Source organism: Pan paniscus, chromosome 8 (genome assembly GCF_029289425.2).
Source record: "Pan paniscus chromosome 8, NHGRI_mPanPan1-v2.0_pri, whole genome shotgun sequence".
Lineage (NCBI taxonomy): Eukaryota > Metazoa > Chordata > Mammalia > Primates > Hominidae > Pan > Pan paniscus.
Genome location: NC_073257.2, coordinates 84098920 through 84159867, shown reverse-complemented (window position 1 = coordinate 84159867; position 60948 = coordinate 84098920). Strand labels below are relative to the sequence as shown.

Below are 60948 nucleotides of genomic sequence, written 5' to 3'. Positions count from 1 at the left end.
CTGGCCTGCCGATTGTTAAAAACAGAAACAAACATGGTGTGAGCCACATATCCATGGGGCAAATTAGCCCCATGGCCAAAGGTGTACAGGACTGAGTGTACCTGGGCTTGGCCTGACCCTCTAAACTCTTGGGCACTGTGGCTGTGGCTATCCCCAAGGGTGTACTTTTCAACAACTTGGCTGTCTTCCTCCTCTGCATTGGCATGAAATGCATCCCACTGTCACCCTCCCTCCCTTCCTCTCTCCCTTCCTTTCCCAACCTTCCCCTCCCTTCCTTCCTCTTTCTTTTTCTTCTTTTTAAGAGGTGGGATCTTGCCATGTTGACCAGGCTGTTCTCGAACTCCTAGCCGCAAGCAATCCTCCCATCTCAGCCTCCCAAAGTGCTGGAATTATAGGTGTGAGCCACCGTGCCCAGCCTCTTCCTCCCTTTTTTCCTTCTTTCCTCTTCTCTTCCCTCTCCTTCCTTCCCCCTCCCTCCCTTCCTTCTTTTTCCCCCTTCTAATTTTCTTGGGCGGGCCTCTCCTGCTGGGCACTTACTACCTGCTTCTTCTTCCAATAAACGGCCCGCAGCATTCAGCAAAGGTTTTACTAGCTACTAGAGGATTACACCTCCAGGAAACCTATTTACTGCTGGTAACCTTTGTCCCACTGTTTCAGAAATGGCTCCTTTAAGAGCAATCTCAAACTCCTATTTCTCAGATAAATAGTATCCCGTGGTGTTTATACCTGGCCTGGTTCTCCAGAGTTCCCACTGTCTGTGGGGGGTTCCACATCTTTTGGGTCATGCCACGGAGGCCCCACAGCGTGGGTTGAGTTGAGGGAGCCAAGAACCAGGGAGGTTTGGGGACAGCAAGTCTCAGGGCCTTGAACCCTGGCCCTCAGTGCCCCGAACCCTGGCCCTCAGTGCCCCTGAGGCTGCTGCAATCTCTGAGGGCTCCTCTTAGCCTGGCAGCTCGGGGAGGATGGCGTGAAGGGGGATGGGCCTTAAACCCAACCCTAGATTTTTTCTCCCAGCCAACTCACCCACCACCTAATGGCTGCTTAGGGTGGCTTTTGGTCCTACACACTTCCAGCTGCAGGCTGCTGGTAGCTACTAACTCTTTTGCAGAATGACAGAGTCTTGGCTGGGTATAGTGTCTCATGCCTATAATCCCAACACTTTGGTAGGCTGAGGCTGGCAGATTGCTTGAGTTCGGAGTTCAAGACCAGCCTAGGCAACATGGCGAGATCCCATTACTACAAAAAATACAAAAAAGCTAGCAGGTGTGGCGCATGCCTATAGTCCCAGCTACTTGGGAGGCTGAGGCAGGAGGACTGCTTGAGCCTGAGAGGTCCAGGCTGCAGTGAGCTGTGATTGCGTCATTGCACTCCCACCTGGGTGACAGAGTCTTAAAAAATAAAGAAGGCCAGAGTCTTGAAAAAGACTGTTGTTTGGAAAAAAGTTTTTCATGATAAACGAATTCCATAAAAATGGTTCTTTCTAGAAGGTAACCCTTAATGCTGGGTGAGTCAAAGGAAAGCGGCCTACCTGGAGCCTGTAATCGCAAATGTGCACTGTAACTTCCCAAGAGCAATCCTGTGACCACAGTTTCTCCAAACACACTTGAGGATGCTGCTGCAGGCTCCAGGGCTGGGCCAGTGCTGGGCCTGGCAGGGCTCTGTGGGCAATGGCACAGGTCCCTGACCCCAGCCCCCTGCTGATCAAACTGCTTTCCAGAGAGTCCCAGCCGACTCTCCCTGTCCCAGAGAGCCCATGGGGCGCTTGACTCCTCCCCAGGGTTGAGTAAATTGGGGTGTAGGAAGGAAGACTGACGATCCTGAAGGGGTCTGGGGGTGGGGGAAAGGAGGAGGAGGAGAGACGGTTCCGGCCTGGCAGCTGAGGGGTGGGTGGGTGGGGAGGTGTCCAGGCTTCTCTGCTCTGTGATTAGTGCAATTTGTTTCCCCAGGGGGTCATTTGTGGTAGGAAACACAGCCCAGAAATTTAACTAACTATATCCAGCCCCCAGCGTAGGGGAGACAGCAATAGCACCTGACTGGGGTGGGCAGCTTCTGTTCAGGTTGGGATGACAGGCACCGGCTCAAATACTTTAAGAGGTGGGAGGGAGCTGGCTTGAGCTTCCCAAGCCTGGACTGGGTGAACTGGCAGAGACACAGGTTAAGATTTGGGGAGGGGGGCCTGTTCCCTCACATTGAGCCTCTCTGAGTCTTCATTCCCTCACTCCAGGAGCCACTGTCCCCGTGCTCAGCCCTCCTCTGCCTCTTCCTGCAGCTGCTGGTCCTGCTACCCCTGTGTCCTGAGACCCACAAAGCCCCACCAGCTCTGGCTTCTGTGTTCCAAAATGAGCTCTCTCCCTTCTCCCCAGGGAAACACCCATGCTCTGCAGGCAGCTCTTGGGAGACAAGCAGGGCTGAAATGTAGTAAGAACTGAAGTTGTTATGACGGATGTAACTGCAATTTGAAAGGACTCCATTCAATTTCTTAGCTGAAAGGGTCCTTGGCAACCTTCTTATGTGTTTTTGGAGATTTAGTTGAAGGCCAAATAAATCTGAAATGCTATCTGAACACGTGAAGCAGATCAAAACGCACAGTGACTCTTGTTGAGAGGGTGCCGCCTGCCCTTTCAGCTGACTTTTGAATCCCTAATGGGGCTTTTTGGGAACAATGTTTGTGAACAACTGATTACACCTTCATTCTAAAAGGAAACTGGTGTCCAAGTAAGGGAAGTGACTTATGCAAGGTCACACAGCCAGACAGTGGCAAAGCTGGGACTCATCCCCAGGCCCCCTGACCGCTGGCCCAACACTCCTGTCTCTGCCCCCAAATACCTGGGTTTTCTCTCTCTCCGCTCAGCGCAGTCCCCACCAGCTCTGCCAGCCTGGTAACGCAAGGTACATTCATCCTGCCCCATATTCCCCTAGTGCCTTTGGTCCCTTGGGAATGGGCAGGGGGATTCTCTGTCCTGCTTCATGCTGGAAGTCACCTCCTTTCTACCACTGTTAATTAAAAAAAAAAAAAAAAATTATGACCCAATTGCTGCTGAGAACAAATGCAAAGGAAAAGGCAGAGACACGCTGCAGGTTTTGCTCATTGCATGATTTCATCTTTAATTAAATAAGTCAAGTAGGCCATCAGGAGTTGGGTTCACATTCTATTCTGCAAAGCAGGCCCTGACTGCTGGGGCTGCCAGCTCTCTGAAGGGCAGCCCCAGCGTTTCCAGGAGACGGCAGATTGTCTGTGGCCACGGCAAGGACATCTGGGACGACAGTGACAGCAATGGGGCTGGGAGCAATGTGGAACGGCGCCAGAGGCTGAGCAGAATGAGCTACATGCTACACATACACACATGTGGATGCATATGTACATACCATGGCAGTGTATGCCGTGAAGGGGTGTCTCGTACCATGCAGACATGAAATAGCAAACAGGGCTGAGGTGTTGGCAGAAAGACAGTGTGCAGGACCTAGGAGGGAGCAGGGGAGCCAGGCAAATTTGGACTAGAATATACAGCTGAGATGGAGACTTCAGGGGGTGCCCAGTTCAAGCCAATGGCAGAAGACGCAGACCACATGGGTCATTGTATCCCCCCAGCAAAGCACCTGATCCATGACATGAGCTAGGCCTGTGAGGATGGCACCATTTCTGTAGCCTTGGAAACACGTAACAAATTTGTCCCCAGTCCAGTTACGGGGTGCCAAAGGACACGAGACCAAAGGATCTTGGAGCTCTTGAGACATGTGAAGTTGCCAATTCTGCTTTGTGCTTTTGAGGTAAAGAGCAGCTTCCACTGTCTCTGAAACTGCAGCAAGTTGAGAGGTGATGCGGCTGCATTTAGGAAGCCCTGGACCTTCTCCCTTCCATCTGGCTGCGCCTTGTCCTAGAAGCTTCACAAGCAAACCCACCAACTCAGGAGCCCTGGATTTCAGCAGATGGTCCTTCTATCAGCTTGTACAGATCAATAAGACACACTTGGCTTGTGCAGATGTCTGCTTCCACTCAGCCCCAATTTCTCTCCCCTTAGCTCTCCTTGCCTCAGGTATCAGCCCTTGAGATCTGGCTTCGCTTTCTGACTCTGGGAATGGGGATGGGAGGGGACTGCCTTGAGGACACAGCCATCCAGTCTTCTGCTCCTGTCTTAGCAAGGGACAAGCCCTACAGTCAATTGGTCTCACCATGTTGCCCAGGCTGGTCTCCAACTCCTGGGCTCAAGCAATCCTCCCACCTTGGCCTCCCCAAATGCTGGGATTACAGGTATGAGCCACCGCACCTGGCCTCTACGGTCAATAGGCCCTAGTATAGGAGAGGATGACCCGGGGCTGGAAGACTTTAGGGTCAGGATATCTCCTCTACCACCCAGGCCAAGAATCAACCTTCTGGGAAGGACCTCCTGCTGAAGCTCCTTCCATTGCCAGACAGACAGATGGCAGAGATGGGAGGGAAAGATGTCGTGTGATGCCTGGTGCCCTCCGTTCTGTGGGGTTTGGTCAGCAGCTGCCCCACTACGCCAGCCTCTGGCAGTAGCTCCCAGGCTGAGGGTGCTAGCAGACCGGAAGTAAACTTGTTATTAAACATCTCTTTTCTGTTTATTTATTTTCAAGTGCATGTATTGCAGAAGGACAAAAGCCTAAATTTGCTTTATGTTCCTCAGCTTTTGGAAAATAACTCGGTGACCACCTGCGGTGTATGTGACAGAGACTGGCTTCTATGCACATCTGGTCTTCTCTTTCCCTCTCTATGGGGACCTGAGAATCCTGCCCTCCACTAACTACTCCCAAGGACCCTCCAGGGCCCTCATCCATTCCTCAATTTATAAACAGGTCCCGAGGGGAAGATGGGAACAGGCAGAGTGGAGACAGCCTGTGAGTGTTGGACGCTGCTGTGTCTCACCAAGGCCTGGAACGTTCTGAGCCATTTCTATATGCTGGGCCGCAGAACTCATCAACAAGAAAGAACATGAGTAAACACTCATTGCTGAATGGTCCCCTTGTGCTAGGGAGGCTGGCGGCCAGTGGAGAGAGGCCTCAGCTGCTCCCTCTGTCTCCGGGCAGGTGGGCACCTTGCAGGGGAAGGCTTCTGGCAGACAAGCTGGAACAGAGGAGAAGCCAGGGCTGGCCTCGCTGGAAAAAGAGGCCCGGCCACCAGTGCTTCCATCTTCTCCATCCCAGCTCCAAGCTGAAAATCATATCCACATGGGTGACTCCAACCATATCCATAACGTTTCAAGCCAATAGTCACACCACACTGTCCTTCCCCAAACCCCAAGGGTTCCCAGAGCATCGCTGAGCCCCAGGGGAATACACTTTCAGGAAACATCCACGCGCTTGTGACCTGTCTCAAACACCCGGGCAGAGGTAATACAGCAGCAAGGGCCCTGATGTAGCATCTCAGATCAACAAGAGAGAAACCAAGGGATCTCAGATCTTAAACAACGTCCCGGGGCCATCGTGGTGCTGGCGCTCCAGCTCATTCTCCTCCTGTGTTCTGAATCGTCTTCTGGTGCCCATGCATGAACGGAGTGTGTGAATAGTTTCTATTGTTATTTTGTCTTTCTTGATTTGGGTACAGCTTTGAGTCCCTGCAGATAATAAGGTATTTTCTGTCTCTTCTTTTCACAAAATAAATAAATAAAGTCAACCTGCAGTGTGCACATTGTCAATGTCCTGAGAAGTCCCAAAGGCCCATTCTTGGTACCATCCTCAGAGGGCGGAGTGGGAGGTCTTGGCCCAGAGTAAGAAGGAGGGATAAAGTCTGCTGTCCACATTAGCAGGGCCCCTAGGAAGAGCCTTGGATGGAGGTGGCTGCCCCCTCCCCAGTCCCGGCCCCCCCCACCTCCACATGGGGAACAGAGGAGGGAGCAGTGGGGAGGCTGGGGAAGAATGGCCAGCACTTCTGGGCCTGCCAGAAACATCCTGGCCCCACGGTCATGTTTTCAGAGCTGGTGTTCCTTTGAACTCCAAATTAGAACCATGTCTCTGCACAACTTACTCTTGGACTCTAAAACCAAGAGTGTTGGGGTGTTCAGGCAAAATAGCAAAAGAAAAGAAAATAAAAAAAACCCAAGAGTGGAGACCTCCTTGAATGACTGGAGTCCACAGTGACAGAGACCCAGCAGCTCAAATAGGCTGATTATAGCGAATCCCATGAGATGGTTACTGGCCTCACCTTCTCCAATGGTGGCTTCCTGCCAGGACACACTCTTCCCTCCCCCATGGCAATGTTGGACTCAGATCCTGTACTTCCATGGTGTCCATATTACTCAACCCAAAATGCAGCCCTCTGGGTTTACAATGGGCCGTACCTGACAGAGAAATTGTCCAGGAAATCAGAAACAGAGCTGGGCAGCCCTCGGCAAACCCTTGCAGCTCCTTGTAAGCTCTGGGTACTGAGTTCTGCTCCTGGGTTTGAGGTGGGAGTGGGGAAGGCCTTCTACTCTGGGTACACTTGTCGTTTGTCATGAGGCCCCTGCCCACCCAGGAAACATGTTAGGGCCTGTGAGGGATTTTCAAATCCAGCTTCTTCTCAGGGAGGGGCGAGGGCTGCAAATCTCTGCTGCTCTGGACACTAGGCAAGAACACTGGTGGCTTTGAGATTCATCCCACATGGGGTTCAAACAGAAAAGCCCATAGGGCACTGTGGCCTGCCACGTGGCCACCTCTCCTCGTTCCTCCTGGGGAATGCTCCTCCTCTTGTCCTCTCCCTCTGCCAGGAGCCAAGTGCTCCCTGCTGGTTTTCCCCAGCCTCCCTCAAGCCCTCAGGCCTCCACTGCTTGGAAGAGGCGCTCCTACAGAAACAAAAGCAAAAACACAGCCACGAAACAAGAAAGACATCAAGCCATAAATAAAAGCCCCAAATAAAACACCCAGCACATCCTGCGTTAAGCAATACTCTTCCCAGAGCCCTAAGGAGGAATTCCAGGCACTGGCTGTAACCACAGCAACCAACTGGCTGACTCCTGTCCACGAGGGAGAAGGCGGGCTTCTCAGGGGGCGGGGGGCATCCTGGTGGGACTTCTCCCCCACGGGCACTCTGTACTTTCCTCTTGGCCCTACCCCAGATGAGGCCTGGCTGGAAATGGAAGGCCCCGTGAGCTGCCTTTTGCCTCCAGGGACCACAGCTGCTTCTGCCTGCCAGGCCTGAGGCAGCCTTCAAATATGGACATGTTCGGGAGCCAGCCAAGCTAGACGGGGCCTTTGGCTGCACCATTTCAAAACATCCTGCCTGCCAGCCGCAAGGATGTGGATGGGTCAGAGGAGGTAGCCACGAGAATCTAAGGCGGGCAGGGGCTTTGAACGCTGCAGTTTTGAATCCACTGTTCAGTCCAAACCCGGCCAGGGAACCGTGTCATGTCATGGCCCTTTAACGCGTTTCCTTCCCCTGCCCTGCCCTCGAAATAATCCTACAAATGTTAATCACAGGCTCCTCTGAGGTGTGTCATACAGAAAAACCCTGTGGGCATAAGCAGTGAGGAAGCTTGTCTGCATAGATGTGTGTGCACTTGTGCCTTTATGATGCTTGTCTGTGTATGGTGTACATGTATGTATGTCTATATGCATGTGTGTGTTTTGCAGCTCTATAAGGGGCCCAGATTCATCAGTAACCAGCACAGCCAACCCATTCATGAAAACGCTCTGTACTAGTTGGTAAACAGCCACTGTCACCTCAAACGAGCCTCAAATGCCACCTTTGACACCCACGGCTGTCCTAGCCCTCCTCCAAGGACCCACCCAGATTCCAGACTTCACTATCCAGACAAGAAACGGTTAACACCAAATAAAGCAGGAGGTCTGACTGTCACTGGTCAGAGCCTTGCCCCTTCTGATTGTTAAATATTTGGACTCTGGCCTGCAGGGTCTCCAGGCACGAATGTATGTTTCTGTGTGTGTGAGATCGAAGCTTGCCAACAGGCCCGGGCCTGCCTAGGCCTGCTCAGGAGGCTGCAACCCGTTGGGTCTGGGTGTGATGGCCCTCAAGGGGACCGGGCACTGTCCTGTTCTCCGCAATTAACCCTGGGGCCGCCGCTTTGGCTGGAGCGCTGGCTGGGGGCCCTACTGCTACAGGAGGCGCTGCCCGCTCATGGCGCTGTGCACCCGCCCTCTGCGAGGGCTGCGGCAGAAAGACGGGGCAGGCCTTTCACGAGGAGGGGCATACGGGGCCCCGGCCCCCCTACGTGACCCAGAAGGTGCCCCTCTCCTCCAGCAAGCTGACTGAGCGGTTGGTGAGGGCGGCGGCGTCCCGCGCCAGTTTGTAGCCGAAGAGGCGCATGGCAGGGCCGCAGGCGGCCTGCACCACCTGGGCCAGCTTGAAGGGCATGCTGAAGCGCCACTTCTCGAACTGCTCCGAGGAGTTCTTCTGCGTGGAGTAGATGCCGCTGCCGTCGTGGGCCGCCTGCGTGTTCTTTTGGATCCAGTCTTCCACCTGCGGGGTCAGGGGGATGCCGGCGAAGCGGTACATCTCGCGGGCCTTCTGCAGCGGCCCGCGTGCCACGTCCTCGTAGCGCACCAGCATGTAGCGGCCCCGCAGCCAGGCGGGCTGCCGCAGCCCCAGCTCCGCGGACAGGCGGATGCTCTCGCAGTTGCCCCGCAGCCGCTGCACCTCCTCTTCCCTCAGGCCGTCCTGGCCCTCGTCGTCCAGCCACTTCTTCCAGGTCTTATACTTGCCGGCGAAGGCCACCATGCGCGAGGCCAGCACGGCCCGGGGGTCGCGCACCAGCTGGATGACGCGCAGGTCCAGGCGGGGGTCCTCGGCCAGCGGCTGCAGGAACTCCAGCTGCCGGATGCGCACCGCCTTGAGGGCCATGTGCTCCTTGCGGCGGCAGGCCTCTGCGGCCAGCGTCACGTTGAGGGGGCCGCAGCGGCGGTTCTTGCAGTGGTACTTCTCGAAGACCTTCTTGACGAAGGGCGTACAGACGGGGTCCTCGCACAGGGAGCGGCTGGAGCCCCGGCGGAACATGAACTGAGTCAGGTGGTCCTCGGGCAGCGGCGTGATGAAGTGCTCCAGCACGTACAGGTCGCACAGGAAGAGCTGCTTGAGCACGTCGCGGTACACCAGGGCCGAGCCCGCGGCGTTGGCGCCCCCCGGCTCGAAGGACACTGTGCGCTCGATGTGCCACAGCGGCTCGAAGAGGTAGAAGATGTTGCCCTGCTGGTTGAAGAACTCGCCCACGAACGAGGAGCCGGTGCGCGTGGTGGCCATGAGCAGCACGTGGCGCCGGGGCCCCGCCACGGCCGGTCTGGGCGGCTCCTCCTCCTTTCTCTGCTCTTCCTCTTCCTCCCCTGCGGCCTCCATGGCTGGCTCCACGCCCAGCTGCAAGCTGAGGTTGCGGAGACGGCTCTGAAGCTGGGAGAAGGCTGAATCAAGCTCGCTCAGGGACAAGAGAGATGCGTTCTCAGCTAAGATCAGGGCTGGGTCGGTGCTGTTGGCATCTGCTAGAGCTTGGGGGATCTGCTTCAGCTTGTCTGAGACCCTGTGAGGACAAAGAAGATCAGGGTCAGTGGCTGACTGGGGACCCCGTCTCCTGGGCAACCCTAAGCAGTCCTCCAAGCAGATCACCAAAACCTGTCTCAGTTGGGTTTCCCCAAAAGCAGACTTTGAGGCAAGGATTTGTGTTTAAGTAAGTTTATTTGGGACATGATCACAGGAAGTACTGGATGGGGAAGTGAGGCAGGGGAGGAAAGAGGTCCATGATGGATGTGCTGCTAGGAGCAGGTGTGGGCATCGGAGGCTTAGTCTGATGGGGATCTGGGGGGGATAGTTACTCCCTAGTACTTCCGGCTTGCCAGTGTGCCAGTGGAGAGAAAGCTCTCAGGTGCAGAGCTGTAGGGGCTTGCAGTAGAACCCAATAGGCACAAGCTAGAACGGTCCTTGCTCAGTGACCCAAGCGGGGGATTGACGGTGTCCACTATATTGCCCAATCTCTGACCCACCCATCTTAGCTAATGCTTTCTTGCAGGGCTTGTGCCTGGGAGGAGAACAGGCTAAGAAATCTTTCTACATCTAACAGGCCCACTGCACATAGCTGTATGCTGCCAATTCAAAGGGGTAAAGGGGCGTTCCCAGATTAGCCTATTGAGGGACATGCCCCTGGAGTTGAGCAGTACACAACTTGGCAGCTGCACATTGGCAGCCTTGCCCATCAGAGTATCCATACTAGGACCTTGCCTTACCATGGGCTCAGTGACATCAAGACTTCTATAGGGGATGTGCTGCTAATGCAAGGCCAGGAAGTAAATTAACAGTAATAGTCACAGCCAGCAAATACTGGACACCAACTATGTGCCAGGCACTGGGCTAAATGCTTTTACATTTTCTCATTTAATCTTTACAACAATGCTGGTCCCATTATTAGCCATGTTTTACAAAAGAGGAACCGAAGACTCAGAAATGTTAAGTATCTTGCCTAACCTTTCACAGCTGTAGAGGGCCAACATGGGGGGCTCCAACCCAGGCTGTCTGAGTCCAGAGCCCAAGTCTCACCCCTGTGCAGTCATGAGGACGTGTGCAGGAGCCACTGCCTGGGACACAGAAGGGGCCTGGGGATGGCTTGTTGAAGGAATGCATTTGCAGGTCCACAGAGAGCCCTGCAGTTAGCTCCCTGTCCCCACCCACCCCACCTTGAAAGGAAGATGAAGACTTGGGCTTGCAACCCTCACCTTGATATGATTTTATTTTCCTTTTCGATGAAGACAAAAACTATCACCACAAAAACCAAGAAAAGGGCGTATTTGCTTCTCATCTTCAGGCTGTGCACAAAGTCCCGGCAGTCCTGGGGCAAAGTGAGTCCTTTCTCCATGAGGAAAGGTGGGGCCGTGGGGGCTCCTCGGGCCGGCCTTGGACACTCAGCTGAGGGGCATCACTCAGGACCCAGCTTGCCGTCTTCAGGTGGGGGACACCCTTGTCCTGCGGAGAGACAGGTGGTCAGAACACCCTTGTCTGTACACGAGGAATGCAGAGGATGTCTCTCCACCAGACTTTTGAGGATCTCGGCCCTGGTTAGCAGCCAGGACCCCAGACCCACTCTCCAGACAGACTGTGCCCCAGAGACACTGAAGGTCTCTTTAATAGGTCATTTAAAATGCTAATGAACCATCGGGTTCATCCATCCCACCTCCATCAGTTTCTCCCTTGACCTCACACATCAAAGGCCTGTGCACGGAAAAGAATAACCTTTGTAGCATAAATGTTTATAATAGCAAAAAGAGTGCAAACACCTAAATGAAAATGGTGGAGCATCCAGGTAATGGATTTTTATGTGGCCACAAAGAATAATGAGGTGGATCTATAAATGTGAATGATCCAGAAAATACATGAGAACACACACACACACACACACACACACACACACACACACACACACACAAAGGTGCAGACCCTGTGCTTATGCAGGACGGGGCTTCCCAACCTCAGCACTGTTGACATTTTCCACCAGGTAAGTGGGGACTGTCCTGTGAATTATAGAATGTTTGACAGCAGTCTTGGCCTCTACCCACTAATTGCCAATAATTGTTTGTTTTTGAGACAGGGTCTCACTATGTTGCCCAGGCTGGAGTGCAGTGGCACGATCATAGTTTACTGCAGCCTCAACCTCCCAGGCTCAATTGATCCTCCCACCTCAGCCTCCTTAGTCACCACAAGTGCACACCACCACACCCAGCTAATTTTTAAAATTTTTTGTAGAGATGGGGTCTTGCCATGTTGCCCAGCCTGGTCTTGAACTCCTGAGTGCAAGCAATCCACCTGCCTCGGCCTCCCAAAGTGCTGGGATTATAGGCACGAGCCACCACGCCTGGCCCCCACTGCTCATCTGTAACCATCAAATATCTCCAGACATGGCTAAGTGTCTCCTGGGGTGGGAAGGTGGGGGGTGACAAATCATCCAAGGTGGAGAAACTCCGATGTAGCAAGATCCCATTCAGAAACAAATGCCGGGACAAAAAATATAGATGCGGGATACAAACGGACTCTGGCTGCAGGAAAACGCAAGGCCTGGTAACAATGGCTGCATCTAGAAGGTGGACAGGTAGGTGGAGAGAGAAGGTGGAGTGAGGCTTATGTTTGCTATGTAACACTGTGCCTTGTTACACATTTTACCATGTGTATACGTAAATTATAAAAAATTAACGAAAGAAAAAAATATCATAGCGCATAAATTCTACCTAAATCCTTAACATGGCCTCAGGCTTCAGGTCTCCACTTTCTAGGCAGCCTCCCCCAGGCTATGTTAGGGCTCCCTACAGCCCCACCACTGTACAAAGATTATCATGAGCACCTGGGACTTTGTCATAAAGCCATAAAGCAACAATTGTTCAATACTGAACATCCCTTCAGGCAGGACAGGGAGTTCATCTGGGCCCCTCATTATCTCTCAATCCTGGGCCAGGCAAGAGATACACAGTTGGTGAACAACAGATGGATAAAGGAAAAAATGACCCTCGACTAAAATAGTATGTATCATTATTATTATTATTATTTTGAGATGGAGTCTCGCTCTGTCGTCCAGGCTGGAGTGCAATGGCGTAATCTTGGCTCACTGCAACCTCTGCCTCAAGCAATTCTCCTGCCTCAGCCTCCCGAGTAGCTGGGATTATAGGCATGCATCACTGCGCCCAGCTAATTTTTGTATTTTTAGTAGAGACGGGGTTTCACTATGTTGCCCAGGCTGGTCTTGAACTCCTGACCTCAGATGATCCACCTGCCTTGGTCTCCCAAAGTACTGGGATTACAGGTCATTATTATTATCTAAATAGATAATATCTAACAGGGTCTTGCTATATTGCCCAGGCTGGCCTCCAACTCCTAGGCTCAAGCAATCCTCCCTCCTCAGCCTCCGGAGTAGCTGGGACTATAGGTGTGCCACTGCACTTGGCTACAAATTTGTTTACAGCTAGAGCAAATACAGCTGCAGAAAGAAGAGTCTATTCCCTTTTTTTTTTTTTTTTTTGAGACAGAGTCTTGCTCTGCAACCCAGGCTAGAGTGCAGTGGTGCAATCTCAGCTCACTGCAATCTCCGCCTCCTGGGTTCAAGTAATTCTCGTGCCTCAGCCTCCTGAGTAGCTGGGATTACAGGCGTGTGCCACCACTCCCAGCTAATTTTTGTATTTTTTGGTAGAGATGGGGTTTCACCATGTTGGCCAAGTTGGTCTCGAACTCCTGACCTCAGGTGATCTGCTTGCCTCGGCCTCCCAAAGTGCTGAGATTACAGGTGTGAGCCACTGCGCCTGGCATAGGAGAGTCTATTCCTAACTGGAATAGTCCTGCCTCTTCCTAATTTTCCTGGGCCTTTTCTCATGAACTTATTAAGTTAATATTTTCTGAGCATTTACCTTGTGCTGGCTTCTGGCCTAGGCACTGAAAATATGGCGGTGAACAAGCAGGTATGGTCTGTGCCCTCCCGGGGCTTGCACTCTGGTTGGGAGGGCCAACCAATGATATGGGCAGCTTAAGTTTACTGAGTGCATATTTCTCTGTGCCAGGTGCCATGCTAAGCACTTGCACTCATCAAATCCTCAGCAAAGCCCTGTGAGGCAGCAACTAGCCCATTTTACAGGTGAGGAAACTGAGGTTGAGACAGGTTAGGTAACTGACCTAAGGTTCCTCCAGCAGAAGCCTCTGGCCACCCCTCCCAGGTCCAGGTCACTTGAGCTTCTTGGTGTACCTTGGGGACCCCCAACCTAGCTCCTATGGTGGGGCTTTCTGGCTGACCATCTCCCTTTCCAGAATGCAAGCGCCCCAAAGTCAGGACTCACATCTAGAATGGCACTTGGCACAGACCAGCTGTCCAAAAATCAATGGTGAGGCTGGTGCCTGGTAGCTGTTGGCATGAATGTGTAGAATGGCCAGTGGGGCTACGTCCCCCATGCACCCTGTTTAGCCTGTGGTGGGGTGTGAGGCCACCTGCCCCACTGACAGGGTGAGAACCACCACTGAGTTTTCAGAGTACGAGGTGTTGAAATCCTGACTTTCTGTCCTCTCCAATCTCAGGTTGTCTGGAGCTGATGATGTGAGGGAAGCAGAAGGAGCTAGGGTTAGAAGTCCTGGGCTCTAGTCCTTCCTGTGTCTCTACCATGCTGTGCAACCTTGTATAAGTGACAACCTCTCTGGGCCTGTTTGTAGCATGAAAAGGGCAGTCCCTGCTGATAAAGGTGCTGTGAGGAACATATCTGTTGATGCATGGTAAATGCTTGTGAAATAGGAGAGGGGTGAAAAGGCAGGTGCGGGTCGGGGAGCTGCCCTGGCTACCCCCTTCCCTCTGGGCCTGGCACCTTGGTAAGGTATAGAAGTTGGGGTGCCTAAATGACAAGCCTCTGAACCTTCTCCTTCCCTCCCTTCCAGGGACTATTTCTATTTTTAAGTTGCTGTTCCAGCCTCCTCATCCCCAGAGCAACACAGCTTTCCTAAGATCCTTCTTGACGCTGCCCTAAGAGGAAGAAGCAAAGCTGGACACTTGGACAGGAAACCCAGGCAGGCTGTTGGCTCCCTTGCCCTGCCCAGACAGCTGCCCCTCTGTTTAGCTTTGGAAACCTAGCAGGCAGGTGGGCAGGCAGGTGAGAGAGGTTTGGAGCTCCCCAGAGCCAGAAGCGGGGAGAGGGTCATGGTGCCAGGAAGTCACAGGGCCATGAGGGAAGGGGATAGAGCCCGGATGGGGGTTACTCAGCAAAGCCCCACGCAGAACTCACCATGCAGGAGGCCCTTTACAAGAAGCAGGCCTGTGACACCTGTGACATCAGATACACCTTTGTATCACTTCTCTCCCACTTCCATGGTGCAAGGGCTAGGCCTGCCTCCCTTGCTTAGTTCATGGGTAGAACCGAAAAATCTCTTCCTCCTTCTCTTGGTCCCTCCTAGCCCCTAGTACTCAATACCTTTCATCCGGCCAGGCACGATGGTTCACGCCTGTAATCCCAGCACTTCGGGAGGCCAAGGCAGGTGGACCTGAGGTCTGGAGTTTGAGACCAGCCTGGCCAACATGGTGAAATCCTGTCTCTACTAAAAATACAAGAAGTAGCCAGGTGTGGTGGTGGTCGCCTGTAATCCCAGCTATTTGGGAGGCGGAGGCAGGAGAATTGCTTGAACTTGAGAGGTGGAGGTTGCAGTGAGCCGAGATCATGCCATTGTACCCCAGCCTAGGCACCCAGAGTAAAACTCTGTCTCAAAAAAAAAAAAACAACCCAAAAAACAAAAAAACCTTTCATCCCCTCAATGCCCCAGCAACTACATAACAGCCCAAGGAACGGGTGGTATCCCCTGCTTGGGCCCACTGGGGGCCTCTTTGCAGGGTGCCAGGGCCAACAGGAAGTATGCCAGAGGCATGTGCCAGGTCAGCTCTGCTTGAGGGCAGCAGGCAGTGGGACAGCTCCCTTGGCCCAGTTTTGTCCAGCACTCTGCACATTGACAGCAAACACCAGAGGCAGGAAAAGAGGCACAGTGCTGAGTTCTTTCAGGGCGGCGACCATCTGGTGAGTGCACACCACGTGCCAGGCCCTGGGCAGAGCCAGCCCAACCTTCTAGGTGCTGGCTGGGATGTGGACTCCTATCCCACCTACGATACAGTTCTGAAATCACTGTCCTCCCTCTGTCTCACATTCTCACCTGCCTGCCACCTCCCAGCTGTCTCATCTGGCTTCTGCCCCGCACCCCTCCACCGAATAATGCTCCCGACGGCGTCCACAATCTCCTGGGGGCCTAGTGTGGCTGGTGTGGGCTTCTCATCTTCCATGCTGCATCACCTCCTCCCTCCCCGCTGAGGCCCACACTCCTGCTGGCCTCCCCACACCCCCTCCTGCTTCTCTGGCTTCCTCAGGCCCGGCCTCTTCTATGGGATCACATGTGGGCAGCCACCCAGAGAGGGGAACACCTGAGCACTGATTATAACTGTGCTGCCACCCAGCTTCTCAGCCACATGGAAACTTCTCGGAGGCACAGACAATAAGGCAGCTCCTGCTTCAAACACTCTATGCACTACTTGGTAAAATAAAAGCCCTGTAAGGGCCTTCAAGATCCAGACCCTGCTCACCCTTCCCGCCTCTTCTCCCAACACCCCCACCCTGGCCCTTCCTGCCACTCCCTACCTGGGGGCTTCTGCATCAGCTGGTACCTCTGCCCGGGCCAGATCTGCTCTGGCTGGCTCCTTCTAAGCAATCAGGACTCAGCTCAAATGCCCCCCCAGCTCTGGAGTACTTCCCTGACCCCTGACCTAATGTGGGCCACCCCCATCACTTTCCCTCTCGGCGCCCTGCTTTACTCACTTCATAGATGGAAATGCACTTGCTGATGGCCTCTCATCCCCCAGAACGTTGACTCCGGGAGAGGAGAGCTTCATCTGTCTGCTCCACCCTTGCATCTCCAGTGCCCAGAACTGTACCTGGCACAGAGTGGGTGCTTCATAAATACTTGCTGAATGAATGAATGAATGAATGAATGCATGAACGAATCAATGTCCTTCCCAAAGCATTGAGCCTACTGCAAGATGCTTAATCGTTCTAAGTTGACAGAAGATATGAAGAGGAAGAAAAAAAGGCAGTTGCTCCATACATGAGTGGCTGTGAGCATGAGCGCGTGGGCCACAGGTGCATGCTGAGGGCGTGTGCTGGGACCACGGTGCGAACCATGGCCACCGACTGTGGGCAAAACTTCACACTTGGGACCGCACATAACTTTAGTCTCTTGAATTCTTGTTTCCATCCAGCCTCTCACAGCTGTGGGGTAACAAGGGGGAGGGCAGAAAACAGCCTAAGCCATCTGCAGACAAATGTGAGGAAGAGAACGCTGTGGAAAAAGGGGGCTGCGAGCTGAGGCCAGGCAAGCCCCAGCAAGTGAGGCTTCGGCTTCCCTCCCTTCTCTCCCCCAGGGGTCTTTCTGCTCAGGCCTCCCTCGTGACTTGGCAAGGTGCCTCCCAGAGAACGAGTTTTCTACTTGGATGGCCTCCAACCAGGCCCTTCCACGGAGGCCCAAAATGGACTGCGGCCTGTTCCGGCCTCCCCCGGGGAAGGTGGGGGTCCCAGCAAGTCGGCTGTGATAAGGGACGGCCCTGCCAGACATTGCATCAGGCAGCAAAACTCCACTCCCCTCGCCTGCCTGGGGCCAAGAGCACAGTGGGGTGGGGTGGGGTAGGGGGAGGTTGAGGGGATGCTCAGCTGTTGCTGGCCCGGCCTCTCGGCCTTTCCCACGAGCTGGAGGAGTAGCTGCACGGGAAAGAGGAGCCAAGGGAGGGCAAGAGCTGGTGACAGAGTAGCTCCGAGGCAGAGTGGGAGCGCTGAAACCCACTGCGGGAAAGCTCCATGTGTGCTGGGTGCTGGGAGGCTGCCCCCACCTTGTTGCCAAACACCTTGGAGTGGGCTCTTTTGTGAGTTTTCTCAGAATCTGCAGAGTGGAGAGAGGCGGCAGGGGAGCCCCCAGGCCACTGGCACAGTAGGGCAGGGAAATGGAGCTCCTATGCCAGCCTGCCTGGTTTTTATTTTTTAATTTTGTTCTTATCATTTAGCCCACAATGTCAACTGCCTTGGTTTTAGATGAGAAGAGCTTGTCCATCCGGTGGCCTGTCCAGCCCAGATTCCGTTTCACTTGGGGACAGCCAGAGACAGCTTGGGAAGGCCAAGGCCACCCAATCAGGAGTGTGTTGTCTGACAGGAGAGTAAACGCCCAGCCCAGAGGCTGCTGAATGAGTCAGTGAGCAAAAGAAGAGCAGGAATGAAAGAACGGGAAGTGAATGAATGCCTGGCTGCAGCTCCCCCACCACCTCCACCCCCCTGCACCCAGTACAGCCCCGGGGCTATGGGGCTATGTTACTCCCAAGAGCATCTGAGCACCCCAGGGCTCCAGCTTGCTCTTCCTCTCCCAAGAAAGAACCGATCTTTGATTTCCTTTTGTCCAACTGCTGCCAAGACTGAGTAGAAGCAGGCAAAGGTGTGTCACCTGAGTGTCAGTGGATGTCCACGTAGCTGTAAAGGGGCGAGTGCCATAGGTAGATCTTGGGGCTGAGGGCCAGCCTGGCAGGGGTGAGGCTGCCACAGACTCTGAGCCAGCCCCAGCCAGGACAGGCCTGGCTGCCCCTCGGCCCTTTATGCCTGAGTGGGGCTGTGGGGGAGCACACTTTCTTGCTCCCATTGGATACGATCCCTTCCAACAGCTGCAGGAAGTGCAGGACCTCAGGTTGGAGAGGTAGGAACTGACCTACACCTCCCGGCTTCACTGCACCTGCCTGGTCAGGAGCTGTGGCTGAAGCTGGTGTCCAGGATGCCCTCAACCATGTAGCCGGGCAGCCCCAGGAGGAGTCTGCTGGCTCATTCAGAACCGACCTGGACATAGACCAAGATTCATAGCCAAGGACGTGGCCCAAGTCCAGCATGGGAGAAGCATGGCGAGCATCTTATCAGAGCCGGCAGGCTGGGTAACTGTGGTGCATTGGCACAGTGAAAGCAAGCCATGCAGGGTGCACCATCACAGATGCAGAGCTACAAAAACATAATGTTATGATTCTTTTCACCTTATGCCCTTTGATTTATTTATTTTTGGGGGGGACAGGGTCGCACTCTGTCACCCAGGCTGGGGTACAGTGGCATGATCTTGGCTCACTGCAGCCTCGACATCCCACACTCAGGCAATCCTCCCACCTCAGCCTCCCAAGGAGCTGGGAGCACAGGCATGTGCCACTACGCCTGGCTACATTTTTTCTTAAATCATTTATGGAGACTGGGCGTGGTGGCTCATGCTTGTAATCCCAGCACTTTGGGAGGCTGAGGTGGGTGGGTCACGAGGCCAGGAGTTCAAGACCAGCCTGGCCAACATGGTGAAACCCCGTCTCTACTAAAAATACAAAAATTAGCTGGGCATGGTGGCGCATGCCTGTAATCTCAGCTACTCAGGAGGCTAAGGCAGGAGAAATGCTTGAATGAGGACCCAGGAGGTGGAGGTTGCAGTGCGCCGAGATCCCACCATTGCAAGACTCCGTCTCAAAAAAAAAAAAAAAAAAAAAAAAAAAAAAAAAAAAAATTTATGGAGACAGGGTCTCTCTACATTGCCCAGGCTGGTATTCTCTTTTACACTGTTTGAATTTTTGGTAACCATACACCTGTATTGCTTTAGTAACCAAATCTAAAATTTCAAAAGAGGAATGTATTATCACTTTGGAAGTGGTATGAAAAATACATTAGAAGAGGGCAGGACTGGAGGCCAGGAGCCCAGTCAGTCCCTTCTGCAAGGGTCCAGGAGAGAGCAGGTGGCTGAGCGAGGCAGTGGCAGAGAGGTAGAGGGGGAGGTGACACCCACGAGATGTTTGAGAAGTCAAAATGATGCTAGCACCTCTTCCACACGGATGCTCCCAGAGGACATCACGCTTGGTGAGATAAGCTGGTCACCAAAGGAGAAATACTATACAATCTCACTTATCTATGAGGTACCCAGAGCGCCAAAATCATAGAGGCAGACAGAAGGGTGTCTGCCAGGGGCTGGGATGAAGGGCCGGGGGGTTGATGTTTAATGGGGACAGTTTCGGTTCTGCAAGATGAAAGGGGTTCTGCAGTGGAAGAGTGGGGAGGGTTGCCCAACAGTGTGAATGTACTTAGTGCCACTGAACTGTACACTTGAAAATAGTTAAAATGGTCAATTTTATGCTATGTACATTTGACCACAATAAATAAATAAACAACGGCCAGGCACGGTGAGGCCGAGGCAGGAGATTGCTCGAGCCCAGGAGTTTGAGACCATCCTGAGCAACATAGTGAGACCCTGTCTCAAAAAACAAAACAAAAAACAAAACAAACCAACCAACCCAGGAAAATGCCCCCAGCAATGCCTGTGGGTGAGAGGAGGTTAGGGGGACAGAGGAAGCTAGGAGGAGCCCAGCTCTTGCCTCGGACAGTAGTCTTGTTCTCCACGATACCCACAGTGCCTGGCACGTGGCAGGGCTCAATGAATGTTTGTGAAGCAAATGAATGGACTTATGCACTGCCTTAAAGAGTTAGCTGTTGTTTCCTGTAGGCTGGCCTTCTTCCCCCAGAACCAGCAGAATATTGGGCACATACAAGATGCTTAATTAATACTCCACTGAAAAAAGAAGGCCAGCATAAAGTTAATTTATTGCCTAGAAAGATGCTTATGTTATGACGCTGCACCATAAAATAGGACACACCAGTATCTCCAGTTGCAGTCTATTTTATAAAAAAAAAAGTGGGTGTATACATGCATATGCACACACACACACACACGCAGAGACACATACGTGGGCGGGGGGGTTGGTAGAGAGACAGAGAGAGGGAGAGAAAGAGAAAGAGAGAGAGTCTTGGCACAACGTCTGACAAAGTTAGCAATGAATCTCTGTGTAGCTATGAGTGCGTTCAGTTTCCTTGCTTTTGCTTATCGTCTTTGAGGTCCTATGACCTTAGGCAAGGAACTTAAACCTCTTTGAGTACAGTTTTCTCATAGGTGAAATAGGGACATTTACAGCAACTATTGTATACCTTTGTCCCTTGCTTGGCTTGTCTTTCATGAATGAGGGAGGAGGTGGAGGCACAGAGAGCCTGGGAAATGGCACAGAACTGCTGCCAATCCATTCCACACCACAGCTGGCAACGATCTTGACCCAGCTAGTTTTATATTATTACTCACATGCCTTTATATGTTTTTGTGAATACAAACAGGACAGATTTTATTGTGCTTTGCTTTATTATGCTTCACAGATACTGTGTTTTCTACAAATCAAAGGTTGTGGCAGCCCTGTCTTGAGCAAGTCTTATCAGTGCCATTTCTCCAAAAGCATGAGCTCTCTGTGTGTCTCTGTGTCACATTTTGATAATTTTCGCAATAGTGCAGATTTTTTCATTATTATTATATCTGTTATGGTGATCTGTGATCAGTGATTGTTGATGTTACTATTGTAATTGTTTTGGGGTGCCACAAACCACACCCATAGAAGACAATGGATTTAATCGATAAATGTCTGTGTTCTGACTGCCCCACCAACCAGCCATTCCCTGGTCTCTTTCCCTCTCTCCAGGCCTCTCCTTGTTCCTTGAAATGCAACAATATTGAAATTAGGCCAATTAATAACCCTGCCATGGCCTCTAAGTGTTCAAGTGAAAGAAAGAGTCACGCTTTTGTTGCTTAAAATCAAAAGCTAGAAATGATGGAGCTTAGTGAGGCAGGAATGCTGAAAGCCAGAAAGGCTAAAAGTGAGGCCTCTTGCACCAAACAGTTAGCCAAGCTGTGAGTGCGAAAGACAAATTCTTTTTTTTTTTTTTTTTTGAGACAGACTCTCGCTCTGCCCAGGCTGGAGCGCAGTGGCGTGATCTCGGCTCACTGCAACCTCCACCTCCTGGGTTCAGGTGATTCTTGTGCCTCAACCTCCCAAGTAACTGGGATTACAGGTGCCTGCCACCACACCAGGCTAATTTTTGTATTTTTAGTAGAGAGGGGGTTTCATCATGTTGGCCAGCCTGGTTTCGAACTCCTGACCTTAAGTGATCTGCCCACCTCAGCCTCCCAAAGTGCTGGGATTACAGGCGTGAGTCACCGCACCCGGCTGGAAAAGTTCTTGAAGGAAATGAAAAGGGCTACTCTAGTGAACACACAAATTATAATAATGTGAAAAAGACTTGTTGCTGATATGGAGAAAGTTTGAGTGGTCTGGATAGAAAATCAAACCAACCACAACATTCCCTTAAGCCAAAGCCTAAACCAGAGCATGTCCCTAACTCTCTTCAATTCTAGGAAAGCTGAGAGAGACAAGGAAGCTGCAGAAAAGTTGGAAGCTGCTAGCGTTGGTTGGTTCATGAGGTTGAAGGAAAGAAGACATCTCCATAACATAAAAGTGCAAGGTAAAGCAGGAAGTGCTGATGGAGAATTGGCAGCAAGTTATCCCAAGGATCTAGCTAAGATCACTGACGAAGGTGGCTACAATAATCAACAGGTTTTCGATGTAGACCAAACAGCCTTCTATTGAAAGAAGATACCATCTAGGACTTCCATAGCTAGAGAGGAGAAGTCAATGCTTGGCTTCAAAGCTTCAAAGGACAGACTGATTCTCTTGTTAGGGGCTAAGGTAGCTGGTGACTTTAAGCTGAAGCCAATGCTCGTTGACCCTTCTAAAACTCCTAGGGACCTTAACAATTAAGCAAGATGTACTCCGCCTGTGCTCGTAAATGGAACAGGCCTGGATGACAGCATATCTGTTTACAATATGATTTATTCAATATTTTAAGCCCACTGTTGACACCTACTGCTTAAAATACTACTGCTCATTGACAATGCACCTGGTCTCCCAAGAGCTCTGATGGACAGGTAAGAGGAGAGTAATGTTTTCATGCCTGTTAACACAACATTAATTCTGCAGCCCATGGATCAAGGAGTAATTTTGACTTTCAAGTCTGTTTTTTAATTAATTAATTTTTTTTTTTTTTGAGACAGGGTCTTCTTACTCTGTCACCCAGGCTGGAATGCAGTAGCATGATTATGGCTTACTGTAGCCTCAAACTCCTGGGCTCAAGTGATCCTCCTGTCTCAGCCTCCCAAGTAGCTGGGACTACAGGTGCATGGTATTTCACCTGGCTAATTTTCATTGTTGTTTTTGAACGGAGTCTCGCTTTGTCACCCAGGCTGGAGTATAGTGGCATGATCTCGGCTCACTGCAACCTCTGCCTCCCGAGTTCAAGCGATTCTCCTGCCTCAGCCTCCCAAGTAGCTGGGATTACAGGTGCCCGCCACCACGCTTGGCTAATTTTTGTATTTTTAGCAGAGACAGGGTTTCATCATGTTGGCCAGGCTGGTCTTGAACTCCTGACCTCAGGTGATCCACCCACCTCAGCCTCCCAAAGTGTTGGGATTACAGATGTGAGCCACTGCACCCGGCCTCCTGGCTAATTTTTAAATTTTAATTTGTAGAGATGTCTCACTATGTTGCCCAGGCTGGTCTTGAACTCCTGGCCTCAAACAATCCTCCTCCCTTGGCCTCCCAAAGTGCTGAGATTACAGACGTGAACAACCATATCTGACCCTCAAGTTACATTATTTAAGAAATACATTTTGTAAGGCTATAGCTGCAATAGACAGTGATTCCTCTGTTGGATCTGGGCAAAGTAAACTGAAAACCTTCCATTGTAGATGCCAGTAAGAACATTTGTGACTCAGGAGAGGAGGTGAAAATATCAACATGAATAGGAATGTGGAAGAAGAAGTGGATGCTAAGAAGTGGATGGAGGAAGTGGATCCATGTGGATGATTTTGAGGGGTTTAAGACTTCAGTGGAGAAATGAACTGCAGATGTGGTGGAAGTAATAAGAGAAAACTAGAATTAGACATGAAGCCTGCAGATATGAGCGAATTGCTGCAATCTCATGATAAAACTTGAATGAATGAGTTGCTTCTTATGTATGAGTCAAGAAAGTGGTTTTTGAGATGGAAGCTACTCCTGGTGAAGATGCTGTGAATGACGACAAAGGATTTGGAGCAGGGTGTCCAGTCTTTTAGCTTTCCTGGGCCACACGGGAAGAAGAATTGCCTTGTTCTACACATAAAATACGCTAACAACTAACGATATGTGATGAGAAAACAAACAAACAAAAAATGCAAAGAAAATCTCATAATATTTTAAGAAAATTTACAAATTTGTGTTGGGCCACATTCAAAGCCGTCCTGAGCTGCACGTGCCCTGCGGGTTGGACGAGCTTGATTTAGAATATTCTATAAATTGTCTGGGAGTGGTGGCTCACACCTGTAATCCCCACACTTTGGGGGGCCGAGGCAGATGGATCACCTGAGATCAGGAGTTCAAGACCAGCCTGGCCAACATGGTGAAACCCTGCCTCTACTAAAAATACAAAAAATTAGCCAAGCGTGGTGGCGGACGCCTGTAATCCCACCTACTCTGGAGGCTGAGGCAGTAGAATTGCTTCAATCTGGGAGGTGGAGGTTGCAGTGAGCCGAGATCGTGCCACTGCACTCCAGCCTGGGCAACAAAAGCGAAACTCCATCTCAAAAAAAAAAAAAAAAAGAATATTCCATAAACTTAGTTGATAAAGCAGCAGCAGAGTTAGAAAGAATTGACTCTAATTTTGAAAGAAGTGCTACTGTGAATCAAACAGCATTGCATGCTACAGAGAAATCCGTCATGAAAAGAAGAGTCAATTGATGCAGCAAACTTTATTGTTGTGTTATTTTAAGAAATTGCGGCTGGGTGCAGTGGCTCACACCTGTAATCCCATCACTTTGGGAGGCCCAAGCGGGCCCAGGAACTCCTTGAGCCCAGGAGTTCGAGACCAGCCTGGGAAACATAGTGAGACTGTGTCTCTGCAAATAATAAAAACATAGGCTGGGTGTGGTGACATGCACTTGTGGTTCCAACTACTCGGGAGGCTGAGGTCGGGGCATTGCCAAGGTGATCAGGGCTGCTGCAAGCCATGATCGTGGCATTGCACTCCAGCCTGGGCAACAGAGCAAGACCCTGTCTCAAAACACAAAAAACAAAAACAAAAAAAATAAAAAGAAAGAAAGAAATTGCCATAGCCACCCTACTCTTCAGCAGTTAGTCAGCAGCCATCAACATTGAGGCAAGACCCTCTCCAGCAAAAAGACTACAAGTCGCTTGCTAAAGTCTCAGATGATTGTTAGCATTTTTTTCAGCAAACAAAGTATTTTTAAGTTATGTACTTTTTTAAGACATACTACTGTACACTTAATAGACTACAGTATAGTATAAAAGTAACTTTTTCTTTTTCAGACAGAGTTTTGCTCTTGTTGCCCAGGCTGGAGTGCAATGGCATGTATCTCAGCTCACTGCAACCTCTGCCTCCCGGGTTCCAGCGATTCTCCTGCCTCAGCCTCCCGAGTAGCTGGGATTACAGGTGCCTGCCACCATGCCTGGCTAATTTTTTGTATATTTAGTAGTGACGGGGTTTCACCATGTTGGCCAGGGTGGTCTCGAACTCCTGACCTCAGGTGATCTGCCTGACTTGTCCTCCCAAAGTGCTGGTATTACAGGTGCGAGCCACTGCACCCGGCCGTGTAAATGTAAATTTTATATGCACTGGGAAACAAAAAAATTTGTGTGATTTGCTTTATTGTGATATTAATTTTGTTGCAGTGGTCTGGAACTGAACCTACAATACCTCTGAGGTATGCCTGTAACAGCCAAAATATAGAATGTCTTAGGGCTTCCCCACAAAAGGTTTTGGGGTTTTGGGAAAATTTGGGGAAGGCCACTGGAGTGTGTCTGGAGTGTGAACATAATCCCCTATGAGTATTTCAGCAGAAAAAGCCGGAGGGCAACTGCCCAAAGAAAGCACAGACGTGCAGGGCAGAACGACAGTCTACGTGACGCCATTTTTCATATATTTAATTAGCGAAGAACAAAACGCCCTGGAATATACTGTGTGGGTGAATTTCAGGGGAACCGACTGGCAGAGACGTGAGGCTCATCGAGTGGCCAGGGGCTCCTCCACATTGCCCAGACTCTTTTGCAGTCAGGCTGAGGCCATATGACTGGTTCTGACAGGTAGGATGTGGGTGAAAGTGATGTAAGCCACTTTGCTTAAAATTTTCCCACACATTCATCCAGGCCTCTCTCCCCTGGCTGTGGCAACAGTGGAGGCCACATGTTCCAACTGGCTTAGTTCACAATGGAAGCAGCCTGGATCCCTGGGATGCTGCTTAGAGAGCCACCCCATCTGCATCAGATGTGATGCAAGAGAAAAAACAAGCCTTTGCTGTGTTAAATACTAAGATTTGGGGGACTAATTGCTCCTACAGCATAGCCCGTCCCGTCCTAATACATAATGTTCATGGGAGTGTCCTTTCTGAAGGATGATTTGGCCAAACCATCACAAGTTTTAAATATGCATACTCTTTGCTATGGGCTGAATGTTTGTGCCCCTCTAAAATTTTTGTGTTGTAATCGAATCCCAGTGTGCTGGCATTAACAGGTAGGGCCTTTGGGAGGTGACTAGGTCACCAGTGTGGAGCCCTCATGAATGGGATTAGTGTTCTTTTTAGAGGCTGGGCATGGTGGCTCATGCCTGTAATTCCAGCACTTTGGGAGGCCGAGGCAGGTGGATCACCTGAGGGCGGGAGTTTGAGACCAGCCTGACCAATATGGACAAACCCCATCTCTAATAAAAATACAAAATTAGCTGGGCATGGAGGCGTATGCCTGTAATCTCAGCTACTCAGGAGGCTGAGGCAGGAGAATTGCTTGAACGTGGGAGGTGGAGGTTGCGGTGAGCCAAGATCACACCATTGCACTCCAGCCTGGGCAACAAGAGCAAAACTCCGTGTCAAAAAAAAAAGAAAAATTATTAGAGCCCTAAGGGAGCTTGTCTGCTCCTTCCACCAGGTAAGGATGCCACAGGTAGGTGCCATCTTGGAAGCAGAGAGCAGCCCTCCCCAAATCAAATCTGCTGGCTCCTTGATTTTGGACTTCCCAGCCTCCAGAACCATGAGCAATAAATTTCTGCTATTTGTAAGTTTCTCAGTATATGGTATTTGTTATAGCAGCCCCAAAGGACAGCTATAACACTCTTCGACCCAGGAATTCCACTTCTAGGAACTAATCTTGCTGATATATTTGCATAGATACAACAAGGACATATACAACAATAAATCGATTATAATTACAAAAGGCTAACCATGACATTAATGCATGTTAATAGGCAAAACCAAAACCAAAACAAAAAACAGCAACTTGTTAGCTCAATGTTAGGTACATTTATCAGTGCAATACTCTGTAATGATTAAAAAGAAAGAGGAAGTTCTGGAGGGCTGACATAAAATGCTGTTCAAGACATGAGTGATAAAAGCAAGGGCAAGAGTATGCGTGGCATGCTACCAACTGCCTACAAACTGGACTGGATCCATGCAAATGCTGGATATCTTTGGAGATGGAAACAAGAGATTGACAAGAGTGGTTGAGGGAACTGGGGAATGGGTGGGAACTGTCACTGACTTTTAACTTCTACTTTCTTCTATTGTTTAAATTTGTTACCATGTTACTAAAATATCAATATAAGAGAAAGTTATAAAAATAATGGAAATAAAAAGCATATGGAGTTGTGTCCCAATCCATCATCCTACACACAGTTAGCGCTTAATATTTACTTGAATAACCAAGTCCATCTAAGCAGCTTTGTGATGAACCTAACCCAGAACAAGCAAGAGGGATCCTGACAAAAATGGTGACTGTATCAGGTTTCCAACTTTTTTTTCTTTTTGAGGACGGGTCTTGCTCCACTGCCTAGGCTGGAGTACGGTGGTGTGATCATGGCTCACTGCAGCCTCAACCTCCTGGACTCAAGTGATCCTCCTGCTTCAGCCTCCCAAATAGCTGGGATCACAGGCATGTGCCACCACACCTCGCTATTTTTCAAAAAACTTTTTGGAGAGTCAGGGTCTTTCCCTGTTGTCCAGGCTTGTCTCGAACTCCTGGGCTCAAGCTGAGGCTGGCAAATTATTTTCTCCTTCCTTCCTTCCTTCCTTTCTTTCTTTTTCTTTCTTTCTTTCTGTCAGACAGAGCCTTGCTCTGTCGCCCAGGCTGGAATGCAGTGGCGCAATCTCAGCTCACTGCAACCTCCACCTCCTAAGTTCAAGAGATTCTCCTGCCTCAGCCTCCTGAGTAGCTGGGATTACAGGTGAGTGCCAGCATGCCCGGCTAATTTTTACATTTTTGTAGAGATGGGGTTTCACCATTTTGGTCAGGCTGGTCTCGAATTTCTGACCTCAAGTGATCCACCTGCCTTGGACTCCCAAAGTGCTGGGATTACAGGTGTGAGCCACCACACCCGGCCTGGCAAATCATTTTCATCTCATGAGTAAAAGCTAATAGGTTGGTAATTGGCAGCCTGGAGCACTTTGATGAGAAGAATCCTGAGATCAGGCTTGTTTTCTGTGGGAAAGAACGTGGCAGTTGAGTAGTGATGTCTGCTGTGTGTATAGATAGGGTGTATTAGGCTGTTTTTGCACTGCTATAAAGAAATACCTGAGACTGGGTAATTTATAAAGAAAAGCAGTTTAATTGGCTCTTGGTTCTGCAGGATGTACAAGAAGCATGGTGCTGGCATCTGCTTGGCTTCTGGTGAAGCCTCAGGGAGCTTTCAATCATGGCGGAAAGCAAAGCAGGAGCAGGCACTTCAAATGGCAAAAGCAGGAATGAGAGATAGAGAATGGGGAGGTGCCACACACTTTTAAATGACCTGATCTGGCAAGAACTCACTATGAGGAAGACAGCACCAAGCCATGAGGGATCCACCCCCATGACTCAAACACCTCCCACCAGGCCCCACTTCCAGCACTGGGGATTACAATTCAACATGAGATTTGGGTGCGGACAAATATCCCAACTATATCACAGGGGAAGGGCTGGCACATGTGCCATGTACTTATTACCCCTACTTTAGGAGGAGGTGGCTAAGGAAGGCTAGGAATCTTCTGGGCCCTGGAGTCCTTTTTCTTCCCTCATCCCTCATGTGCCCTATTTTTTCCCATTTTGGTCATGCTCATTATTGCAAAATGCTGTGCTCATTTGTGGGGTTTGGAGCTTTTGTCAGTTTTATCAATCATCAACCTTTTGACCAGAAATGTGTGCATGTACGTATACACGCAATGGGTGCATCATACGTGCACATGCTCGGGAGAAGCCCATGGAAGCTGTGAGGGGACCATGGGCTAGCCTTCAATGGCTACACAATGGCCACAGCTTCCCATTTTGTTCTGCACCTCTGGAAAGACGGCTCCATTACAGGATTTCTGAGATAACCGGGTAGAGAAAAACTCTCCATGCATAAGTCTAGGATCCCTAATTCTTGCTCTATCCTCCTTCCTGACCTTCTAAGGAGACTTTCTGATCCTGGAGAATGACCAAGTAAGGGACAGGACAGAGAGGAGAATTTCTTCTGCTCCCTGTTTTCTTCCAACCCTACTTCTATTTCCTCTGTCTTTTTTTTTTTTTTTTTTTTTTTTGAGACAGTCTCTCTCTTGTCACCCAGGGTGGAGTGAAGTGGCACAATCTTGGCTCAACGCAACCTCCGCCTCCCGGGTTCAAGCGATTCTCCTGCCTCAGCCTCCCGAGTAGTTGGGATTACAGTTAGGCACCACCACGCCCAGCTAATTTTTTTGTATTTTTAGTACAGACAGGGTTTCACCATGCAGACCAGGCTGGTCTTGAACTCCTGACCTCAAGTGATCTGCCCGCCTCAGCCTCCCAAAGTGCTGGGATTACAGATGTGAGTCACTGCGTCGGTCTCCTCTGTTTCTATACAGTGGCAACAGAATTTGAATCCTCTGGAGCTTCCTCAAACTCCCACTTAATGGTCCCATTGACAGCAGGAAGGGGTTTTATTCCTGTGATGAAAGGAGGAACTCCAGCCTCTTTTCTTCTTATTCTTTTTTTTTTCCTGCTCCCGCCCTGACTTCAACCTCTTGTGTTCTGTCCAACATCTCTGCACTAGATCTGTAGGAGAAGCAGCGGTTAGGGAGAGAGGGGCCACAGGGGTCTTGGGCAGCAGGGGGCTTGGTCCGCATGTGTCTGCTGCTATCCTCTGACTGATCTATGGCCACAGAGGAGCCCATCTACACTCAGTCTGCCAGTGGAAACAGAGGTCAATTGTCTAACTGCTCTGAGCATTGGACAGATGGCCCTGAACTTGGACAGACTTGGAGTGGGTCCCAGCTCTCCCACTTACTCTCTGCTGACGTTGGGTGAGGAATTTAACTTCTCTGAGCTTAGGCTGGCCCCACAGGGTTGTTGTGAGCATCAAGGAAGCTGTGTGAGCTCCGAAAATTGGGAAGATTGCACACAGGCTGGGCATTATTGCTGGTCTGAACAAATGTCAGCCAGAGCCCGTCTATGCCAATGGCACTGTTGGTTGGTATTTCTTGGGTACATCTCTCCCCATGCTGGGCTGCAGGGGAGGGACACTGGCTGATCCACTTCGGGTTTATCTTACAGAATCAGCCCAGGCGATCTCTGCCTGCTGCAACTATTCCTATCGGTCAAGGGCCCACCTTTCCAGCATTACTTACAGGGACACTCACCTAACATGTCAGGCCTCGGGCCTGGGCACACCTGGACATGGCCATGGCCAAACGGTTTCTCAGCTAAGAGGGCAAGTCAATTTCCACCCCGGGCCAAAGCTGACGGATGGGAAGGGGCTGCCTGGAGCGCCGTATTTGAAAATACGAGTGCTGCGATTGCTCTGTGACATCTATCATGGGTAGAGGATGGCACAGCTATTGTGAATCTGCTGCGGCTGTTTTAGAGGACTGGTTTTCAACTCTGACAGCACGAGAATCATCCAGAGAAGTTTACAAATCACTGAGGCCTGGGTGCCACCTCCAGATTCAGATTGCATTGGTGTGGGTATGGCCTGGGCATCAAGATTACTTAAAGCTCCTTAGGTGATTCTAACCTAGAATCAGCAAAGATGGAGAGCCACTACTTTTAGAGCACGCAACTTCACTACCCTGGCGCTCTTACAGACAGCGGGAGCTGCTGCCTGCACACACACTAGCTATCAGCAAGGCCAGAGTGGCAGCGGCCTGCTGAATCTCTTGCTAACCAGGGAGGGATGCCAGGAGAACAGGTCTGTGTCCCTTGTTTTACCTACTTAGTAATAAAAAACTACACTGATACACATACAATAACTTGGATGAATTTCCAGGGAACTGTGCTGAGTGAAAACAGCCAATCACAAAAGGTTACACACTGCACAATTCCATTTATAGAACATTCCTGAAATGACAAAACTGTAAGAATGGAGAACAGACTAGTATTGCCAAGGGTCAAGGAAGGGGTGGGGGCAGGAGGGAAGTGAGTGTAGTTATAAAAGGGCACCACAAGGGATTCTGTATGAAGTCAACATTCTGATTGTGACATTAGGCTAGGCTTTCACAGAATGTTACCATAGGGGGAAGTGGGTAACAGATTCATGAGACCTCTCTGTACGATTTCTTAAAATTGCATGTGAATCTACTGTTATGTCAAAATGAAACTGTGTAATGAAAAGGAAAAAAAAGAAAAGAAAACTAGCTCCCACAACAGGAGGCAGGGTTTCAAGAGATCTTTGCAAGTTGGAACTAGAGGTGGGGCAGTAAGATTGAGCAGAAATGGCCTTTCTAGGGCAGAGGAGTGAACTAGTTGGGTTCAAACTGGACCTCAACTGGAGTTTGGCTTTTTGCAGAACCATGAGAAAGTGACCTTCCTGGGGTCTATTCATGTGTAGTGATAAGCGTGGGGACTTTCTGAGGGAAAGGCTAAATGAGGATGCTACTCCTCATGGCAGGGAGAGAAAAACAGGGGACAGGATCCTGGAGGGAATAGCACGATATGTGATCCCCCATCAGCTGGACAACATGGTGTGGGTTCTGGTAAGGAGGGGAGCTGGGACTAGCGGCTGCAGGCAGTGAGTCCCATGAGAGCATGCAAGGCTTGGTGCCCAAGCAGTGCTGCTACAGGGCCCAAAAAGCTCTGTGCAACCTCAGCGGGTCAGCGGGTCAGCCAAGCATGGCCTTGGGGCGAAGGAGACTGGGGCAACCATGCCAGCTGTGCAGCACAGGCACTCTGGCTGGGAGGCTTGGGACATCTGGGTTATCTTTGAACTGCTCACTGGACTTTGCAAGGGGCAGAGCAAGCTTCAGGCTGCTCTATGGCAATTCTGCGGCAGGAAAGAGGAGAAGAAAGATTTGAAGAACTAAGATGGAAATTTGTAAGAGTGAAAGCTTTTGGGAAAGTACCTAAAGAATCTCTGAGTGACAAAAGCTCACATGAAACAAGTATATTCATTTGCTGAGGACTTGCTCTGGGCCAAGCATGGAACCAGGCACTAGGAACAGGAAGGAAAAGACACAGCCCCTGCCCTAGAGGAGCTGAATAGTAACAGAAGTTAACACAGTGAACAAGGAATTGTTCCAAGTACTTCATGTACATAAATGTACTTAATCTTTGGAAGAACCCTGGATAATGCTTATAGATAATAGTCACCATCCCCATCAAAGGCAAGGGGATGAGAAAACTTACCCTGAGTTAAAGGCAGAGCTGGGATCTGAACCCAGGAAGCCTGGCTCCACAGTCCACAAATTCAACCACTATGCTCTGTGTCTGAGCAAGCTGATTTAGCCAGAAGGGAGCAGCTGTACAGCAGTGGACAGATCAGAGTCCTAGTCAGGAACTGATCTTTCAGGACCTGTCATCAACTTGTGGTGTGGCTTTGTGTTAAAGGTGGAGGGTGTCCAGGTTCTTGGTGTCTTGAACACAGAATTAGACAAAACGCACAAAGCAAGGAAGGGATGAAGGGATTTACTGAGAAAGTGCGCTCCACAGTGTGCGGCGGCCCGAGCACAGGAGCTCAAAAGGCCGTCAGCCGAGCATGGTGGCTCACGCCTGTAATCCCAGCACTTTGGGAGGCTGAGGCGGGCAGATCACTTGAGGTCAGGAGTTCGAACCCAGCCTGGACAACATGATGAAACCCCATCTCTACTAAAAATACAATAATTAGCTGGGTGCGGTGGCGCATGCCTGTAATCCCAGCTACTCGAGAGGCTGAGGCAGGAGAATTGCTTGAACCTGGGAGGCGGAGGCTGTAGTGAGCTGAGATTGCGCCACTGCGCTCCAGCCTGGGTGACAGAGTGAGACTGTGTCTCAAAACAAACAAACAAACAAAAGGCCCGTTACAGAATTTTGGGGAGTTTAAATACCCTCTAGAGGATTCCATTTGTTATTTCGGGTACGCCCTATGTAAATGGAGGGGATGAAGTAAAGTTACAAAGTCATTTACAGAGCACGAGCTATGGAGAGGGTATTTCCTGTTATAGCTGAAGTGTGAATTGGCCTTACATTCCCTGCCTCTAGACCCTATTTTCCTGCCTCATCTGGAAAACTCTCTGTATTTGTGTGTATTTCATACTTTTACTCTAAAAAATATGCATGGTCTTGGGCAGGTGCAGTGGCTCACGCCTGTAATCCCAGCACTTTGGGAGGCCGAGGCAGTTGAATCACTTGAGTTCAGGAGTTCCAGACCAGCCTGAACAACATGGTGAAACCCCGTCTCTACTGAAAATACAAAAAATAGCCAGGCATCATGGCATGTGCTTATAATCCCAGCCACCCAGGAGGCTGAGGCAAGAGAACTGTTTGAACCTGGGAGGCAGAGGTTGCAGTGAGCCAAGATTGAGCCACTGCACTCTAGCCTGGGCAACAGAACAAGACTCCTTCTCAAAAAAAAAAGGCATGGTCCCAAATGCATGGTTCTAGGAGAATCTTGGAAGAAACATTTTGGAGGCACCAGGCCACTGCTGGCTTCCTGGGAAACAGGAGCTCACTGGCCGTCCCAGATAAATGGCTGTCACTGGCTGTGGGTGACAAGGAGTAGAATGATGATTCTGGTCCCAATCCTGAGGTTCTCAATGGGAGCTGGGTTGCTGCATTATGTCAGATCTCAAAGACTGAGCAGGCCTGCAGGTCTGAGGCATCATCAAGAAATATGGCAGAGGAGACCAGACAGTGCCCTGTGGGCTCCATTCCTCCAAAATCAAGTCCAAACTCTTCCACCTGGGGACAACCTGGCCCACCCTATCTTTCCAACTGGTCTCCACCCCTCCCCTTCCTGGGGCCTCCCCCTGGCCAAACAAGCCTCACCAGCAGCACAGGACACACAGCCAGAAGATGACAGAGCTGAGATTGAACCCATGTCTGTCTGACTGCCAAGAGGGGGCAGTGTGGTGAGGTGTGGTGGGCAGTGAAGAAGGGGTCGGACACCCTGGTTCTTCCAGCTCGGTAGCCCACTAGCTGGGTGAGCCCAGGTGACTGCCTGGCCCCCGTACTTCATCTGTAAAGCAGGGTTAATGACAGCCCCGTATCTGTTTCCTACTGCTGTTGTAACACATTGCCACAAACTTAGTACCTTCAAATAACACTTACTTTCTTTCCTTTTTTTTGAGACAGGGTCATGCTCTGTTGCCCAGGCTGAGTGCAGTGGCATGATCATGGCCCACTGCAGCCTCAATCTCTCGGGTTCAAGAGATTCTCCCACCTCAGCTTCTGAATAGCCGGGGCAGGTGCGTGCAACCACACTCAGCTAATTTTTTTATTTTTGTAGAGACAGGGGTTTCATCAGGTTGCCCAGGCTGGTCTCAAACTCCTGGCCTCAAGAGATCCTCCCGCTGCAGCCTCCCAAAGTGCTGTAATTATAGGCATAAGCCACCGTGCCCAGCTGGAACAACACACTGATTATCGTACAGTTCTGAATGTCAGAAGTGTGAGGTCAGTTTCACTGACTTAACATGAAGGTGCCAAAAGGCCTAGGTTCCTTCTGGAGAGTCTGCAGCCTTGCCTTTCCCAGCTTCTGGAGGCTATCTGCTTTCCATGGCTCATGCCCCCTTCCTCCATCTGCAAACCAGCAATGGCTGATAGTTTTTCTCACCATGCATTATTCTGACACTCCTCTTCTGTAGTCAAATCTTCTGCCTCCCTCTTATAAGGATGCTTGTGATTATATTTAGGGCTCTCCTGGATAATCCAGGATAATCTCTCAACTCAAAATCCTTAACTTAATCCCATCTGGACAGTCCTTACCATGCAAGCTCACATATCCACAGGTGCTGGTGGCTCATACGTGGACATCTGTGGGGGCCACATTTCAGCATCCCATAAGCACCTGCTTCCTTAAATGGGGTACTCCAAGTTAAATGCTTAGCACAGCATCTGACAGACTGGAGGCCAGTGATGCTGCATCCCCGCTGGGCATGAGAATCACTCTGAGAGCTTTTAAAAAATATCAGTGCTAAGGGTTCACCCCTGAAGATTCCGAGGTGGGAGGAATCTGTGCCTGGGAATTTTTATAAGTTCCCTAGAGACTACTGGGCAGCCAGGGGCGGGGTTGACAGTAAGAAGCATTGAATTCATGTCAGCAGTTATTCTTATTCCCCACAGCTACTTAGCACCAAACCTCAGTGGCCAGGACTATTCAATAACTGACTGTTGAATTGGACAGAACGGAATCACTCCTGGGGCCTTACACTGCCCTGGGATGGGCGTTTCTCCCTGCTGCACCAGGGCCTGAAGAATGAGGTTCTGTGGGCAGACAGAGGCTCAGGCCTCTGAATCAACCTCACACCCAGAAATGGCTGCCTGGGGGGGCTGGAGTCCTTTCTCCTCCTCAAAGTCCAGTTGAGGGAGCTGACCTGGGCAGAATCTAGTCATCAACGGGCCATTGTTACTGGAACAGAAGTGCTCTGTGCCCATTGAACATTCCCCTCCCTCGCAAAGCTGCTCCCAGCTGAGGGCTGGCTTCTGGAGGGCTGCGAGGCTGGGGAGGGGCCCATGGAGGCCCCAAGGCTACAGAGGAGGAGGCTTAGGGGTGGGGGCTGACAGTCCCTGGTTGGAGAGCAGAAGCAGTTTGGGATACAGGCCAGTCTCCAAAGCTGGCAGGCTGCAAGGCCGAGGTGCTGCCGCGTGCTACAATGCCAGGAAAATTTCCGGTTAAAGCTGGGAAACTGGGGACCGCCAGTGAAACCCACCAGACCCCTACCAGAGCCAGCGGGACAGCCTTCCTCATGGGGCAGTCACGCTTGACCTACCTTCTTCCCTTTGAAAAAACAGAAAGGTGAAACCCACAAGCTAAATAGCGCCTTTCATTGCCTTTAGACGAACAGTGTTTTCAGAAAGGCTGGGAGGGTTTTATGTTCTGCAGGTCTGGGATTTGAGAGGCAGGGAATTCAGCTAGGGCTAGGCATAAATGTCCCTTTGCTTAGCAGACCTTTTCTACATGCAACACTTTATATTAATAGTGTGAGCTGGATTTTAGGAGGGTGGTGTTAAAGATCCCAACGACAATGCCTGACCAGCATCCTCAAGTATCTCAGAGATCCACCGTTCGGATGTTAGCGATCAGCAATTCTCATCCATTCAATAAAGCAAATCCCCTGATGGTCTTTGCCAAGGGAGCATGTTGCCTTAAAAACACCCCAGGAGGGTGGGTCTCAAAGTGGGGTCCCCAGACTGGCAGTATCAGCCCCTCCTGGGAACTTGGTGGAAATGCGAATCCTCAGGTCCCACTCCAGAACTAATGACTCAGAACCTCAGGAGAGGGGAGCAGATTGTTTTAGCACACTCTGCAGTTGAGTCTGATGCACACGAACGTTTGAAAATCGCTGGTCAACAGTGACATTTCTCAAACTGCAGGCTGTGCCAACAATTTTGTAGGTTAAGATAAGCTTTTTTTTTTTCTTTTTTAAACACAACAGCATTGTGTAGATTAGAAAATATCAGAATGCCTCTGTATCATAATGATAAGCATGAGTTGATAAGCATGAGTTTCTTTTTTCACTCTGTTGCCCGGGTTGGAGTACAACACTGCAAACACTGCAGCCTCGATCCCCTGGGCTCAAGTGATCTTCCTACCTCGGCCTCCCAAAGTGTTTGGAATTACAGACATAAGCCACTGTGCCCAGCTAAAATATGGGTTTCATAAGGCTTTTGTTTCAGTTATGTGTGGGTGTCTGTGTCTGAGGTTTTAGTCTAAAAGTTGGAAAGCCACTGTTCTAGAGCTGGAATATGCTCAGTGAGACTGGCTCCTCTTCTGTAATTTGTCTGAATGGGGAGGCTTTGAAGGCCATGGCCTGAAAGTTCCCCATTCCCTCTTTCCCCATCCGATACAGTCATGTAGGCAGCGGACAGAAGGCAAGGGCTGTTTCAGGTGAGACAGTCTTTCCAACTCTGGCCTGAAGGTAAATTTAAACTGTGCATTTTCCCTGTGCTTATAAAACTTTCTGGCCCTCCAGCCCCCGTGGTCCCACTCCCACCGGGTAGGCCTATTGAGGTGTCTATACGCATACGGACCAAATAACTAAACAGTTCCATCTGGGTGGTGGGATTGGTGGTGATTTGCTGCATTCTTCTCTGTATTTACCCATTGTACTTGAATTTTACACACTAAGCATCTAGCATTATCACAAAAATAATATTCTGACTACCTTAGATAGAGAAAAAAAATAAAAACAATAAAGTCACTTCCTAAAAAGAAGTCAAAGCTGAGAGTCCATCTCTGGTTGGAAATGCAGAAAAGGGAAGGCGGTGCCAGAAGGGAGGGTGGCAACCATGAGCCTAGGGCTGGTGATGCCCAAAGCACCACCCCTCCCCAATCTGTGCCTGGCCAAATTCCACCCATCCCTTAAGGCCGAGCCCAAACCCCACACATCCCCAGAGCCTCCCTCCGACCTCCCCCACAGCCATAACCAATCCCCCAGGGGACTAGTCTAACCCCTCTCCTGCCATCTAACCCCTCTCCCGAGACTCCGTCTAAAAAAACAAAAAAGAAAGCCCTTTTACACCTCCAATTCTCACAGGAGCCTGGCAGGCAACCTGGGTCCTCACCTCCACCCTCTCCTTCATTATCCAGATGAGAAACAGAGGTCCAGACACGCTGAGCGACCCGCCCAAGGCCACCGGCTGGAGGTTTGAGGCCAGGATGTGAAGGGAGGGCCTCCTACCACACGTTCCTCTCCCGGCACCATTCCTCTCTCTACCTTGCACCATTCATATCACTTTTCACCTTGTATTAGAGGTAATACGTGTGCGCTATCGCTGTATGGCACTGAATAAATATGTAAGGAAAGAAGGAAGAAAGGAAGGAAGGATGCAGGGAGGAGGGAAGGAAAGGGAAGGAACCTGCCCCAGGGCCAAGGAGAAACCTGGTATGTTATTGAACTTCCCCCTTGGCACTGCACCCCCCAAGGTCAGACATGGGGAGGCATCCTGGGGAGGGGTCCAGACATCGTCTATCTGTGCCTCAAACACTCCTGCTCTTGGCCCACAGAGCTGTGCTGAGCAGGGGCCCCTCGGAGGCCATTTCCAAAGGCTCGACAGAGAAGAGGCAGGGCGCCTCCCCTCTGGGTACAAGAGGAGCCCTGCATTCCCTAGAGGCCGGTTCTTCGCTGCCCTTTAGACATGGGCTGCTTACCAGGCAGGCTCCTGTGCCTTGGGCTTCTTATCTGTAAAAAGAGTATAAGGACAGCGCCTACCACATGGGAGCGCTGTGAGGACTAAATGATCGATGTGTGCGCTTCTAGAACAATGCCTTGCACATAGTAAAGGGTAAAGAAGGTTAACTATGATTACTACTCTTGTTATTAAATGAGCTCTGGGGAATGAGAGGTTGCCCTGCAGAGGAAGGGAGCGGATTGCTGAGTTCATGATATCGTCCGGGGAAGCCTGGCAGCACGGGGTTAGGAACCTGGTGACTGGGGCCCAGCATGTTGGAGATCCAAGCCCAGCTGAGCCACTTTGTTTGTTTTTTTTTAAGACGGAGGCTCGGTCTATTGCCTAGGCTGGAGTGCAATGGTGTGATCTCGGCTCACCGCAACCTCCGTCTCCCAGGTTCAAGAGATTCTCCTGCCTCAGCCTCCCGAGTAGCTGGATTACGGGCGCCTGCCACCACGTCCAGCTAATTAGAGATGGGGTATCACCTTGTTGGTCATGCTGGTCTCAAACTCCTGACCTCAAGTGATCCGCCCGCCTTGGCCTCCCAAAGTGTTGGGATTACAGGCATAAGCCAGTGAGTCCAGCCCTGAGCCACTCTGTACAGTGTAACCGGGCAAGTGACTGGCTTCTCCAGAAGTCAGCATAGAGGCATAGGAAGGCGTAGGAAGAAGCATAGAGGCAGGTTCAATATGAGGAGGTGGTGGTGCTGTTACTATTGCTGAATGCTTCATGGACTTCACTTCTCAGCCAGTGGCTCAGATCCAGCTGGTGGGAGACCTTCTTTAAAAAAATAAAAAAATCAGCCTGGCCAACATGATGAAACCCTGTCTCTACTAAAAACACAAAAATTAACTGGGTGTGGTGGTGCACACCTGTAATCCCAGCTACTCAGGAGGCTGAGGCAGGAGAATCACTTGAATCTGGGAGGCAGAGGTTGTGGTGAGCTGAGATCACGCCACTGCACTCAAACCTGGGCAACTGAGCAAGACCCTGTCTTCAAACAAATAAACAAACAAACAAACAATCAAGCTCCAGCCTGGGCAACATAGAAAGACCCCTTCTCTAAAAAAAAATTTAAAAATTAGGTGGAGCGCACTTGTAGTCCCACCTACTTGGGAGGCTGAGGTGGGAGGATCACTTGAGCTTGGGAGGTCAAGGCTGCAGTGAGCTATGGCTGTACCAATGCACTCCAGCCTGGGTGACAGAGTGAGACCCTGTCTCAAAAAAAAAAAAAAAAAAATCGAGCTTAGGGGACTCCGAATATACAGTCTGGCTAAGAGGCAGCATAGTTTGGTCAGATCGCCCTTGCCATGCCCTGACCCCACAGCCCCAGCTGTGGCTACTGCCTTGCAAGACAAGAGGGGACAATGTTGAAGGGGCAGCTGGGAGGCCAGGGTTAGCCCAGAGCCTGAGACTGCTAGGCTTGGAAGCCGAGCGGGCAGGCTGGGGCTGGCCCCATTCATGCTGTGTGGGTGACTGCTCAGGTCTGGGGGCTGGGACTGTGGGCAGCAACACTTTTTGGGAAGGGACAGCCTTAGCAATGATCGTTATCATAATAACAGTCCTCGGGAAGAGCTGGACGCTGCAGGGGGCCCGATGCTATTTCCAGGTTATTTTTCAGGTTGTGCCTCGGTCAACCTAATTGTGAAACAGGGAAGGGTTTTGTTTTAAAGCTGGACAATTTAAACGCAGCTTACACACACACACAAAACTAACAATGCTGAGTGTCTGAGTCCGGCATGGGAAAGAGACCGCACACAGACTGTTTTGTGCCTTTTCAACTTTGCACCATGGACATGTATTATTGATTTTATACAATTCAATAAAACGAAAACCAAAATAAAAGTAGGTTCCAGTTTTCTATCCGTAGAGGCAAAGTTCTTTTGAGGGTAGCCTCTTGTTTGAGAAAAGTCATTTTAACAAGTCTTTGAATTTAAGCAGAGACAAAGGACAAATCCTATCACAGAAAGGAAAATTTGGGGGCAACTGGAAGAAAAATGGCCCCTCCAGTCTGAATTCAAGGCCTGCCTTCTCTGCAAGAGCAAAGACAGCTCCCCAGAAATTATTACTGCAACGATTGGGCCTGAGCCTGAGGAGGGGTAGTTACTGGTTTGAGTTCTCTCTCTCCTGGAGGGGAGGAATGGCCACCCCTGAAGCCTGATGAGACTGGGGCTGGGGAGGGCAGACTGTGAACTTATCAGCATTCCTGGGGGCTTCCCAGAAATCCTTGGGGTAGGGGCCAGAGTTGTACAAACTACACAGAACTGAGGCTTGGGGTACACTGATACACGCGTTAAAAGGCATGGGGGACCCCTGAAGACGGCAGGCCCGCAGACCCGTGTCCCCACAGCACCTGCCCACTGAGAGCAATGGCAATGTGCTGCATGCTGGGTAATGAGTCACCGCAGTGAGGCCCTTCCAGGGACAGGTACTGCCAGGACCAGGGTGGTGTTGGCATCTGGGTGGAGAAGGAACATTTTCCAAAGCCTGGAAAGGGCCTCTATGGCTTCAAAAGTGCTCCAAGAGCTTTTCTCCTACCCTAGAGGGTCATTTTCCCGAACCACAAAGAGCCAGTGACTGCAGAATGAATCAGAAGTGCAAGCCCTGAACAGAGAACCGAACAGGGCTGTGCCACCCAGTGTCAGAGGGCAAGCTGGCTCCTCCCTCCTCCAGGAAGAAACTGGCCATCTGCCTGCAGAAAGAAGACTTGAGTCTCGGTTCTACCGCGGGAGCTCAGGCCAAGGGAGCTCAGACAGCCAGAAAACTTCTCTAGGCCTCAGTGTCCTCACCTGGAAAGCAAGGATAATCACGCTTCCCTTGTGAAGGTGAGAGAATGTCATTCTGCACAGGGCACGGCCACTGGCCCCTCCACTCCAGCTGGCCTGACTGAGGGCGGCACCGGGAGAGAGCTGTGAGTTGCAGCGGCAGCTGCAAAGGCTGGCATCTGCGCCCACAGACAGGCCAAGGAAGCTGGCACTGGGCCCCTGGCTTGATTCATAGTCCGTTTCTAGGTGTGGCCACCAACACCAGGACAGGCGCCCCCTGAGCCCCCGTGCTCCTTCCAGAGAAGAGAGTCAACAGACATTTAAAGAAACTTCTCACCCCAAACAGCCGCATGGGTGGGATTTGCACAGCCAGTGAAGCTGGATGTTCTCCTAAATGGATCTACAGACTTCAAGCCACTCTGGGGAGTGACCTACACTTTGAGATGAAAACTCCCTGTACTTCCTGTCTGCACTATACAATTTATCGGGCAAATGTTGGATATGTTCCACCTTCTGTGGTTCTCTGGTGGCTTCATTTGTGGCCGGATGGCAGAGTGGCTAAGAGCACATCTGGAGTTGGACAGTTATGGGTGTGAATCCTGGCTGTGTGGCCTTGGACAAGTTGCCTAACCTCTCTGGGCCTCGGGGATGGCATCTGTAAAATAAGACTACCTCGCGCAATCAGATGGATGAAAATAAAGCACTCAGCTCAAAGATGCTTAGTACAGAAAGAACTCTCAGACACTCAACTGTATTCTGCAGGAAGGCAGGGCCTGCCCGTCAGTCTGAATCTCCTCTAGGTCATGGCATAGTGCTGGTCACATAGCTCTACCAGGCTTTACTTTTTAAAAGTGATCCCACCCAAACAGCAGGCACCATTCTCAAGGAAAAGCAACTCTAAAAGCTCGACACAGGCTTCTGAGCTGTCCCCTCCCCGCCCAGAATTCCAATCAAGGGCTTGGCATGGAAGCCCTTCTGGAAGCTCTTCATGCCCATCACCACTTCCAGAAGCTTCTGCCTCAGCAGTGTGTATGAGTAGGGCTGGGGCAGGGGCCCCAGGCAGGGAAGGGAGTGGTGGGAAGGTGGGAGACAGTGGCTGGGGAGGAGAACCCAGTGCAGGAAGCTGGAGTGCTGACCTGGCCCTGCTACATGGGGTGTGCGGGTCCCCTTGCAGGACTTGGGGCACTGAGGTCATCAGGAGAACCACAGAGGGCAGACAGCAGGTGGGCGGCAGACAGTGAGACTCAGTGATGTCATGTTTTCCCCAAATGACTCAATGGTTTGCCCTGGGCTATGAATGGTGAGCTGTATGCTGTAGCCTCCAGTCCTCCCTACCCTCCAGGCCCGCCTGGCATCTCTCCCCGTCTCCACCCTGCCCCAGGGACCCACAGTTGCCACATTCCTGCTCTGCTCCTGGCTGCGGCCCCAGCCCAGGGCTCATCCCTGTGATGCCCCTGCCATGTCTCTCCAATCTTCACTTTGAGGGAAGACTCAAGCAACAGCAGACCTGGGTGTTATTACTGGCTCTGACTCTCCCTGACTGAGTGACTTTAGGCAGGTTACTCAACCTCTCTGAGCCTCAGTTTCCTCATCTGTGAAATGGAGACATTGCTAACAACCTTGCCGGGTTGTAGGGGGCTTGGTGAGAATGACTGTGAAGAATCTGGCACATGGCAGGTGCTTAGTGAATGGAAAGAATGACATTCAAGGGCCTCTATGATCTGACCTCGATTTCCTTTTCTAGCTGCATTAAAACATATACCTATATAATAATAGCTCACCCTTCCTGATGCTCAGTGTGCCAGGCACTGCTCTCAACACTTGTATAGAAATACATTTTATTCCCATATCTTCCCCATGTGGGGGGTACCAGTAGTGAGAAAACTGAGCTCAGAGAAGGTAAGCAACTTGGCCACAGCCACACAGCCAGTAAGTGGGGAGTTGGGGTTCCCGTGAAGGCAGCCCGGCTCTAGAGCCTGTGTGCGTAACCACAACTCCATCCTGCCTGTCTCTCCTCGTGTATCCTATACATTTCAGTTCCGTCCAGCCAGACTCCTCACCAGTCCCTGTCTTCAATCTGAACTTTCCCATCCTCGTGCCTTTGCCCAGCTTCCCTCATGCACTGGAATGCCTGCCTCCTCTAGGAAGGCTTCCCCAAGTCTTCCCTCATGTCCACCTCTGTGGGCTCATCACAGTGGGACTCAAAGGTGGTTACTGGGGCACCCAGCTCTCCTCTCTTCCAGCTTGAAAGTCCCTCCTGTTATCCCACCATCTTGCAGTGTCAGCATGAGCACAGGCGTGCAGGACCTGGACAGGTGATGCCCAAGAACCCAGCACTCTGTGCCCCACTACTTTTGCAAGGACAGACAGCTTGAGGGCTGGAGGTGGGGCCACAGAACAGTTCTACCCACCCCTGGGGAGGCAGCCGGCCAGTAGGGCTTCCTTCTCTCTGCTCAGGGAAACGACTCAGCCACGGCAGGCCTCGTTACTTGCAGATGGGAACTGGACCCTGGGGCTGTTGAATGGCTCTCCACTTGCTGGTGGGGTTGAGCAGTGGGCCCAGAGTGCAGCCAGCCACCAGCCCAAAAACGGGCATCCAGGGCAGGCAGGCAGACAAGTGGCAGGACTGGAGGGGCTTCTGGAAGGGTTTCAGGCTCATCCTCAGTATCCCAGCCCAATACCCATGGGGTAATGACCTCAAGAGGCCATGTGCCGGGGTCCCACTCTTCCTGTCTGTCCCTTCCTTGGCCCACGTTAGTCACCCCTCCCGCTCACCACGACTCCTGCCACCCTCCCCAGACTCGAAGCGCTCCCTCACAGAAGCATCCTGGACTGGGCCTGCCCCACTGAGGGCTCTGTGCCACATCAGTCACTCATTCCTTCCATAATCAGGTAGCAGCATTCACTGCTAAGTCGGGGGCTACAAGGATGGACAAGGCAGACAGCTGTCCTGCCCTTGCACATCCCATTGCCTGGTGCAGACCACAGATCACTGAACCAGCAATCATAATACCATGGGCAAAGGGCAGTGAGGGGGACCTGTGGGCAGCCATGGGGAGGGCCACCACCCAGGCTTCCAGGAGAAGGTGGCATCCAAGCCAAGGGGAAAAGGGGGAAGGAGGGAATGTTCTTGGCAGCTGGGAAGGCTACAGAGAGCAAGGTGTGTGTGTCTGGGAAATTAGGACAATTTGGAACGTGGGATACCGAGTCCAGGTGAGGCTGGGGAAGAAATATTTGCTAGAAGGTCACAGGGCCAGACATCACTCGGGGTGGGGTTCCTGTCTTGCTGGAATGGCCACTAGGGAGGCAGAAGTCCCTGATCTGCCAGCTCCCCCTTGCTAACTGAGACCACACTCGCTGCCATCTGCACCCTTCCTGTGACCAGGTCAGGGCACAGAGGAGTGGCATCAGCAGAGCGGGCAAAAGACCCTGAGGCAGGACCCAAAATGCCCTGCCCAGGGCAGCCGGCAGGTACTGGAGTCAGACCTGGAGAAGGCCGAGGCTCACTGGTAGTGCCCGCAATAGGCCATGCAACGCCAACATTGCCAGAGCTTCCCAGTCAGAACGCAATGACATGCACTGGCCACGGTTTGAAAATGAATGCCTGTGTGCCGTTTCTCCTCTCGGTGCAGCCACAATGGGACAGACGCACACACAGGTGGTACTGAGAGCACAGACTCTGGAGTCAGCTGTGGGGCTCGGGCCCGGCTTTGCCCCTCACCAGCTGTGGCATGTCAGCAACTTATCCAGCTGTCTGCCTCTGTCTTCCCATCTGTAAAACGGTGGGAATAACCGGAGCCACCTCTAGAGCTTCTGGTGAGAACTCGGTGAGGACACCTTGTAGGTGCTCAGGGAAGTACTAGGCACACCAGCTGCTCTTACTATTATTGTTTCCTGGGCACGCTACCCCCAGGCACCTACACCAGATGCAAGAGAAGGAAGAAAAGTGAAAGAGAAATAGCATGTCTCGGTAAAAAGAAAGCAAGTGGGTGACCTGCGAGGTCACAGTCAGTTCTTCATCCTCTGGTGGGTGACACTGCTTCGTGACTGGCAGGTTCTAGATTTCTATTCTCGGGGCCTCTTCAGACACATCTGTCCTCAACCCTGCAGGACAGGCCCTCAGCTTCTCTCCGTGTCTCTGACAAGCCCCTGGAAGTCTCCAGAGGAAAGCCAGGCACCTGCAGCCCTGCCCTGTGGCTGGAGTGAAATTCCTTGCTGAAAATCAGTGTAGTCACAGTGCGGGGATGGGGGTGGCCCAGTGTGTTTTCAAAATATTTCCTCAGATAGCACTGTTTGGCTCAGACACGTTAGCACTTTCCAGAATTTTGCAGATGGCGAGACAGCTGGAGAGGAAGGCAGGAGAGGAGGGGGAAGCGGGAAAGGGTAGGGGAGATGCCCAGGGCTAAATCTCAGGTAGCTATGTGGGCTGGGGCTGGCACAGGCACAGGCGGGCATCGGCGCGGCATGTGTGAACAGGAACAGCACACACATGACAGAAAGCTGATCAACCTGCAGACTGGTCTGCAGACGGCTAAGCTGTGAAGCCGTCTTATGAACCAGAACTTTCTTCAGAAGCCCAATATGTAGAATACGAACATGTGGACGTGCGGAGTGCAGGACTCACCCCACAACCACCCTCTCCAGAAGCCTGGCAGCAGCAGAACAAAGCAGGAACCAGAACCTTCCAGCAGTGCCCCACTCCCCAAATCCCAGAGGCTTCAGGGCTTGCTGACTCAGCTCAGCACAGCCACAGAGAACGAGAAGGGCCCTCAGCCACTCCCTGGATGCAAGGTGAGGACCCTCCGCTGCCAAGCCCTGGCTCTCCCCCTTCTAACCGGGTGCCTGGTTTTAAAGTTGGTCACTAAGTAAATTGAAGTTATTAAGAGATGGAAAATGTGCTTCCTATCCCACAGACTTAGTCACTCAGAATAGTGCTTGAGTTTCTGGAAATCATTGGTGTGACCTTACACCACCACCCCTGAGCTGATAGGACTCCAGCCCAAAGCAAAGAAACCTGACATTTTTGTCCAGGTAGCCTACAAAGTAAATGAATCTATGAGGGTTTGCTCACAGGTAGGCCCCGCCTTGGAGAGACATAACGGGAAAATTAGCTTTGGTCTATCCACCCTAAAGCAATGTTTAAGAAGCAAAGCTTCTCAGATGCCACAAAATGGAGAAAAGTCTCATCATTCTGCACCATCAAAGTTAAACTCACCAACCAACCAAGACGTCACCGTCTGCCTGCTGGGGAGGGTCCAGGCTTGGGACTGACTCAGAGGGAGCAGGGCTGAGCTGGGACCCCCGGCCGTCTTCTCTCCCATATACATGTTCCTCCTGTGCCCAGCCACCAGCGTCCCTGCAGCACAAGGACTGGCCAGCGGAGGGTGTGTTCCCTGACTTTTGAGGCTCTTAAAGTTAAGGAGGAGGGACTGGGCGGGGAGGGGGCAGGTGTAACCACAGAGGCCAAATAAGAACATCCCGGGCTGGCCTCCGAGGTGGTTGTTTACTTGCGGCATTCAGGAGAGGCTGAACTGGGAACTGGCTTGTTTATTTTCCACACTTTTTCTCCAAATCCTTTTCATAGAGTCCTCTGAAACCTCAGTGATAAATTTCCCAGGGCCCAGGGAAGCCACAGTCCCTCAGCACACAGCCATCTTTGTGAGGAGGTGGCGGGGGGTGAGGGGGGATCAAGAGGAAGGAGGGCAGCTGGAGACAAGAAGTCACTGGTGGTCAGGGGCTCCCGGGGCCCACCCTGCCCTCCAAGCTGGTGGCGGCCCAGTAGCCACAGGCCAGATTTGGGGCAATAAGAGACAGAGGGCTGAAGCGTGTCCACCGGCAAGCACAGAACAAACTGTCCAGGCCTGCCAGGGGCCACCCCACACCCCGCTGTGGAGTCCACGCGCTCAGGGTAGGACCAGCAGCATTCTGTCATCTCTTTAGGCCTTAGAGAAGAAAAGGTGGCAAATATCATTTCTGGTTAACGAATGAAAAGGAGAAGTGTCTCCTCTCCTGAGGCATAACCTCACGAAAGCCAGAGACTCTCTGAGTGTTCCTTCGCAGCAAAGACCCTCTCTGTGCCGCCACTCTAGGAGTTCCCAGCAGAAGCATTCACGGCCCCTCCTGGGGCTTCACCCAGCATCTGACTACATTTCCAAGAACTTCCCATGCCTCAGGCACTGGGATGGAACCAGGGGTACAAAGATGGACAGCCCCGGCCCCTGCAGTGGGGTGGCTTCTCCCCACACCCAGTCCCCCAACTTCCGTCCTGGTCAGTGTGTCCCCTCTGCAGTGGAGGGGGAGAGGGCTCCAGTTTCTTTGCAGCTCAGCACTAGGAAGGCTCTAAGAACTCACCCAGGTGGGCTTCCTGTGGAAGGTGGCCAGGGACCAGCTGGGCAGTGCTCATCCAATGCTCTTTGCGTCCTTTGAAGGGCGCCAGCCTTTCCCGTTCTACGGACATCTGTACTGGGGGCTCTCAGGGCAGAGATGAAGGTGGGTGGAGCAGTGAGGACCCTGCCCCAGCAGGGATAACCACTCTCAGCCCTTGGGGCCGGGGATAGAAAATACCACCCCGACTGAAAACGTGGCTGTCCCAGGCCTTCGCAGATCCCTGGCTTCATGACCTTGGGCATCCACTGCACCTCTCTGAGCCTCATGTCCTCATCTGTAAAGTGGGGCCAACAGATAATTGCTGTCTCCCTGTGGGGCGTGGGTGCAAAAGCAAGAGCTGGGGACCAGATGAGCGTGTGGTTATCACCTCCCCTGGCTGCTCCAGCTCTGCCCCATTCTTCTCTCCTGTGGACCAGGTGCTGCTGAGGAGTCCAGCTCTCCAGAGCACGTGGTGGGGGTGGGAAGGACAGCTGTGACATGGCCCCTTATGTTCACCAGGTAAATGACAATAGGAGGTGTCAGGTGAAGGCTGATTTCCCCAGGTAATAGATTACCCTGGAGAGGACCAAAAAGGGGAAAAAAATACAGTAACCCATTTGAGGATGTTTGGTCTACCTGGCAATTTCTTCCCTATTCACGGTATGGTCACAAGAGGCAGCTTTGTCCCAACTTCTCAGATAAGCAGTGAGTCATGTCTCACTGGAATTACTGTAACATCTCCCTGTGTGCCCCCCCAAAATCTCCACAGTTTTCTGACTCCAGAGCCACACAGAAGGCTCCAGCAGCCTGGTACCACCCAGCCTTTGATTCCCACAGCCTAAGGTATATCCAGGCTCGGCAGAGTGTGTGGAAAAAGAAGAATGCAAGCAGAGGCCCTGGGACCATGTTAGTAAGAAGCATCAGGGCTGTTTCCCTGTTGCCATGGAGAACCAATAAGGACCTTGCAGACAGCCTGGCATGGTGGAGACAGGGTGGGTTCTGGAGTTAGACAATCTAGGTTCAAATACTGGCTTTGCAATTGCAGCAAAAACAAAAATTGACAAATGGGACCTAATTAAACTAAAGAGCTTCTGCACAGCAAAAGAAACTATCAACAGAGTAAACAGACAACCTACAGAACAGGAGAAAATATTTGCAAACTATGCATCCGACAAAAGTCTAATATCCAGAATCTATAAGGAACTTGAACAGGTTAACAAGCAAAAAACAACCCCATTAAAAAGTGGGCAAAGGACACAAACAGATACTTTTCAAAAGAAGACATACATGTGTCCAACAAACATATGAAAAAACGGTCAACATCACTAATCATTAGAAAAATGCAAATCAAAACCACAATGAGATACCATCTCATACCAGTCAGAATAGCTATTATTAAAAAGTCAAACATTAACAGATGCTGGCCAGGTTGTGGAGAAAAGGGAGTGCTGGCCGAGCGAGGCGGCTCATGCCTGTAATCCCAGCATTTTGCGGGGCTGAGGTGAGCAGATCACGAGGTCAGGAGATCGAGACCATTCTGGCCAACATGGTGAAACCTCGTCTCTACTAAAATACAAAAAAAAAAAAAAAAAAATTAGCCGCGCATGGTGGTGCACGCCTATCAGGGGGCTGAGGCAGGGGAATCGCTTGAACCTGGGAGGTGGAAGTTGCAGTGAGCCAAGATCGTACCACTGTACTCCAGCCTGGTGACAGAGCAAGACTCCATCCCACCACCCCCACCAAAAACAAAAAACAAAAAACAGAGTGCTTATACACTGCTGATGGGTGTGTAAATTAGTTCAGCCATTGTGGAAAGCAGTTTGGAGATTTCTCAAAGAACTCAAAGTAGGATTACCATTCTACCAAGCAATCCCATTATTGGGTACATACCCAAAATAATATAAATTGTTCTACCATAAAGATACATGCACACGTATGTTTATCATAGCACTAGTCACAATAGCAAAAACATGAAATCAACCTAAATGCCCATCAACGGTAGACCAGATAAAGAAATGTGGTACATATATACCATGAAATACTATGTAGCCATAAAAGAGAATGAGATCATGTCCTTTGCAGCAACATGGATGGAGTTAGAGGCTATTATCCTAAGCAAACTAACACAGGAACAGAAAATCAAATGCCCTATGTTCTCACTTAGAAGTGGGAGCTAAACATTGAGTACATCTGAACACAAAGAAGGGAACAACAGACACTAGGGCCTACTTGAGGGTGGAGACAGTGGGGAGGGTGAGGATCAAAAACCACCCATCTCGGGCCTGTGCCGTGTGTCAGACCTGTAATCCCAGCACTTTGGGAGGTGGAGGCAGGCAGATCGCTAGAGCTCCAGAGTTTGAGACCAGCCTGGGCAACATGGTAAAACCCTGTCTCTACAAAAAATACAAAAAAATTAGTCAGGCATGGTGGTGCCAGCTACTTGGGAGGCTGGGGCAGGAGGATCACCTGAGTCCAGGAGGTCGAGGCTATGGTGAATGGCAGTGATCGTGCCACTGCACTCCTGCCTGAGCAATAGAGACCTTGTCTCAAAACAAACCCAACAACTACCTATTGGGTACTATGCTTACTACCTGGATGATGAAATAATCTGTACACCAAACCCCCATGGCATACAATTTACCTATGTAACAAACCTGTATATGTACCTCTGAACCTAACATATAGTTAAAAAAAACCAAATACACAAACACTGGCTTTGTCTCTCACTACCTGTGTGACATTGAAAAAGTTACTTAACTTTTCTGGTCCTCAGTTTCCTAATCTGCAAAATGGAGATGAAATGCTAACCTCATAGGGATATAATGATTTAATTAGAAAATGTATACAGAACTCTCGATTCACAGAGGGCATAATGAAGGTGGAAAGGTGATATAGGGAAGGAACTGGCTGCAGGGTTCCACCTGAAATTGGGGGTGCCCAAGCCCAGATCACCTCCTCTTTCATCTGAGGCCAGTCCTTGGTCTGGCCCACATGCCTTGCTAATTTCAGCATTTAGAAGTTTGAAATGCACACTGAACCTAGTCAGAGCTCTTCACAAGGGGGCAGGGGTGGGGAATGACACATTTCTTTTGGATGACATGCCCAGGCCACCCCCACATCTTTGTGCACTCTCAATCCCAAGACTGCTGGCAATCCAGTTCCAGGAACACGAATGTTTCTGCTCCTCTGGGAAACTCACGCAAGCTGGCACAGGAGAACCCACAGCAATACTCAGTACAGGGACTGTGACCACTGCTCTACCTGCTGCCACCACAGAGCCAAGCCACTGCTGCAGAACACAGCTCCTAGACCCTTCATGAGACCCATCTCCAGCCAGGCCATCAGGAGCCAGGAAGAAAAACGGCTGCCCCCAAATTCTACATGTTCCCATGTTCCTCCTACCCCCAGCACATGCCCAGCAGCACGGCCCATCTCTTTCTCCACTTACCCACCCCTCTTCCCCTGCAGCCAGGAGATGGGAGGGTTGATGGAACCAACCCCTCTCTCTGCTGCAGATCTAAAGTTATTCTTCAGTTGAGACCCCACAGAATCTGCCAAACAGCCTGCCATCTACCAAAACCCACATCAACCCCATCTTAGCCAGATACAGAAATGAAGCTTTTCCTGCTGCCCTCTTAGAGGGGCAGAGGCCAATGATGAGCTCCAGTCTCCCAAGGCCAGCCCACGGGACACAGTGGAACACACAGTGCCTGGGCCACTGGCCCAAGCAGATCAGGCAGGGCTGCTAGGAGCTACTCAGGCCCCCTTCTCTGCTGGAAAATCAATTTCAACCCAGCAGAGGCCCACTGGCCTTGCCTCACAGTGAGTCCATAATGAATGATAATTACCGGTGTCATTATTCATCAAGCAAGTACTGACTGAGTGCCCACTGTGTCAGGCACTATGCTAGGCCCAGGACAATCCCCCGTACATCCTGGGGCCCAGCAACACCACGCATCAGAAACCAAACACAACTTCAGGTGCAAGGAAAATAATTAAGGCGTCAGGCCTGCCTTGGTTTCTCCCTAACCTTTTAGGCTTAAATCCCCCCACCTCCCCTTACCCCGTCCACACCCAGGACTGGAATCTGCTCACCCGGTTCCCTTGGAAGTCCCTGGAGGAAGCACATCCGCTGGGGGGAAGGGTCCCTGCTTCCCTGGAAGACTGTCACGGCCACTACCCTTCCGTCTAGCGCAGCAACGGCCTGCCAGCCTCTTCCACTCTGCTCACAGACCCTGGCACGCCGGCTCTGAGTTTATGAATCACTCCCTCCTCTCTCCGGGCCTCGCCTCCGGAAGGGCTTCGCACACTCAGACACATCACCCAGACACCGAGTTTCCACACCAAATTCGCTCCTGCAGAACTCCGAGAACCGACTGCAACGTCTGCTCCCCTTGGTCTCGGGGTTCTGGCCACAAGTTTTCAAAACCCAGGCAGCCTCTCTCCTGCCCGCTGCGCTTTGGGGGCTCCCTCTCCTTGGGGGCTGCGGGGGCAGCAGACAAAGGCCGTGGATGTGACGGAGGGGTGTGAGGACGTGCCTGCTGTAGAGGCCAAATCCCCCGCGCTCCCAGGAATGTGCATTTCGGTGTGTGGCATGTGCCTGGCCGGTGTGGGTGTGCGCAGATCAGCCTGCGCCGTGTGCGGGGTATGAGTGGCGATGAGCTGTGTGTACCTGGCAGGTGTGATCCGGTTGCAGCGGGTTGTGGGTGCCTGCCTGGGCTTTTCCCCGAGCTGGGAACTCCACCTCCCACCCTCCGCTTCGCCCCCTTCTCCCTCCAAAGTTTGGCGCGCGCGCCTGGACGCGGAAGGCGGGGGGCTCCCGGCTGGGCGGCCTCCCCCGGGCTGGGCGGCGGTTCCAGGACGCCGGCGCCCCACTTACCCCGGCCGCCGAGACTCCACCGGCGGCCCCGACCCTCCGCGGCTGGGGTCCGGCGCGGGCAGCATCCGCTCGCAACTTCGCTTTCCTCCTGGAAGATCCCGGCAGAAGCGGTTCCGCGGCCCCGGCGCCCGCGCGGCCCGAGCTGTGCGTCTTCTCCGGGGCGGGCCGGAGGGATGGAGGCGCTGCCGGGCCGGTCGGCACACTGGAAGGGAAGCGGCGCCAGGCGGGCGCCGTCCTGCGCAGCGAGCCTGCGAGAGGTCCTGCCTGGCGCCCTCCCCGCTCAGGCCCGAGCCGGCTAGCGGCGGCGGATTCCTGAACCGCGTCCAAGGCGTCCGGGAGCCCTTCTCCTCCTCCTCCTCCTCTTCCTCACCCCACCCAGCTCCCACCCCTGCGCGCCCGGCAACTTGGGAACCGTTGGCGAAGTTGGCGCTGCTCGGGCCGCGAGCCGGCCGGGCCTCTGGGGGAGGAAGGGGAGGAGAAGGAGGAGCTGGCGGGAGAGGAGAGGAGGGGAGAGAGGGGAGCCGCCCCCGGGGAGCCGCTGTCTCCAGGACCCCTCTGCGGGCCTTTGTTCGGGCGCTGCCCCTCGGCCCTCCAGTCCCCGGGGACTCGCTTGGGGCCGCTCGGGTATCCACGCTCTCCTGGCGAGGCCGGTGGGTGGAGGCTGCTTGGAGAACTCCCTTGGCTTCTCCGTGCCGGAGCGCCCGGGGCCGTTACGGCCGCCCCCTCCCCCGACCTTTGCCAGGGAGACCCTCTGGCTGCACGGGTTCCCCATCATCTCTGCCCGGAGAGGATCTTCCTGCTCCCCCCTGGGGCAAGTGGGCTGGAGGACGGTTTTCCTGGTTCCAAAGAACAGAGCACCGTCTCCCTGGGCGGCAGCAGGTCCCACATCCGCCCTCCTGCACTTTCCTGCGCCGCCAGCCAGTCCAAGGCTCCCCTAATTCAAGAACTGGGAAACGGGAGGGACAGAGGGTCTTTCCGGCCCGCCAGGGCTGCCTGGCATTATCTTCGGACCCTCCCAGGCAGCTGGGTCTCCGGCCGGGCTGCTAGGCAAGTGGGGTCCCAGTCGCCTCCCGTGCATGGCGTGGTCGGCTGGGCAGCACCGGCTGCGGGGTGCAAAGGCCAGCTTCTCGAGGGATGAGGTAAAGGGCTCAGAACTGGAACACAAACCGAACCTCCCTGTTCCTTTCCGAATCCTGGTGATGGCCCTGTCCCTGAGAAGGCGAGAACGTCTTGGATTCCACTTGCTGGGCATTCCTCCTGGGACTTCCAGTACTTAACGTCATGAGCTAATTCAGGCCTAAGACAGCACTCCTGACATTTAATGGGATAGTATGGGGTTTAGACAATAAGTTATTTCCTGTACAGGAGAAGTAGGAAAATCCAAAAAAGCTAAAACCTGATTATCTACACTTGGCCTCCCTCTGCCATTCTCAGCATTTACAGATGGACAGCAAATAGAGAACCAGATAGAACTAATCCTGACCCTGTTAGGGACAAGCTGCCCCAGGAACCCCCCGCCCCACACACAATGCAGCTGACCCTTACCCTGAATACTCTGAAGCTGCATTCCTGGACCCTTATCTAGGTGCTACAGCAAGGTCACCAGACTTGCTTACAGCCCAACAGGCAGCATGGGGAAGGTCACGAGAAATGTGGATAAACCTAAGTTACACCCTCTTGCAAATTCCTATATTGTAAGCGGTCACGAGATGATATGTGGTAAAGTTAACCGACAACCCCAGGATCTCTCTCCCCCATATGAACCCCTCATTTTGTAAGCTCCAGGGCTGCCTCCTCTGACTGTGGTGGAGCAGCCCGGCAGGATAAACTTACTCGCCTAACTTTGGGTCTCTCTCTTGTCCTTTCTCTCAGCTAACGTTACATTTTGGTGCTGAAACCCAGGAAGGGGACAGGCTCTGGCTGGGTGTCCTTAGAGGTGTCTCTTTCTCTCTCCCTCTCCCCCCTCCCCTCTCTCTCTCCTATCACCCCTCACCCAAGGGCCTTGTCCAGAATGGAGGAGACCTGAAGGACACCTGACTCAGTGGCTGCCTCTATTCCAGACAAGGCCTGCAGGACAGGGGACACCCTCTCTCGCCATCCTTGTCATCTGCAGTCTCTTCTTCCTCTACCCCCCACCCTCCATTCACTATGGGAGCCTCTCAGTCTACCCATCCCAAGACCACCCGCCTTGGCTGTCCCCTCTGCAATCTCAAGGCTCTCAGCCTCCATTCAGAGGTCCGTTCTAAGAGGCTTATCTTTTACTGCAATACCACTTGGCCTCAATACCAATTGGACAATGGCTCCCAATGGCCTGAAAATGGCACTTTTGATTTCAATATACTTAGAGACTTAGACGACTTTTGCCATCGCAATGGGAAATGGTCTGAGATTCCTTATGTTCAGACTTTCTTCACTCTCCGTAACCGCCCTTCCCTCTGCCAGTACTGCTCCACTTTCCAAATCCTACTCACCAGACTTGTCTCCCACCACCCCCGCAACAGCCCCAGCCGACAACTCCTCTTTCTTTGACCCCGCCAATTTTGCCCCTCCCTGACAGCATCTTGATCCTCCACCAGAGCATCATGATTCTTCACGGTATGTCCCTGCTCTGGCTCTACCCATCTGTCCCCCTCTCTCCAACCACCCCGCTTCTGACTCTGAGTCCTCTCCATCTCCACCCCTCACCCGCTCTTGGGCCCAACATACTCAGCAGCCAGTTCCCTTGCCTCCTCTCTGGGAAGTAGCAGGAGCCAGGGGATCATCCGTGTCCATTTCCCTTTCTCCCTCTCCAATCTCTCGCAGATTGAAAAACGTCTCAGGTCCTTCTCCTCCGATCCCGATACTTATATCAAAGAATTTAAATATCTTACCCAATCTTATGAACTTACTTGGCATGATCTCTACATTATCCTCTCTTCTATACTCTCCTTCCAGAAGGAAAGAGTGTGGCTTGTAGCACAGGCACACACTGACGATCTTCATGGGCAAGATCCTGCTAAGCCCATAGGAGCCACTGCTGTTCCCCAGGAAGAGCCTTCCTGGGAGTACCAACCCACAGACCCCAGCTGGGCGTCTGTAACCATATGATTACTTGCCTCATTGCAGGCCTTAACAAAGCTGCCGGGTAATGGCCAGGCACTATGGCTCACACCTGTAATCCCAAAACTTTGGGAGGTCGAGGTGGGCGGATCACGAGGTCAGGAAATCGAGACCATCCTGGCTAACACCGTGAAACCACGTCTCTGGACTCTTCAGAGGACTCTTCCCAGAGTCCTCTCTTCCTGCTGTAGCTCATGATAGATTTTCAGATGTTTGGTGGGCACTCATACAGGCACCTGATTGTTACCTGAGAGACACAAGCAAATCCTGTTCCCCATATAATTATCCACCCTTTGATTAAGTTTAAAGGGCCAGGGAGGTTAGTATGTGCTCTCATATGAGTGACATAGAAAAGGGAATGCCTTTGTTGTACTGCTTGCTGTAAAGAATGAAATAAAAGATTAAGTTGGTCATTAGTCACATTTTGAATTAAGGCACATTCAATATTTTGTGTGGCTTGCACTACATAGGCTGAATCAGAAACAGTGTTTATTGGCTGTTTAAAAGTTTTTAACACTGTTATCACAGCCATAAGTTCAGCATTTTGAGCAGAAGCAAAGTCAGTTTGAAAAACTTGTTGTTGAGGTCCCACAAATGAGGCCTTTCCATTACTAGATCCATCAGTAAAAACAGTAATGGCCCCTTCAATAGGGGCTTTTTGAGTAATGGAAGGCAATATCCATGATATTAATTTAAGAAATTGGAATATTTTGGATTTAGGATAATGATTATCAAGAATGCCAATAAAACCTGCCAAATTAATTTGCCATTCCTGGGAATTAATATAAGCTTGCTGAATTTGTTGTTTGTTTAATGGAAGTATAATTTGATTTGGATCATATTCCATTAACTTTGTTGTGCACAGCCTTGCACACTACATTAATACAGCAACTTGATCTAAGTACAGAGTAAGCGTTTTGGTTGTATTGTGAGGTACAAAAAGCCGCTCAACCAGATCATTCTGTTGAACAATAATTCCTGTACGTGAATGTTTAGTAGGAAAAACTAAAAACTGTAATGACTGCAATGGGTCAACTCGAGTCACTTGTGCCTGTGGAAATTTTTCTTCAATTAATTGAAGTTTCTCTAATGCCTCCTTGGACAGGGAGTGTTTACTGTTTAAGTTAGAATCACCTCGTAAGGTAGAAAAGAGGTGAGACATAACATAAGTAGGACTGCCTACAGTGGGACGAATCCAATTAATGTCTCCTAATAATTTTTGAAAATCATTAGAGGTTTTAAATTATCTCTTCTAATTTGAATGTTTTGAGGCTTAATAGTACTTTGTTCTACTTTCATTCCTAAATACTGAAAGGGAGTAGAAGTTTGGATTTTATCAGGGGCTATGATTAACCTTGCTGCTGTTACAGCCTTTTCCTCCCTAGTTTCAGCTGCACATAAAATATCATCCATGTAATGGATAATATAACATTAATTGAATTGTTCTCTAGCTGGCTTAATACCTTTTCTGACATAAGTTTGACAAATAGTAATACTTTCCAATGGTATTTGTCTGCTGGTTCTTTGTTATTTATAGCGGGAACAGTAAAAGCAAATTTTTCCTAATCTTGGGTAGCTAAAGGAATGGTAAAGAAGCAATCTTTTAAATTTATCACTATTAGAGGCCAGGATTTAGGAATCATAGTTGGGGAGGGCAGCTCTGGCTGCAGCGCACCCATGGGTAAAATGACAGCATTAACGGCCCTCAAATCTGTTAACATTCTCCATTTCCGGGATTTTTTCTTAATAACAAACACAGGAGAATTCCAAGGAGAGAGAGTAGGCTCTGTGTGTCCCTTTTGTAACTGTTTCTGTACCAATTATTTTAAAGCCTCCAGTTTTTCCTGTTTCAGTGGCCATTGCTCCACCCAAACTGGTTTAGCAGTTAACCAAACAAGAGGAATGGGAGCCGGAGGCTCAGCAATGGCCGTTCCTAAAAATGATACCCTAATCCAGTTTGATCTGTTTGTCCTTTTAGTTCTAAATGTTCTGGTTGGCCATTTTCATTTTTTCCTAGTCCCTTCCCTGGGAGATATCCCATTTTTCTCATCATTTGTTTACCGTTAATACTATACTGATCAATAGGAATAGATATTTCAGCACCCCATTGTTGTAATAAGTCTCTGCCCCATAGATTGACAGGAATAGGTGTAATAGGTTGAATTGTCCCTTCTTGGCCATCTGGCCCTTGGCATGGCAAAATTAAAGAACTTTGAAAAACTTCTGAGGCAGCCCCTACTCCAACAATACCAATGGATGCCTTTTGCTTAGGCCAGTGCTGGGGCCATTGATTTAAACCAATATAGAAACATCAGCTCCAGTTATCTACTAGCCCTTCAAAGTTCTTTCCTTGAATGGTTACTGTACAAATAGGTCTCTTATCAGACACTTGATTAACCCAATATACAGCTTTTCCTGCTGGATTCATACTACCAAAGCCTCCTATTCTTTTTACTATGCTGCATCCCAGTTTTGCATAAGGTAACAGTAACAACTGAGCAATTCTTTCTCCTGAGGAAGCAGACCATGGAATTGAGGAACTAATAACTAATTGAATCTCTCTGGTATAATCAGAATCAATTATTCCTATATGTACAGTGACACCTCTAAAATTTAAACTAGACCTTCCTAGCAATAGACCAACTGCTCTGAGGGTGAAGGGCCCCTGACTCCCATGGGGACCTTCTTTGGTGGCTCCTCAGGAAGTAGGGAAACGGGAACTGTGCTGCAAAGATCTACAGCAACAGTGTCTGCTGTGGCAGGGGACAATTGTTGTACATTTGTAAGGGCACTGAATGTGCCAGATATGCCTTGGTTTGTTGAGGGGCCCGAGGTGGGCCCCTCTTCCTGTTTCCCAAAAAAGGTTGCCCATCTTTGCTAAATTTAGAATGACACTGATTTGCCCAGTGATTGCCCTTCTTACATCAGGAGCATACACCAGGACTTTTCTGTTGATTGATGGTAATAGTTTTTGCCTTTTGATTTTCTTTTCTACATTCCTTTTTTGTGTGTCCAAATTGCCCACAATTAAAACAAGAGCCTGAGAAACGGGGCATATTTTTTCCCACCTTTAGTCCAGCCATAGCTTGGGCTAAAAGAGTAGCCTTATTTAAGTTACCTCCAATGCCATCAGAAGCCTTAATATATTCAGCCAAATGAGCCTTCCCTCTCATAGGTCTAACAGCATTTTGACACTCTGTATTGGCATTATCATATGCAAGGAGTTGTATTACCACATCTTGAGCTATTTCATCAGTTATGGCTTTATGCACAGCCTCTTGGAGCCGAGCAATAAAGTCAGTATATGATTCTTTAGGTCCTTGTCAGACAGAACTGAAAGAAGGATATTTTTTCCCCATAACATTTATTTTTTTTCCATGCCCATAAACACACAGTGCGTAACTGAACAATGGCAACATTTTTCATTACTGCTTGATTGTCTAGTCGGCCCCAATTAGGGCCCAACCCCATTAACTGTTCAAAGGAAACAGGCACAGGCAGCTGTGCTTGTGTGTTTTCTCTTGCTTGAGTTTGAGCTTCATCGGCCCACCAAGTTTTAAACTGCATGTACTGGGACAGAGTGAGAACAGGTTTTGTTAAAGTATCCCAGTCATATGGTATTAATCTATTATCAAGAGCCACATTTTTTAGTAAAGTTTGTACAAAAGGAGAATCTGGCCCATATTGACTAATGGCTTCCGCTTGAATTCCTTTAACAACTTAAAAGGAAAAGTGGTCCAATTAGCTATATTCTGCCCTCCTTGCTGGGTTATAGTAACTGGAAATTGCCATACTTCAAGGTCTCCCTCGGCTCTAGCCTTTTGAATAGAATTTTGTATAGCACCACCAATAGCTCCAGGTTTTAATGTTGCAACTTAAAATGGAGCAGTTTTTTAGTTTTTTAGCTAGTTCATGTTCTTGTCCATTAAGGGGAGAGGGAGGAGGTGGCCATTCACTTAATTCAGCAGGTGGAACCGACAGGCTAGTGAAATGTACCTTTTTCAGTTTCCCTCTCTTTTATTTAATTTCCTCTGGTTCCTGTTCCTCACATTCAGAATCTGAAGTTAATTTTTTACACTTGTCTGCCTCTTCCTCATCTGAATCTGTCTCGTCATCTGTTTGAAATGGCTCAAGAGCTGCCTTTATCAATGCTCACACTGACCAAACAGAAACTGGAATTTTGGCTCCTTCTTTATGCACCTTTTTAAAATCTCTGCCAATTCTTTCCCATTCATCCAACCCCATTGTCCCTTGTTCTGGGAACCATGAGCAAACTGCTCTACTGTACTAAAGAGTGTTAATAAATTCTGAGTACTAACTTTCACTCCCCCTTTCCATAATAAATGCCTTAAGAAATTTAAATAACTAAGGCCGGGAGTGGTGGCTCACGCCTGTAATCCCAGCACTTTGGGAGGCCAAGGCAGGCATATCACAAGGTCAGGAGATCGAGACATTCCTGGCTAACACGGTGAAACCCTGTCTCTATTAAAAATACAAAAAATTAGCCGGGCATGGTGGCACATGCTTGTAGTCCCAGCTACTCGGGAGGCTGAGGTGGGAGAATGGCGTGAACTCGGGAGGCAGAGATTGCACTGAGCCGAGATCGTGCCACAGTACTGCAGCCTGGGCGACAGAGCAAGGCTCTGTCTCAAAAAATGTAGGGATCAGCCCTACAGGGCCTGTAGGTTTTTCTCCTTGTGTGCGGAGACGAGAGATCATAGAAATAAAGACACAAGACAAAGAGATAGAAGAAAAGACAGCTGGGCCCGGGTGACCACTACCACCAAAATGTGGAGACCGGTAGTGGCCCCGAATGCCTGGCTGTGCTGTTATTTATTGTATACAAGGCAAGGGGGCAGGGTAAGGAATGTGAGTCATTTCCAATGATAGGTAAGGTCATGTGAGTCACATGTCCACCAGACAGGGAGCCCTTCCCTGTTTGGTAGCTGAGGCAGAGAGAGAGAGAGGGGACAGCTTATGCCATTATTTCTTCTATGAATTTCTTGGAGAGATCAAAGACTTTAATATTCTCACTAATTCTGCTACTGCTATCTAGAAGGCAGAGCCAGGTGTACAGGGCTGAACATGAAAGTGGACAAGGAGCGTGACCGCTGAAGCACAGCATCACAGGGAGACGTTTAGGCCTCTGGATGGCTGTGGGTGGGCTTAACTGATGTCAGGCCTTTCACAAGAGGTGGTGGAGCAGAGTCTTCTCTAACTCCCCCAGGGAAAGGGAGACTCCCTTTCCCGGTCTGCTAAGTAACGGGTGCCTTCCCAGGCACTGGTACTACCGCTAGACCAAGGAGCCCTCTAGTGGCCCTGTCTGGGCGTGACAGAGGGCTCGCACTCTTGTCTTCTGGTCACTTCTCACCATGTCCCTTCAGCTCCTATCTCTGTATGGCCTGGTTTTTCCTAGGTTATAATTGTAAAACAGAGATTATTATAATATTGGAATAAAGAGTAATGCTACAAACTAATGATTGATAATATTCATATATAATCGTGTCTATATTCTACGTCTAATATAACTATTCTTATTTTAAGTATTTTCTTTATTATACTGTAACAAGCTTGTGCCTTCAGTCTCTTGCCTTGGCACCTGGGTGGCTTGCCACCCACATAAAAAAAAAAAGAAATGTAAATAAGCAGAATGTTTACTTTCATTCTGTCCCATTGTTACCCTGGTTCTTACGAGTGCCCAGCTTACCTGCCGAGCTTCTTTCAGTCATCCTCGGGTGTCCTCTGACGATGTGTCCTCTGCTTCCACATGCTCTAGTGTTCCTTCACCAGGGTCTTCATAGCCCCATGTTGGGCGCCAGAAATGTTAGGGTGATCAGACCCAACACTAGGCCTTGGGGGCTACGAAGTCTGGCAGAGTCAAATGAATGAGAAAAGA

General features: G+C 50.7%; 1 protein-coding gene across 2 annotated transcripts; it reads right to left on the bottom strand.

Moving 5' to 3' along the window:
- Positions 1 to 3079: 3079 nt before the first annotated feature.
- On the bottom strand, positions 3080 to 52477 carry CHST3 (carbohydrate sulfotransferase 3). 2 transcript variants are annotated; one of them, XM_003815964.6, is made up of 3 exons: positions 51954 to 52477; positions 10648 to 10894; positions 3080 to 9461 (listed from the first exon to the last, which is right to left on the bottom strand). In XM_003815964.6, exons 2-3 carry the CDS (start codon positions 10785 to 10787, stop codon positions 8162 to 8164), a joined length of 1440 nt encoding a protein of 479 aa, XP_003816012.1. In that variant the 5' UTR covers positions 10788 to 10894; positions 51954 to 52477; the 3' UTR covers positions 3080 to 8161. The 2 variants fall into 2 exon arrangements, with proteins under 2 accessions (XP_003816012.1, XP_008967230.1); XM_008968982.4 differs by lacking the exon at positions 51954 to 52477 and adding an exon at positions 51170 to 51510.
- Positions 52478 to 60948: the final 8471 nt, after the last annotated feature.

Excerpts from the sequence above, each read along its gene's own strand:
- CHST3 (XM_003815964.6), bottom strand. The coding sequence starts at position 10,787 with ATGGAGAAAGGACTCACTTTGCCCCAGGACTGCCGGGACTTTGTGCAC. Across the intron at positions 9,462-10,647 it reads GAAAATAAAATCATATCAAG|GGTCTCAGACAAGCTGAAGC; the intron begins GTGAGGGTTGCA and ends TTGTCCTCACAG.